This window comes from Molothrus ater, chromosome 2 (assembly GCF_012460135.2).
Source record: "Molothrus ater isolate BHLD 08-10-18 breed brown headed cowbird chromosome 2, BPBGC_Mater_1.1, whole genome shotgun sequence".
NCBI lineage: Eukaryota > Metazoa > Chordata > Aves > Passeriformes > Icteridae > Molothrus > Molothrus ater.
In genome coordinates, this window is record NC_050479.2 from 61,178,528 (window position 1) to 61,250,616 (window position 72,089).

General features: G+C 44.3%; 1 long non-coding RNA gene across 1 annotated transcript; it reads left to right on the forward strand.

Moving 5' to 3' along the window:
- The first annotated feature begins 13,321 nt into the window (after window positions 1–13,321).
- On the forward strand, window positions 13,322–39,181 carry LOC118692027 (uncharacterized). Its single transcript, XR_004981113.1, has 3 exons — window positions 13,322–13,419; window positions 30,909–31,017; window positions 38,969–39,181. It is a non-coding gene; the product is annotated as an uncharacterized LOC118692027 (long non-coding RNA).
- The last annotated feature ends 32,908 nt before the right edge of the window (window positions 39,182–72,089 follow it).

Sequence of the window (72,089 nt, forward strand, 5' to 3'; positions counted from 1 at the left end):
CTTGTATTTAAAAAGGGTTTAAAAACCATCAGCATTTTGAAACATATACAAATTGCCAAGGGATTTTATTTTTGGCTTTTTGAGTAATGTTGTGTTTTTGTACTTTTTAGCAGCAATGAGCAATCCACCCTCTCAAATAGCAGAGTTTTTAAGTGATGTTTCAACTTTTTGTGGCTGCGGTCCACTCTTTTATAATGTGGGAAATGCCCTGCCTCTGAACTGTGTGAGTGATACGTCACACTCTCCACAAGTCTGCTTTTGAACAGAAAGGAGTAAACACCTCCGAGGTTCTGAGGACGTGTTTTTAAACTGTGTCCAGGGCTTGCAGAGATTGAGATAACAATAACTGAGGAGTCAGTAGAGAGAAAACGCCAGGTCAGAGAGTTGCCGAGGACAGGGCAAGAGGAGCAACTTGGGCTAACAGCATAAAATGGAGCAAAGGAAAATTACAGCTTGATTGCCCAGAAGCTGCCAGACTGCCAGCTGAGCCTCGTGGGGAAGATGGTGTGAGTCCCAGAGGATAAGCCATAAACATGGGCCTTGACAAAGCACTGAAAAGTTTGCTGCTTGCTGGCAACCCTTCTGCTACGTGATGGAAATAGTATAGGTGGCCTAAGATGTCTCAAAAGTCATCTGTGAGGCATCTCTAAAGGCAGATCATGAGATCAAGGTGGTGGCCAGTCCCTCCAGCTCTTCTCGTTATTGTAACCTTCTCATGCTTTCCTGTCCCTCCTCCTGCTGCTAATTCCTCCACTCCCTTCCTGCTCTCCCCTCTTTTACAGCTCTCTAGTTTGTTGTGACTCCCTACAAGCAGTTTGATAGCATGGTGACAGTCTGGGTTATCTCAGTACACAAGGTATCCAGATCATTCATATCACCATCACTGAATGATACTGGCTGTCACAGACCTTCATCATCTGCAGCTTGTAGAGATGGCCACAGCTCACCTTAAGGTTTTCCTGAGAGAAAATGGGTCTGGATGTTTGAAGCAGGGCCCTGCCACCCTGGGATGGATGAGACACAAGGGTGCAGCATGCTCATGTGCTCCTCTCTGCATGCATGTGGGCCTGTGCTCATATAACACAGGCCAGAAATTTCAGTGTTGTGATGGATGTTTTCAGAAAGGCTGGTGTCACATGACAGGAACACTTGGAAAGCTTAGAATGAAGAAAAGTACAGAATAAACATCCCCCTTTTCCATAAAGAACAAGGAAGGAACAGACAGAAGCATTTTAAGAGTGGCATCAAATTTTTCTCACCCAAAAGCAATCTCTCTGGGTCAGATGACTCTGAGCAGATTTAGACAGCTACATTTAGGCATTCTGGATGTCTCAGCATCTGCAGGAATAATAGGCACATCTAAAGGTGGACTTCTCATCTGTAGGCAGACATTTCAAATGTGCTGTGTATTTCTTTGCATTGACTCAACGGGGATCCAAATGGTTAGCTCAGATGTAAATAGTTGTTTTGCAGACATGCAGTAGCAGGTGACATGGGTGCTGCCTTCATGCCTTGACGTGCCCTGCTTTCCCTCTTTACCAGGCCTGTAGGCAGCAAAGCTTCACACCGATCCCACCTCGATAGTTTAATTTCCCTTTGCCTTTCAGTAGATTTTTGATTCATGCCTGGACTTTGTGTCTTCTTCCTTGACACTCCCTATAAGCAGAACATTCCTTCAGCTGAGGTTTGACAAACATCCTTATTTTTAAAACAGCCCAGACCCACCCTGGGCATGGTTTGCTCAGCCCGGCAGTCCTCTGCTGGCAGTGCCAAGGGAGGATCTCCTCTTGCTCCTATTTCATCAGCTTCTGATTTCATGGTGCTGGATCCCACAGACATTACAATAAATTTGCCTCTCTAAAATTTGGAAGGTCAAGTTATGCCCTTATACAGACGGGAAGATGGAGGAAAAGCAAAAGAAGACATGGGAACTGTCCCTTGACTGTCAGCAGGTAAATGACTCCTGCCAAACTGGGGAAATAAATTGCTCTCTGTGGCCACTGGAGGTTGGAGGAGAAGCCATGTACTTGAATTACAGCCAAAGTTACCTGTTAGGGAAAGATTTCTGAAGGAAAATGTTGTGGGGATCTGCAGTACATTATCTAGATGGGAGACGCCCTCTTACAGCTGATTTTAAGATCAAGTTTGAGAAACGTGTCCCACTGCAGTTACAGCCAGAGAGCAGAGTCAAGGGTTACATGGCTGTTCATGACTGTTTTCCAGAAGCAGATAAGTATCCCAATGTGATGTACCAGAGAACAGGAATCTCAGCACATCCTGGGGCAGGACAGTGGCAGAGGGGGAAGGTTAGCAATAGGTGATGTGGTTTCGTAGCCCTGGGGAATGTTGTTGTTGGGGTCATGGCCCTGTTTGATTTTTTCATGAAGTTGCTTAATTCTGCATAGCACACAGGGAGAACTGCTGAGGTTAACAAGAGTTGAAGTTCAGGAGAGGGAACAGAGCAGGTAAAAAGCCCTTCAGATGTGGTTGTTGCTTCTAGTTATTGCTCCAAGGGATCTAGAAAATGCAGATCTGACAGATGATTTTCTCATTTGGAGAAGTTTTCTAAGTATTCTCTTTGTAGTTATGAGTTGCACCCCATTCCTGTAGGTCAAAGAGCTGCCATTTGAATAGGCTTGCGTGTAGACTGGAGAAATATCTGGTCTGACCTGGGAAAACCAGGTTTAAGGTTAGCACAGGAGGTGAGAAGCTACCAGAGTTGCAGTAGAAGTTACAGCGCTAAGGCAGAATGGTTCCCTGTGGACAGAGCTGGAAGATAAGGTGAGTGCTGTCTCACAATTTGTTTCTAACTCCCAGCCCAAGAACAAGCAAGCAGCAGCTCTTCTCATGTTTTTTCCTGTTTCCTCAGCCTCATGCAAATTCTTAGGTAGGTTCAAGTGCTCTGTCAGGCCCTGATATCCCTCCTGACCAGAGCTGAGCATCAAAAACAAATTATATTTGCAGCTCTTCTATTGAGTTCTGCAGTCTACCCCAAGCACCATATTGCAGTAGCTAAGTGGTAGCAGTACTAAAGCCACATGGACTATATCAGATTTATCTCCGGACTTCCATTACAGACATACAGGTATAGATAGTCTTAACACGGCCCCACACAATGTTCTCATCAGTTCCCTTCAATTTCCTCTGTGTCATTGTCCTTTCCCAAAGAAGGTTTAATGAATTCTGTGACAATAGGAATTTGATAACATGAAGAAAAGTAATATTTTCCATTCCCATTTTCCTCAGAGACCTCCAAGACCTGTTAGATGTCTAGCCTGTGGGACAGACACATAAAAGACATCTCACACTTTGGTCCCCCTCAAAACTGGGGATCTATTTTGAACATGTCCTAACTCCCTTCTAACTCAGTTTCTTTTAATGGAAACACCTCTGCTGAGTCACATCCTAGTGATGAGCAGGGATTTGGCTAGGGGACACAACTGGAAACATGAGTGGACAAACATGAAAGGACACCGACCCAGCAAGCATACTTGAGCAGTCTCTACACTTGCTTTGGCTTCCTGTCAGGTGGTCATTATGCAGCATTTTACTCCTAAGGTAGGTGCCCAGTTGCTCAACTTCATTTTGCTATAAGGTCCCATCTGGCCTGTCCATTTCTGCAAGCCAAGGGTAGGACCCTGGCACTGTTCCAGAGGGCTGTCCTCTCTGGAGACAAAGCTGTGCTGCTCATGTGTGTCTAGTGATGTGTGATGCCCCTGACGTGTGGCTGGACAGGGAGTCAGACTGCCACATGCCATAGCTGTCCCTGTGGTGGCTGGCACAGAGTGCACCAAGCCATGCTGCCACCTCCTCAGCCTCAGAAGGTGACATGGGAGTACAACTGATTGTGTTGTCCTGCCACATAACCACACTGTGGAGGGGAAGCTGCTGCACTGAGGGGAAAAAAAATCTCAGGACTGGCTGGAATAATGGGGAGGGATACATGCCCTAGGCTGGATTGTTTATTTGTCCTTTTGCATTTGGGCATAGACATCACTGGATGGGCCCAGTCAAGTTCATCCATATAAAACAATCCACACAACCTCCTTAGGGACTGTAAGGATGCCAGGGACACACTCCTTCACATCACTTCTTAGGTATCATCTCCTGCCTCAGAAGTCTGAAGACAGATAATTAGAAGTGTGGTTTGTTTCTACCTTGTGCAAAGTCAAGAACACCTTAGCCCAAATTCATGGACCTGGGAAGGTTCCAGCACTGCTGTAACCCTCCAGTCAGTCCTGCCAGGACTGGCAGCAGAAAGCCCTCTGAGAAGGGGGTGTGAAGGAACCTCAGGAGAGGTGGAAAGAGGGAGGGACTAGCAAAGGAATTGGCTAAGCAAGGCAAGTCAGGTGAGGCAGTGAATGAATGTGTCTACCTGAGTAAACACAAGACAATAGCCCGTGTGGTTGCCCTTCCCAGGCAGGAGTGTGTGCCCACACAGTGTACGTGGATTGCTGCTGGGGATGAATCCCCTCTCAGGACCCAGCAGATGAGTCATGGTTCACTCAGGTCTTTGCAGTCCTCCTTGCTCCCTGTTCAAGTGCTACTGGATAGAGGAGGCAAAATATGAATGACTCCTGTTAGTTTTTTTCTTTGTGACTGCTAGTTTTGCTATACACTGTAAAAATTTCACAGGGGCATTTTTTTCTGGACAAACTTGCCTGCTGGTTGCACACATTGAGCTGTAAATCCGGTCTTTCATAGGAAAAAACAGCATCTATTTATAAGCATCCCATTAGGCAAGAACATGCTTCATTTTTTGTGGGGAGACCATTCTCCTGCCCACATGTTGAGATATCTTGGAAGCAGTATGTAGCTCTTTGAGGACCTATTATTAATTTGAATTTATTGAGTGCTGGCAGACATGCATGGCGCTTTATGGTCACATAAGGGAACCCTTGTGGCTGCAATGTTTCAAGAGAAAATTCTCATGGAAAGGTGGAAGCCCTCTTGGCTTAAGGAGGTTGAAAGACTCTATTCTGGTTTTTGAAATGTTGGCCTCAGAAGCACTCTGCAAAAATATACTGATAAACACCAATGGGAGTAAGCAGGGACTTTCTCCTCTGCAATCACATAGCCAACATTTGCTACGCTGATTCTGGTCAGCCTGAGCTGTGTCTGAGGAACACAAACATGCTGAGTACACAGAAATAAAATTTGGTTTCTTCTCACCTATATAGCCATGAGAAGACTTTATATTTCTCTTTCTGAAGCCAATTTGTAGATTTAATGTTTTCTTTGTTCTCCCATCAGTCTGTCCTGCCAAAGGGACGACAACTCCTGTAAGTCTGTGGCTGCTAAAAAAGGTGTAGTAATAAAGAAGAAGCATATTCCCAAAATATTTTATTTTAAATTATTTTTCTGTCACTCTGTTTCAGCAGGGATGAGTCAGAATTCAGTTAATAGATGGACACTCATAAAATTCTGAGTCTGGGCTTGACACTACAGAGTAGTAAACCATACAGACTGACACAAAATAACTAATTTCTTCTGTAAAACAAAACTGAGTGTTCTACATGGGTAGATATGTCTGGGTTTCCTGGCTATCTATTTACGAAACGTTTTTGCAGCTTCACAAAATAAAATCTCATCAAACTCTTTACCTCACGAAGAAAGCCTTGAAATACTTACAATGGCTAAATTGTTGTAAAGGCAAAGAGCAAACAGGCATGCTCCATTCTTGCAGTAGATGGGAGGAGGCAGGAGAGTCAAAAGGGCCCCACACACACATGCTCTTTAAAACTAGTGAGTCAACACCATGTGGGATGGAGTCTAGGAAACCATCCTGCTAACCTTTTCCAGGTCCCGGAGCTTGATGTGTGATGGTGAAGGTGACAATGATTAAAACAAGAATCTGTTATGTTTGGGGAGGTGACATGGCAAACCATTGTAGTTGTTTTTTTCTTTCCCCTCCCACAGGTTAGATTACACTATAGAGAAAGAATTTACCCAAAGGCAGATAATGCTTAAACTATTTAGAAATAATTAATAGACATTAAAGTCATTGCATACTGCAGAAAACTCTGTCCTGAAAGACTACACAATAACTTGCTTTGTTAGAGTAAAAGATGTTTGTTTAGGCTTAGTTGGTGCTTCCGACTACCTAATTACCAAGAAATGAGGTAGCTGTGCTCTTAAGGACTTCAGAAACACACACCAACAAATGCAACAGGGGCCACATAATTTTCAGAAAAACATGCAAATAAATTGGCAAATTAGTTTTGCAGGTGGGAGCAGTGGGTCTGTTTGCTTCTTTGAATGTCTTTCATGTTTTCCAAAAGATCAATATAGCATTGTATTTCATCCACAGAATCAATTCCTTCCTTTGGTAACATCATGCATTGAAATAGAACCTTAGGGACAGCTGATGTCTCTGCTCAAAACACACCACAGGGCCATGGACAGCAACAGGACCCTCTCTTACCACTCATGGGTAAGCACCATTCCTCTTTGGGACTGGTGCCAGCAGGAGGAAAAAGTAGATTCTCTCCAAACACCAAGTCCCCAAGGCAGTCCCATAAAACACAAAAAGTCATAGAATCATTGTGATAATGATTATCATATAATCAATATAATTATATGGCTGGAAAACACCTCCAATATAATTGAGTTCAACCATTATCTCGACTTCACCATTCACCACTAAACCCTATCCCCAAGTGCCACATCCACACACCTTTAAGGTGATTCCACCACTTCCCTGAACATCTTGGCCATCCTTTCGGTGAAGAACTTCTTCCTACTATTCAATCTAAACTTCCCCTGATGGAACTTGAAGTCTTTTCCTCTCACTTGTTAACAGGGGAGGAGATCAACCCCCACCTGGCTCCACTCTCCTTTCAGGCAGTAGTAGACAGTGATAAGGTCCCACCCTGAGTCTCCTTTTCTCCAGGCTAAACAACCGAAGCTCCTCAGCTGCTCCTCATATGATTTATGCTCCAGACCCTTTCCCAGCTTTGTTGCCTTTTAGACACCAGCACCTCAGTGACTTCTCGTAGAGAGGGGCCCAGAACTGAACACAGAATATGAGGTGCAGTCTGACCCATGCCAAGCAGAGGGGGAGAGTCCCATCTCCTCATGCTCATTTTGGCTGTCCATTCTCCCAGGGCATGAGAAGTGCTGCTGCTTGGCTGCTGGAAACCCTCGCACCCCAGGGACAGCGCAGCTGGCAGAAAGAGAAGCTGAACAAGTCCCAGCTCCTTTCCTCATTAAACAGCACCATGGGGGAGGAAGGGGATACATCCGCTCCTGAGGTTTTGCAGAGGAGCTTGGGAAACATCCTTTTTTCCCCTGAGATTCCTTGCAGCTGCAATTGTACAGCCCAACCATGTCCCACACTGGCCGCACAGCCCATCCCAGCCCAGCCGAGCCTTTCTGTCAGTGCCACTTCCTACCTCATGCTGCTCACAGCTCTGGCACACAAGCCTTGGTTTGGCTCAGGATGGGAAAGGTCTGTCCCACTGAGCTGGGATGTAAACAGGAGCTTAGCCTTACAGCAGCTGTAAGCCAGCTTTCTGGATTTGCTCCTGTTGTTTGCCAAATACTCTCTATTCACGGGAAGATGATGAAAAACATTTAGGTGAGTTTGCGGCTGTCTAGCTCCCAGCAAGCCATAAATATTAGGGAAGGGAGAAAACCCAACCCCCAAACCCAAAAACCTGGACAACTCACAAACCTTCCCTAAATAGAGGCTTGGTCTAATTACTCTAGTTGGCGGGAGCAGAGCTTACCATTTCCCAGACAATCACTTAAGTGCATGTAGCCACTTTAACTGCTATGCCTGTTATTGTGCTGTGTTCCTGTTGGCCTGGTTGACATGGAGCAATGAAATTACCCAGGTCTGGCATTACAGACCCAGACACTGAAGCCAGAGAATGAATGTAAAGGCAATAAATACCCTGCTAATCTCTCCAGCAACACAGAAGCAATAGCAGCAGCACTTTGCTCGAGAAAACTCAAGATGGTGTTAATTAAGGCTTTTTTTTCATTCTTAGAGTTCACCTCATCCCAATTTTTTGAATATACACATATATTTGTGTCCAAATGATTCATGCTGCTAAAGTAGAAGCCCAACTTTTTCCCGAAACCCAGGACTGCATTTGCCTGTGACTCTGACATGTCACTTAACACCTATCTGTTACTAAAGTCCCCGTCTATGAAATAAGGTTGGCACACTGTACTGAATTCTCACCAATGGAGCCTCTCAGCACCTCTTCTTATTGAGCTGCTTTTAGGAGCGTAGCTATGCTCAGATGGCTTTCATGGCAAAGATTTCCATCCTTGTGGCTGAGGCCCAGGTCCTTCTCTTGTGCCCTTGGAGTCCTCTGACATCCTCCTTTCACATCCTTCTGCAGGGCAGGGCAGGAGCCTAGACTAAAAACCTGCCTGGCCAAGGAAGCAGCTGGGGTGCCCATTGTCTGCTGCTCATCTAGAGCAGGCATGCTGTGTGTAACTCAATGTGGCCTCAGACTGCCTGCCACTCTGGCCCTCCTACACCACCATCTTTCCCTCTTACAGAACTTTTGGAAATGGAAAACAAAGGTTCAGGCTGTCTGGAATCCACACATGGGAGCACAGCAGGATGACATCTATAAATATCAAAAAAGTAATGGCATCATTTAGCTTTCAGGGGAAGGCTTATTTATCTCTGAAAAGATTCAGAGATAAATAAGGGTTTCCATGCAGAGCAGAGCAATGGGGTAGATATAAAGCCTTGACAGGAAATTTTTTATACGCAAAATAAGATTGTAAATTTCTGGTGTAAAGCTATGGATTCCATCCATGAGACAGTAAACTGGATGGTTCTGGTTTACATTCACTAGAGATTTTTACAGCCATTTGGAATTGTGATGCTGGTAAAAGAAAGTAAGGGAGAGCGGCATGCCCCATCCCCACAAGGACCAGTTGGTGTCTGGAGGCATGGCAGGAGACCCCAGACTGGCAAAGAGCCTGGCTTGCCATCCCAGGAGCTGCACCCATGACCAAGCACAGCACCTGGGAGAAGGGAATGATGGCTCTGTACAGCCTGGCTGTGCTGTGAGAGCTGCTTTGGGCGCTGCTGCTAGTTCTGGGTGGCAAAATAAAGAGCAGGATCAAGAAAAAACCTAAATTCACTGAGCCTGAGGCTGGAGTTGGCACCCTGGTGTCTGCAGGCATGCCAGGCATGCAGAGGGTCATCAGCTCTGGGCTGGAGAATGGTCTGGGCTATGATTAACTCATGGAGCAGATGCATCCTTGTCCCTGGAACAGTGACGGCAGGTATTCCATGGAGATGCATAAAGCTGGTAAATAACCTTCAGGATACAGAGCTTGATTCTCATCCCATTTTCTACAGCCTGTTAGCAGTAGGACACACCTCCTGGAAGCCCAGTGACTTAGAAAGTGTCCCAAGACTGTGAAGAATCTGTCCCCACCCTACTTCTCCAACAGAAAGGTACTGAATGTATGACAGCTACCACTGGGTTTCTCAGACAGAGAGGGGAACCCCTGTCACAAGAATATAAGAGGAATGTCAGGCCAGCTGTCCTTGTAAAAATTAGCTAGACAACAGATTGACCAGTGCATACTGGAAATCCCCAGAAGCTGACTCACAGAAGTTCATTGCAAGCATCCCCTGCCCCTTCTCTAATACCACTTCAATTTGCATGAAGTAGCATCTCATGAACTAGGGTCAATGAAGTAATCTCTGTGTTTGGGACCAAAACAAAACAAAACAAACCACAAATAAAACAAACAAACAAAAGAACCCCCAGCCCCCAAAGAAACCAGCCAACCCTCAAAACAAAACAACAACCAAAATACCCCAAACAAATCAAAACCCTAAACAAAACAAAGCAGAAAAGGAAAGGGAAAAAAAAAAAGAACAATCCCAAACAGTGATTCTCCATGGGGCAACAAAAGGGATGTGAGAAACATCACTACAGTTTTTGGATGCAAGTTCAGTTAGATAAAGCTCTAGGTGTTTGCTGAGCCATGCTGGCATTGAGGACTCTGCAGCAGGAGAGCAGATGTGCTCCAGCTGAGACAGTCTGGAGTCCGGGCAGGTGGATTCTCTGTGATTCACTCGTTGAGTAGGTAGAAGAGACAGTGAGACAAAGGCAGAGAGAAGAAGGGATCCTGCAGGGGTTAGCTAATCATAGAAAAAAAGGACATGCTCTCCTTCCCAGGATGTGTTCAGTGCTTAAGAAGAGTCACTTAAGAAGAACTTGGAACGCAAGTACAGTGGACATTTACAGTTGTTGTAAGGACACTCACAGGTCTACTTTGGCTCAGAGCTGAACATACACACGAGGAGTTAATAAGACACATTCGCTGTCCTGAAGAAGTTTTGGTCCAAATGCACATGTCAGGGCAAGGATGGGAAGAGAAATGAAGGTCAGACAAGCCTTGTGCCCACCCAGGCCATGGAGGGGGTACAGTCAGGGGAGAAGGGATTCCTGTTGCTCTCCTCATGCTGGTGCACAGTTACAGCCTGCACCACTTTGATGGGAAAACTCTATTGGTGAAGTAATGTCCAGCCTCTGAACTCCTTGGAAGCAGATGATGAGTCTGGAGTCATCATGGAGTTTTCTCCAGGTAATTTTAGTTATGTGTTTAGTGGGGAAAAAATGGGTGTAGGTAAACTTGTTAACGGAGTGTTTCTATCAAGTTAAAATTATACATCTATAGACCACCATGGTCACCCATTGCTGCTGCACCCAAGCAAAAAAAGTGACTTGAGGCTTACAAGGCCCCTTCAATTTAGTTGATGGTTTAGCAGCCCTGAATTACACTGCGGAAAGCGAAGCACCAGACAAAAAGTCAGACTTTGTAAAAGCCATTCTAAGGAAAGCAGATTCCCTATCAATCCATTCTGCACTCTGGGTTAGCTCCCCAGGCCCTTGGTGGTCCCACATCCCTTTTCCAGTGCAGAGCAAAAGTGAGATTTTCCCTCTTGTCCTGTGCTGCAGTTAAGCTCAGCAGAGATTAGGGACCTGCTTATGCAGGTGCAAGCCAGAGCAATCCTAGGGGAGTGCCTTGGGTCTTGGCAGTGCTGAGATTTGCTCCGTTGTGCAAATGGGTTCCCAGTACACAGCAGGCTTCCCACTCCTTATTCAGTCATGGCTTGTCCTGGGCTGACCTGGATGCAGCAAGTGAGAAAAATAGCGGACGGAGCCTTGCTTAATCCTGGGCTCTCTTTGAACTGCCAACCCAGCCTCCTCTGTACCAGCATGTTCCATTGAGAGGATGTGGACAAATATATCTGTGCTGAGGAGTGGCAGAGGCTGCAGTCTGCATTTAGAAATGCTGAGCAGTGTGTTTTTCTAAGCTGGCTAATTAGTATGGGCTTGAAACTAACGGCTGTGTTTAACTGACAAGGCAATATGCCCTTCACCCATCCCTTGAGATGTCAGGAGAATTATTCCTTTCGAAAAGCATGCCTGTTAACTCGTTCCTCTCTATCTCCTTTGATCTTTTCAATAAAAGCCTCTCCCTCTGCACTTCATTTCTCCCTGTGGAGGGGACCATGAAAGCAAACCATGCTGATTTGCAAATGGCTCTTCCTCCCTTGCCTGCTGGCCTGCATGGCTGTGTCTCCTGTGCCAGGGACCCTGGTCTCATGTGAGGAGCTGGGGAAAAGACAGCACTACCATCATCACAAAGTGTCACGACTGGTGCAATCCCAAAAAGATGCTGTTAGAGGAACTGAACTGCTGCAGATGCCTCTGTCCTTCTCCAGTGCAGTGAGGAGATCAGGAAGACACAATGATTCAGCAGGCACAAATTTCCTCCCAGGTTATTCCACTGGGCTCTGGATAAAACTAAAAATCAATGACCTGGCCTTTAAATGGGAAGGAGAAGAGAGTTTTCTGACAAACCTCCTTATGATCCAAGTACTGTGCAACCCTAGTGCAATATACACCCATATATCCAGATACTTGTGATTTTTCCCCACACCAAGATCCTTGTTATTACTTGATGAAACCAGAGTCTAAAGTGGGAAATAAACAAAAGGAAATAGTGGGAAAGAAACAAAAGGAGTATAGTAATCAATAGACACTGATGTTTAGGGTCAAATCTTGACCTCAGTTTGAAGGGTTCTGTATAACAGTAGGAAATGTATGTGGATATCTGCAGTTGCACACACTGTTGGGTATATCCAAGAATTGAGAAGTTAATTGCCACACTGGCAAATGCTGCACTTCTCAGTGTTGGTACAAGTAGTGAACGTGGACTTGCATAGGAGTCAGAGGAAGTTTTCAGTGTTTAGGTTGCCCTTGAGATACAAGAGGCATAATTTTGCAAGATAAATGTTTATCTTTTGCATTTCCAGAAATATGCTTGAAGAGACTCTCTTCCCTCCCACAAGGGTTTGTTTGGCACTTGAAGAGACTCGCTTGCTTTGCATTTCCAAATACAGATGCCTGTAGTTTGGCTTGCACATCCAGGGAATGGGCTAACAGTAGCTGTATTCCAGAAGTGCTGAGCACTTCTCCACATTATTTACAGTTACTGCAGGATGCAGATCTTTAGGTCTTCACAAGGTCAAGTCACCTAGACTTAAAACACTGCAGCATGGAATTACAGTCCTATTTTGAGCCACCAACATTTTTGTTAATTTTGTTTCAAGCCAGCAATTGTCCGCAGTATCATACCAAATTAAAAAAGAAAAAAAGAAAAAAAAGAGGCAGAAAAATGTAAGGGAGTTAAAGAGGTTTGGCTGTGATTAACATTGCTAAACTTTATGCAGCAAAAGGAGATGGCTTCAGGGACAAGTGACCCTTGTGACAGACTTCCCAAGTCACAGGATGTCAATGTTTTTTGAAGGCACCTACTATGTATTGCAAAGGACTGATGTGAAAAAGTGCATGCTGTCCCTAGACTAAATAAGAGTCCCTCTGTTTCCAACTTAGAAAAGACAGAAAGAAAGACTGAAAGGAAGGGAGAGAGAGAAAAAGCATGTCACAGATGAAAGCACGTTCTCAAAGGTCAGGGCAAAGTGTCCTTACTTCAGCAAATGCTCTGGCGTAACTTCATAATGAAATAATCCTGCTATCTGATACTGCCTGAGAAATAAACAGTGTTTTTATAAAGTTCTTGCCCATTTCACAGCACTTCCCTGTGACACTGTAATAAAGTAGGTTGCAGCAAGTATCCTGCATGCCATGCCTCCAAATGTACCAGTTAATTACTGAGCCCTTTAAACCTACTAACAAGACAAGCCTTGTTCTTTCAACCTATTGCTTTTTGCCAAAAAAAAAAAAAAGAAAAAAAAGAAAAAAAAAGTCATTGGGCAAATAAATCTTTCCAGAGAAAACAGATTTGTTTCCAAATCAGTCAACTGTGCTGAACTGGAAAGGAAGAAATGTTATTTTTTCCAGGATGAAAGCAAAACAAGATCTCTCCCTGTTTATCCTGTCTCACCCTTTTCTAAAGAAGGTCAGTTTAATTTCTTCATTACTTTTTCCTGCTGTCTTATTTATCTTGAAGTCTTCTAGTCTTTTTCAATTTCACTGTCAAAGCCCAGCCTAGTTGGTCCAACACAGGAGTGCACTGTGCTTTGCTCTTCACAGCCATGTGAAGATCCTGAATAGAGCTGGGTGAACTGTAATCACCCAGACATTCTCCTTTCTTACTTGCTTTCTCCATGCTCCTGAAAAAAACCATAAATCTCAAGCATTTATTGTTGACTTAGTTTCCTTTTAGCATCCTATTCATTACAGATGCTCCAAAGCCTGTGAAAACAATCACAAATTCAGTCTGCCCCAGCCCTATGTATTGTGCTATGATGAAATACAAATCTTGGTACCATAAGCATCTTCTAATACTGGTGCCTGGGACTGAGTTTGGAAGGAAGGAATGTCAGTACAAATACAAAACAATATATTAAGCCTGAGAAAGGAGCTTTGCTACCCTTAAAACCAGTAGTGTTTGATCTTTAACTATGAAGGAGCCTAGGGCAACTCTTGGGGAGGCGGGGGAGACTACATTTCAGTTCCAGTCAGCAGAGGCCATCATATTTGCCTGTGCCAGCCCAGCTAGAATACAAGTGGTGTTTTGCATGCCACAGAGTCAAATGCAGAACTGATGTACATATCTTTGAATAGCCATGGTCTGTAAGAGAGGGTCATTAGATCAGTTTAATCTCCTAGATGACACCTTAAGGAAAGAAAAATGCATCCTGCTGAATTCTCCTCTAAGTGTTCTCATTGTGCTGGGTTGGTTGCACCAGTTTAACCTCTTCTGCAGTCACGTACACTCCACTGGTTTTGGAGCATCAGCAGAACAGCCTGAAGGGAGGTATATGCCACCTGCCTTATGCAGGTCTTGGAGTGAAAGGCTCTGACACAGGATCAAGTGCCCAAGCCTTATCTACAGCCCCTTCTGCCTTGTGTTACCTCACTGCTGCCTCGGGTGCTGCACATGCAGACTCCACAACAGGAGCAGGGGTTGGGAAGGGATGACTCAGGCACCGTACCCTGACCAGGTGCCTGCACCCCAAATGTGTCTGGACAAGTCTAGAGGCAAACCAGGTTCATGCAGTGCACACACTGGAGAAACTGGGAGAGCCACCACAGCTAAAGGCTCTTGGTGAAACCCTCCAGTGATATCTTGAACCCATAGGCAAATTCAGTTCTCAGCTTGGTCTCTACACAGCTCTGGTCACAGCCCTGTGGTACTATGAAATGTGCTACTTTTAAAACCAGAAAACTACAGGATGTGATATATGGCAATGTCTGCAGGATTCCATGTCTTTGCTAGCAAAATGAGCAGCAATTTCACATTTTTTTTTACAACTCTAGTTCAAGTGCCAACATTAGTTTAGCAGTCCTTTCAAAACAAACCAGTGCTCCTTCAAGGCACTCTTTGGTCTCTAGTCAGATTTTATCTACTGTCCCAGAGCTGCTACTGGATTTATTTTACCACGTTGTTGTTCATTTGCCCAGACACTGGAAGATTAGTTATGCATTTTGCTCTTTTCCAAATTTTGGTGGCCCAGAATGGAGACCTTCCTAGACCCACTGTTTTATCAGAAATGCTTTCCATCTTTCAGTGTTTGTTCCTTTTAAAGGTGATGCAGGGCTTTCTGAAGTTACCTGGGTGCTCCTGCTGGAGTGAGAACTTTTCAGGATGTAGTCAACTGCTTATTTTCAAGGGAAATGTCATCCCAGGAAGCACAAGTACTCTTTCTTGAAGTGCTGCATTTCCCAAGGTGCAACATCTCTGTCAGAGAGAAGTGCATGTTTCTACACACAGGTTTCTCTGGCACACAGGTTTCTACTAAAATTAATTGTCTTGGTGGTACTTTCTCTAAACTGGATTCTGAGATGAGAACTGATCCCATAATACCAAAGCCATTCAGAAAATGCTACCTAACTCATCTTACCTCAGGCACCCACTGCTGGGATGTACAGACTGTTGTTAAATGTCAACTGACCCGTTCTCCTGACTATCATGGGAATGTATCCACACTCCATCATCAGTGTTTTCAGTTCTCTGGCTCCCTCAGACCTCTGGGGGTTGTCATTTTGAATTATTGTTAATATAAAAGAAACTATTTCCACAAAAGCAAATGGAGTGGCTGTGAAAATTGTCACACTCCCATTGAAGTCAACAGGAGTTACCTGAGTGGGAGAAGATGGCACCAGTTTTTTCTTTATAACCAGTGTTTATTCATTCCCTCTAGGTGCCCCTAAAAGCTTTACACTGCCAACATTTCTCTAGATAGATGTAACCCAGCCTGCATGAAAGCAGCATTTGCCAGCTGGGCTTCCAAGAAATTACAGTGCACAAATAATTACTCTAGAGGAGAACAGCCTTGGCAGCAACTACCTAAGTACTGGAGAAATGCAAGTAGTCAAAGGGCAAGGCTTTGGAGAGCACTGCTGCAAACTATCTGCTGGAGCGTGTTAGAGAGACATTCAGCAAATGTGACTGAGGCCTCTGGTTCCCTGCCAGCTGCCAGGTTTGGAATTACAGCCATAGCAATTAGCCATGATTACTTCCCGATGTTGTTAAGTACAGTGCAAAGATCACCAGTTGTAGTAGTTTCTTTTTGTGATATTTAAGTGCAGTGCCAGAGAGGAGTATCAGATCTCAGGTCTGAAGACTAGGGGTGCGTTAGCAGGTGTGCCCAGGGAAGAGACAGGAGGATCAATATTTACTGTTTATGCTTAGCAGGTCCCCCTCGAGACATGCACTGGCAATATCTGTTAAAACATTATTGAATGGATAAATAAAGATAATAACCCTAAGTAGTGCTGCAGAGGTTATAAAGTCATCCTGTGACTGTAGTAGTCCAGCCAGTTGCCCTGTAGTTTGACAATAACCTATTCCCTTATCAAAAGCATGAAGAAAAGATCTATTTTGTTGCACAACCAAAAGCAGTAAATGTTAATAAATTATTGGGCTTTACTTAGAACTTCTGTCCACCTTTGGAAGGGCACTGGTTAAGACTGCTAAGATCTCACAGACAAAATTGATGAGCAAGTGTCAAAACTATATGATCTGTATAAGATCTGTATGAGCACCCTTCATATCAGGTTATCAAAAAAATGTTTCCATCTGAGGTCCTTTGGGGATCATATCGAAAACTGGGAGAGAGCACCTCTCTAGGCAGCTTGGATACTGGTTGCTAATTACAACAGCAGTAATAACCTATGCAATATTGTTATTTAAAGCAGGGGTAAACAAAATATTCTAAGCTCTCTACACCTTAATTTTGTGTTTCAGGTTTACAATTTCAGTGAGTATAGGATGAGGGCTATTTACTCTGCTGTGTAACACCATCATAAACAGTCCTTTTCCTCTTCATTTAAATACTCCCATACTCCTACCTCATATCCTCAAGGCTTTTCTGAAGACTGGGAAGTAAAGATAGTGAAGATAGGGTCTGTGTGGAAAGATGAATCAGTTCAGCAGACCATGTTGGAAGACTTGCTTATCCCTGTTGACATCAAAACCTGTTGAAATGTCAAACTGTTCACCCAGAGATGCCATGACTCCAGTCATGCCTTGTTTGCAAAGTCTGAAGTTGAGGTGTTTGAGCCCCAGCTGTTGTGGTCTGTAAAAACAGTCAATGCACACAGAATTACTATTTTTAAGAGCCTGCCAAATAATGTACCATCAGTAAAAATCCAAAGTTTTCTTGAGTACCTTGGCTGCTGGACACCTGCTGTGCAAGAGGTGTGATATAGAGCTGTTCAGTTACAAGTGATCAGGAGACAGAATCCTTGTTTACCTTCCCCAACAGAACAGATGTGACTTACAATCAGACTTTGGCTAAATGATTAGGAAAGAGCATTTTTGCCAGATCAAATGAATGCCCATGGAAACCAACCGTGGCAGACATTAATTCAGTTAAACATTTGAACTAATCCTCTCTGAAATTCTTTTGGTACTTTTTATTCAGCTTTAATTGTTTCATGAACACACAACAGTTTAAACAGGGCCTTAGAACCTATGTCAAGCCCATACAGTTCATTTGATACAATTTAATTTGACCACTTGAGAGGCATAAACATTCTTAGCATGTAAATTAAAGGTGTCTCTGGAAGGCATTCAGCTTTTTACTAAATGTTGTTAAGAAGTAGACAGAAGCCAAACAGAGGACTGTTGTACAGAGTCAGTAATCTGATATTCTGCTATCATAACCATGAAGTTCTTTTTCACCTTGAAGTAAAAACACCTTAGACTTGAGATTCCAGGATGAGGTGATTTTTTAAATATGAAAGAGTAGATGCTTTGTTCTTCCATAATTGGCAGGAAAAAAGTCTTGCTGAAGTTTGCGAAAGTTTCATTTACGCAAGATTTGGAGTTATACTGCTCCCTTACAGGACACAACCTCGTAAGTTATTGTTCCCAACATTACTAAAAACTGTGTGGTAGTGTAAGGTTAGCAAGTACAGAGCAAACTGTTTGATTTTCTGTGTCTTCTCTGGAGACAGGGGAAATCAGTGGATAAAAAAAATATAGAAGATATTCTCTTAGCTCAAGTAGGAACATTTTAACTCTACACCAAGATGAAGGCTCAAATTTTCATTAAGTTAAATTGAACAAAAAGGCTTCAAAGACTTGTCTGCATCTGTATTGTTCAGGAAATAAAGATAATCCTATGACTTCCCAGCAAAGTTTGTTGTAATGAAACTGTGGGCATGCACAGCTCAGGGAAAAACCTTGTGCACACACTAGGAGGTACAGAGCAGCCTTTGCAAGGAAAACAATGCCTTCAGGTTCCTGATTTCCTCTTGGTCTGTCCCTGCTAACCAGCGTAGCTGGAGAGATACATCTGCTTCTGAAAATCCCAAGCACCTGCAAAGCAGAGGTGCCAAAAAGGATTGACACCTATAAGGCATAAAGGCCACTGTGGGCCAGCTCACAGGGAGTTCTGGATCTGCTGAGGAGAAGCAGCTTGGAGGGTGAACAAAATGCAGTTTGTACATTTGGCCTCTGGTAGGTTTGGGTATGGGAGAAGTGAGACACATGTAGGGGTGCTTCAGCCTCAGGCAAAGTGATTAGTGAGGGTATCTAGGCTTCTGGTTTAAATGCCTCAGCACGGGCTGAAAGACAGGATGAATCTTGTTTCCAAAGTTCACAAAAATACCTAGGTAAGCCAGTGGTTACCACTTTGATTTATTATGCAAAGACAAAGAGAAAGGGGAAAAATGGGAAATAATAATAATCTGCCTTCTGAGCTACTTTAAGTAAAAGTGAAAGGACGTTTGTCAGTCAGGCGTTTGGAGAGCAAACTCAGCACAATGTTGAAAACTGGGAGACGAAAATGTTTGGAAATTGTATCCGTTAACTTAGCTGCTGTTTTCTTCTTAAGACCTTTTCTTACCTGCTCTGGAGCAATTCGTGACTTACATTTTGCTACCAATAAACACCAAATGAGTGGTAGAAGCACAGTTTGTCCACAGAAATGGCTGTGGATATGCTCCAACATGGTCCAGACTTCCTAGAAGCTTATCTAAACAAACAACTATATCTTGATGTAGCTTCTTATCCCCAGATTAGGGTCTCCATTTTCTACCCAGACATATTCTATTTTTCTGTAGGTCTGGATGGGTGGATTTCTATCCCTGAGTAGGGGAAAGATGAAGGGGAACATGCACTTATCTACTTTGGCCAAGGGAAGAGCAGGAGTGATGTCCTTCAAGGATAGGTATAGGGTGGATTTCATAGAGAGATGGACCTCAGGGAGCTGCAGAATACAGGAAGGCTGACTTTGAGGGTCTGGGACAGCCAAGGTTAGAGGGGCAGGTGGAAAGAGTAGGAAGTGAATGGAAGAACAAAGTTACAGTGGTTTGGGAGGCAGTGATACAGCAGAGGTAGGATGGAGCAAACTCTGAGATAAATGCTGAAGACGTGTCAGAAAGGGTAGGTAGGGATGAGAACAGCAGGTCAGGAATTTACAGGCTGGGACTGGAGGATAAGGAAGGGAAAAGCAAAATGCTCTGGTGTCTCAGAGGGAACAGGCCAAGGGCAAAGAAATCACAGGGTAGCTCTCTCCTTCCCCACCTTTAATAGGAATTATTTTTATGAGAATGACATGATTGTATAGGATCTCTCTACCCACTCCAAACCCATGAGAAAAGCTGCCCACTACAGTCTCTTTTTACTTTGACCCTTGTGTTAATTTAATTACTTTTAATTAAACTATTTTAATTTTCAAAGGGCTTTTAGGAGAGCAGTACTACCAGTGACCTATGGGAACAAGAAGACTGTCTGGAGGTATTTATCAGTTCAAGGTGGGCCTGCTCTACAGACACCTCTGAGACTGCAGGGAACATATAGTGCTTGCTGCTGCTAATTGCAAACTCACTCAGCAGCAAAAGCACAGAGCTCAGTTCAGGCTGCAAAAACTCAAATGAGACCTTGAGCAACTGGAACACCTTGCAGCTTGGGGGTCTCATTCTTTAAACAGAAACTTGTAGTGCTGTTTCAGATCCCTGGGAGTACCCAAGAGGTCTGGTCAGCCTGACAAATACCACAGGGGTCTTAAATGAAACATATCCCTTTGGAAGAAAGAGGTGAAAGCCATACAGGACATGTTTTGGCATCTCAGACTGCACTAGATGCCTCTGCATGAGTAAGCTGCCCTTGTATTTTCTATAACATTCCATTCTCTACTGCTAAAGAAGAGAAGGCAAGGGCCACTGTCAAGGCCAAGCAGCACAAACTGACTCCTGCCCCTTCTTTAGGGCTTGTGCTCTCCTGTCTAGGATGCTTGGTCTTAGATCTCATCTGAGCAACATGTAGTTTTCCTGTGATTCTGAGAGAAAAATGCTTCTTTCTGTTTGTTGTCTTTTCCAGTGGGAAGCGTGTGAAATACCCTGACAGCTGTGCCTCACTCACCTAAGGGATGTTTTTCCAGAATGCTCACAAAGACACAGCACAGCCTGGGGGCATGCTATTAGTGCATGAGTGTGAGGACACAAAGCCTCTTGGGCATGGTGGAGGACTGTTTTGGGTAGAGGGAGCCAAACCTGGAGCATTCTGACCTATCCTGAATATGGGAGAGCTCCATGGGATTTTTTTTCAGAGCAATAAGTATTTGGGATCAGCATGTGCATGACCTTTGGTCAGCTGATACAGACCACTGCTAACATCTGATGACATTTCAGGCCTGAAATGAATCACTGCCATTGCTGTCCAGTTTTCTTACTGCAGTCAGTCCCACACTGAACAAACACTCGGTTGTTTGGCTAATCAGGTAGCAAAAAAATAGAAAAGAAACGCAAAAGTGGTTGCTTAAGACCCACTGCTTTTTGAGGGCTTGGGATTTCCATTGCTTTTGCTGGTCAGCAAAAGCTGCTAAGCAGAACCAGCCTACTGTGCCCCCCCTGTGCTCTGCTGTGGGTTTGGGTTGGAGCGTGTTCCCTCACATGCATAACCAGCCGTGAGAACGAGCTGCACTGCCCTGCAAACCCCTCCCAGCCCGCCTCCCAGAGCTTCATGTAGCTCTTGGCCTGCTCTCATTTTGGCACCACTTCCACTGCAGGCCTCAATTTAATGCAATTATTAAATCTAAGATGAATACTCTGTAGGATACTGCCATCAAATCCTAGGCTACAGGTCTGGGTCTCAAGAGATGGTGTTGCCAGTCCTCATGCCCAGAGAGTCAAACATACCCCATGCTACCCAAAATGATGTTTATCCAACTTACTCCTAAAGCCTCCAGCCTCAGAAGGAGCTCTGGTAGCTCTGTAAGTCCCAGACCCACAGCAAAGGCACAGTGAGCCACAGTGCCCCTGTGCTCACAAGCTGCTGCTCTGGGAATCAGGAGAACTAGGCATTGCTTCCCAGTTCACTTGATGATCTAATACCTGGTGACCCTTACAGACTTCTCAAACTTAGGAAAGAAGAAATGATAACATTGACTTTACCATGACAAACCACTTGTATGAAAAGCATTTTTCATGAAGATCTACAGACTAAAAAATTCCTATTAGCAGCATCTAACAGTGTTAACAATTTAAAATAGTCACTATTATTAAAATCACATAATAACTAATTTAAATGTCCTTGGAATACAAAGCCTCATATAACTATTTTTTAATTTTTTTTTAATTTGTTTTGTGGAAGGGAAATTTTAGGGGACTTGTCCCCTTTCTCTGACTTCCGTAAGATTTTGGCTGCAAGTTGCTGGATGGCAAGGGGGGCAAATTTCTGCTCTTTAGTGTACTGTTTTTACTCCATCTCTATAGGACTTCAGCAGGAAAGCAAATGATTCTTTCTCGTAATCAGCTTACTTAATTCCCTGTCTGATGGGCAGTCTGTAGCCAGCTGTCTCCAGGTAAGAACCAATGAGCATGGTGAGAGCATAGGGTCATCATACACACAGTCCTTTGCCTTTCCATCCTGGAATTTTTGCATGGCCCTGGGGATCTTTAAGGTGTTTTTAGAAGGAAGGCTTCAAATGCATTCCTGACTCCTTTTTTTTGAGAGAAAACCACAATTACATAGGCAGAGAGTATATAGTGAAGGTTTCTGACTGCCAGGCACTGGAGAGAAGATCTGCAGGAACACTTTTGTTTGTGTAGCTTGGGTTATTTAATCTGGAGTGTCCTTTGACTCAACTGCCCTGTCCTCCTCTCCACCAGTGTGCACAGAAGAATGAGGCTCTTGGGGGACTTCCACTTCCCCCACACAGGAATTTTGCCTCTGACATGTATGAGGAGTAGGAACAGGACTGCAGCAATAAATAAATACCAAAGTGATTAAAAACAAATGTGCGAAGCATTATTAATGATACACTGGAGAGAATGGAAGTGTACTATGCCAGAAACACCATCAGGAACAGAACAGATACCAGGGCTACAGAGTCTGATGTTAAAACAGCTGAAGGGGACAAAGCAGTGATTTACTGTGCAACATCTGAGCCTGCAGCTAGCTGGTTCAGGGTTGATTAGTGGAGTTGCCTTTTGAACTAGCAGGTCAGGTCAGGCCCGGGTCTGTGCAGGTAACCTACCTCTGTCAACAGGAACTGCCATGTTTTGCCTTATTCTCAGTATTCAGCATACCCCCTGCCCTTCTTCCATGATGTTTTCTATACTCACAGCTCTTGGAGAAGTTTTGACAACTTGCAGGCCAAATGTCCTTACTTTGAAAGCATTTTTGGAAAGACAGCTGGACTGTCTGGGTGCCCAGCAAAGCCCTCTATTGTGCAAGAGTTTGGTGATACAGGCAGCTCTCCTTTCTATAATTTTTCCCATTTTTCCACTGATATATTTGAAGTGCAACCACCACATATGCAGTGCTTTACTCCAGTAAGTAATTATGTGACAGCTCCTGTTCTGAGCACTCGTGCAACCACGTGCAGACAGAGAAGGAAACAAGTCATTTGCATACAGAGCAAATATTTTGTCATCACCTGCTGTTCATCCTAATGAGATTTTGCCAGACTCATTAGAATGATTCCACGCTTCTTAATACCCACTGGGATTGCTTTATTATTTGATGGAGTCAACAGTTGGCATATGCCACAGTGTCTCTGTATTCAGGTTTCTTGAAACCTCTGAAGGCAGCTAAACAAAGGCAGTGAATAACCAGTTTTGTTTCCTTCTTTCTCCCAGGGTGTCTTAACGCTGACACCAGTGACTCATGAGCACCACAGTTAAAGGGATCTCTTTATCAGCCCACTCCCACTGGCTTCTGGAGACAGTAGGCATCTTTTCACTAGGGACTGTTTTCTCTCTGCGTGGCTGAAAGCAAGGACCCTGACCCCTCCCTGCACAGGACTCATGAGGATTTCTGGTTTTCTATTTCCCCTGTTGGTTTCAAAAATCTTTTTTCAAAAATCATGGGTGGCATTTTTTTCTCTCCTCTTACTCTATCACAAAACTACATAACAACAGGAAGGAGACCTATTAAGAAATTACAGAAGATTTGGGCATGGCCCAAATCCACATGATCCTTTTTATGTGTAAGCTTTCCATACAAGTTGGGGATCATGGATTAGCTCACTTGGTTAGGACTGTGCTATTAGAACATAGCGCTAATAATGCCAAGATTAAGGGCTCAGTCCCTGTATCAGACCACTCATTTAGGAGCTGGACTCGATGATCCTTGTAAGTCCTTTCCAACACGGAATATGAAAGTAGCATGCTAGGAATTGCAGTAAAAACTACCCCAAAAATAGAGATTAATGCTTTTTCTCTATTCTCACAACTGTAACCTGAGGTGTTCCAATGGGATTACTGGGGTATAATTGGTTTGGGTGTTACTTATCGTGGAGTAAAAACCAAAAATCCTGAAGTGTGATATTGAAGTTGGCAGTGTCACTTTAAACAAATTCACTCGAGATGATTTTTGCTTTGGGAGTCTCCCTTTACAAACAGACCTTGCCAGGAGCCAGAGTAAACACTATGTTAATCTTAGATCAGCCTTTAATTTTCCTACTTCCTTTCCCTTCCCCTTTCCTTTCTATTTCCTTCTAAGACAGCAATATTATAGACATTTTAAATCAGACATGTCCGTAGCTGAACAACAAAATCACCAACTGAGGACAATGAGAATAACAATAAACTCAACACAGTAATTATTTTCCCATCACACAAGCAATTACAAAAGCCAAGAAAGAACAACTGAGTGCTCTTAACCTGATATTGATAATTTAATTTTCTCAAGCCATGTAATATTAAGCACGCTAATGCTCCTACAGGGAACCCTGGCAACAATTAAGCATAGCTATGAAAAAGTCAGACTCATTGCAGGCTTGAGCAAGGAGGATAACTCACTGTTTGTGCCAATGGTAGTAATTATGAGCAATGGAAATAGTGAAATGAAAGGCAGATTAATACTTGGGCACAAGTTCAGCATTTCAGAGAGGGTTGTATCTGGCCAGGTTTGTGTCAACGTGGCACACTCTGTTTACCTGGCATTCCACTTTGGTCAGTGGTTGCCACAGGCTGACTGGAGGTGTAGCTTGTGTCTACAAGGTGAGGAGAGAGCTTGGCAAGAGGTTGGCTCGTGAGCATTGTGACGCACAAGCTCCACATTCATGCTGTGTGCTGAGGCACCATCATAGCCTAACACAGGAGGAGCCAAGTTGGAGCTTTTTGCTTTTGGGCTGGTTCTAAACTTGAATCATCTGTTGTTCATTCCACAGAGCGTGAGCCTCTCTTTAGACTTTGAAGTTTGCTTGCCAAAACAGAGGTTCTGGTTGTCTTGAGCATCCTACCTAGTGTCTAACTGCTCCTCCTAGATACTATTAGTAGTTCCAAATCGTGTTTGCCAGCCTGTGTGATTACTTGAAATACGAGAGAATATCTCAAAAGAAAATTGATACCTGTGTTGATGCGACTGGGTTGCATCCCAGCATTTGGTTCCATGTGCAGCTTTCAGATGCTGCTGACTGCCCTGTCTGGGTTTCAGCTGGCCACACTGGGAGCTCAGGCACCTGGCTCATCTGGAGACACCAAGGGGTGTGCTGTATCTTCTGAAAACCTGGAGCTGTCCTGCAGTGGAGTGGTTGGCCTCTGGCTGCCTCTCCAGGCGGACATGTGCCTCCTGTAGGTGCTGTGCCACATCTGCCAGATCAGCCTGAGCACCTCAGCTGTCTCACAGCATCTCAGGTGGTTCATGGTGCTGCGTGTTGGCAACTTAGATGAGCTCATGGAGTTCCTATCAACTGCTTCCAAACAGGGATACCTTCCAGTGCTGCCCTCGAGATTTAAACCATGAGCAAAGGACAAGATTGCTTATGAGAGCAAACTCAGATTTGTGCTTAATTTTGAGCACAAAAAACCCCACAAGGAGTCACCATGGGAGGAGGAAGAATGGTGAACAGACACTGTGGGGTGAGGTTTTCTTCTCCATGCTTTCATGGTGGGTGCAGTAGCAGTTCCTCAGAAGCATTCTTTCTGTAAGGATCCTGTCAGATACAGAGGAAACACCAAATTGTAACCATATGTGGGGGCCCTGCACAATGCAATCCCATTCCAACTCCATTAATTTTAGTTTCTGTTATTTCATGTTGTACCACTTAAATGTCTCTTGGCAAATTATCATCAAAGTCCTGCACAAATTGGTAAAACATTGAATTTTTCCTTTCCTGATTCATGTCAAGGAAGAGAGTCCTGATTTAGACAGGTTAAGAAACTCCACCTCAAACCTTCCACTAGTTCTGTAAGACTTTAAAGAGAGTTCAAAATGTTTGAATCGGTGTGCTTTTATTTCCATTTCCTGAGGGAAGCTGGAGTAATTTATGTTTGCAGTATTTCTGACCATCACCAATCCCTCTAGCCAGTGAAGGGAAAGGGGGAGAGAAAGGACGTGTCAGAAAAGTACCAGATAATCAGACATTCCCTCTAGTAAAGGATCATTAGTGAAAGATACGTGGATTCTAATGGTCGTATGGTGTTTAGGAAGCAAGCACAGAATATTCTGGCCCTTCATTTTTTTTATTATTTCTTTCATTTTTGTTTTATTTTCCTTTTATTTTTCCTAGTTTCCATATAAATCCATTCTTACAGAACTCCATGGTTTTCATGATAACCAAAAATTAAAGAAGTCAGAAGAATAAGAGTTGTTAGTGACATAAAACATGGGCAGACATAGAAAATCCTGCCCATGCATAATCTGCCTGTGTAAAAAAAAAAAAAAGGGTGGGGGGGGAAGCACGGAAGCACAAATTGAAATTTTTTTCCTTTAAATTAGAATTCGACTTATTTCAAAAATGAGAATATTTAAAGTTGTGATGAGCACATGTTAAGGCCAGGATTTACAACATTTAATCATACAATTGAGTTATATTGAAAGAAATTTATTTTGTACTAAGCACTCTAAGTTGAATTACCAATTTTGAGGAAAGGTAGAAAACTGAATTTGTGAAAGTCGTGGACTAAGGAGAATTCATGTCTCTGCTCAACTAGTTTTTGAAACAAAACTGTTTGCTTTGTTTATTCAGCTCAAGTGTCCTCCATAGTATATGTGGTATTGCAACAAGGACATTTTGTATAATAATAATAGTAAAAGCTGCTAGCCAGAGTGTGTCTTCTAGAAGAAGACACACCTCAAAACATATGGCACCAGCCACTTGGGCAGCTGTGCAGGGAAACAGGCTGGGTTTATGAGCTTAAGCTCACTTCTGTGCAAACAGGACCATCCACCTCCTGAACCTTCCCTGACCTTCAAATCCTAAAGCTGCCTTCACATGACACTGCACCTGAACCCATCAGTCGTGCTGCATGAGCCAGCTCAGGTCTGCACCCAGGGCACAGCTCATCTGCACCCAGATAAACTCACCTCGGGCATTGGGCAGAGGGATAAAGCTCGGTCTGCCATCTTATTCACTTTAGGCTGAGAATATCTGAGAGTTAGAGAACCAGGAGGACTTTTTCCCCACTTCTAGACTCTGGGGCCAGAGGATCAGCTGTATTCATCTAAAATCTTGAAAACCTAAGCAATCAGGTCAATTCAACTGCATCATTTTCACAAATGCATCCTTGTAAAATAGATGTATTTCACTTTTCATTTAATTCCACTTTCTGTGGGAGTAGAATCCAACATAAACACAAAAATAACAACAACAACAACAACAAGAGATGAGTGGATCATTTACCATTTCCTGCTCTGAAAAAAACTATTAAAGCTATGTTTCCAAGCAAATATATACCATTTAAATCAGGAGCCTCCATGCTGTGTATCCTCTAGGACCTCTTCTGCTCGTAGCTAACATTAACAAAAAGAACAGAATGTGTTTAAAGAAGCCATACCTTATTTAAGAGATGCAATTTAGTATTTACCAAGCAATCAGAATTTATTCTCCTTAAAGAAGACAAAAAAAACATGAATTGAAAACAAGATTAAAAAGCTACTATAGACCCAGGTTCCTTGCTTGATGGTTTAAAACATGCTCATTTTTATATACCCTGTCCTAACCTATTAATTCTGAAAGCTATCCACATAGGTTCAGTCAAAGGATTCCTTAATTACACTTCCTGCCTTATTCTGAGCCATGGGTAGTCTTGTCAGTCTTGAACATCTTTATTACCCATCCTTCTCAGCCTGCTTCTTGCAGAAAACTATCTCTATCCAATGTGACATTTCAGGAAAGAAGGCTCCTTACAGGCTCCTTTTTGACCAGCAAGTCAATACTCTCCACCTCCCACCCCTTCTACACAACAGAATCAGAAGAAAGTCTTTAATGGAATTCTCCATTGTCATTCTTGCTTTCTGTTTTTTCTAGGGAAAAAAAAAAAAGCCAAAACATGAGGTCATCCATGCTTTCCTCCAGAAGAGACATTAAACCTCCACCTAAAGCTTATCATTATTTAATTGTTGCTTTATGCAAGCAAATTCTCTCAATATAACCCAGTATCTGATCTTGCTCTACCCTGAACATGATAAAAGCCCTTGAGAAGGGCTGGTCCTATCTCCATCTCAGTCTGCAAGATCCTGGACATCTTCCAGTTCAGCATCTAACTGGCATGTGAAACAGAAACAGTGCCTAGTGACAGTGATGAATGGTCTGCTCTAGGCTGTTGCCTGCATTCACACTGCTGGATATTCCTACAGTATTTGATTGCATAAACCCTGAAATCCTTTTGTCCACATTAAGGATGTTTGGTCAGCACTACAAGATCTAAATAATCTCTACAGAGGAAACTGGCAAACTAGTGTCCAGTGTTAGCAGAGAGTGTGCAGAGAAAGTCCACCTGTTGAACGAGACTCACTACTCTCTCATGACTATGGCAATATGGAATTATCTGAAGTAAACTAATTATTAAAAATGAAATAAAATTGTCCCTTTTTCTACCCCCTCCCACCATGCCACGGGGCAAGGAGAGCTCTTGAAACAGAGATCTCCCTCAAAGTCTGTGCTGTATTTGCAAACCCATCTGAGGTCTATCATCATGTGAGTCCACACCCTGACAATTGCCTGAAGGCTGGGGAGATATTTTTTAGGAAAGGGGAACAAAGAAGCGAACAGAAAGCAACCCCTCCCCTTTCTGCATGTAATACTTTCTTGCCTGCTTATCATCAATAGATTTTGGAGCCTTGAAAAGCAGCATGAAAGAGATGGGTCCTTTCTGCATGTCAGGCCTGCCTCTCTGCAGCACGGGCTGTGGGTTTGCCCTCACAGTGCCCCTGGCAGAGGGGGCTATGACTGAGTGAAGTCTCGTGCAAGACATCATCTTCCCTTGAAAGGTCTGAAAAAAGCATCCTGACCCCAGCATGTGCCCTTGAAAACCAGGGTAGGGGCAGGAAGAAATGGTTAAATCAGAGCAGGAGAAGGAATCTGAGTTGAATTGGAGTTGATGGGGTTTTTTCATACCCAGAACATTTTGTTGGTTTGTTGGTAGCTTTAGGCAGCCACTTTAATAAAAAAATAGTCAACGTTTAGGGAAGACACAAAGAAGTGCATGTGTGTGCATGCTTTTACCAATGCCATTGCTGACAAACTGAGGCTGGATAAAGTACACTTCTTGCTTGGGGGGGATCTAACTGTACACCTTTTGCTACTGCAGAAAGAAAATGCAAAATATATTTACAAAGCCACAATAAAAACATGCTAATGTGTCAGGGGGCCTTTTTTGGCACTTCAACCCTGAGAATCTGCCTGCAAACCCCTTCAATAACTTCTGCATTGAAGGCTCCCATATGAGTTACCTCAGTTAACATTGGAAGGGGTGAAGGATAAAAAAATCCCAGTTGCAACCCCAGCTTAAACCTGCCCGTGTAAATTGGTCCTGGATTCCTATGCAGGTGTGTCAGTATTTTTTTGTGCTTCTGGGCTTGGATCAGCCAAACACCTCTGTTCTGGAAGTCATGTGCCTGCCTTTCTCACCCACTCCTCCACCACACCGATTTCTTTCATGACCATTTCTCCAGCCCATCTCTTCAGGGTGTTCTCAGAAGGGAGAGGGGAGTGAACATCTAGTGTACGGTTGTTGGGTCAGGTTTGTGGGAAGGCCTTTTATTCCAGGAGAAATTCAGGAAGCCTGTGTGAAGGAAAACAGTTTGCTGTGATTAGAAAGCAGGCAACAAAACAAAAAGGCAGAGGCTTTCTGGGTAAAGTTTCCCCAGGGAACTGCTGCAAGCCACAGTCCCACTATGAAGATGCTTTTCATTTACAATCACAGAATCATTCAGGTTGCCAAATCCACCACTAAACCGTGTCCCCTAAGTGCCACATCTACAGTTTCTCCAGGTACCAGTGTGCTTCTGGTCTTGATAGAGTAAACAGTAATCAGGTTGTATTTTACTTCACCCACAATGTATTTCTAGAGCATATTTCTGCCATTAACAAGTGGCAGAAGTGCAAGGAGCATGAAGCCATCTCAACACACATGCAGGAAAGGTTCATCCAGCATCCCAGTCATGGAGCTGCCTGCTGGCAGGAAAAAATCAGCACCAGAAACTTTAAATTTTCTTGCCCAGAGTAAAACCAGAAACATTGCTCCAGTGACACAGTGTCCCCTTCTGCTTGTGCAGGCAACTTAAGGCTGGGGCTGGTAACTGCAACCTGTGTGACAAAGCCTCTTGATGGGTGATGCAGCTGGCAGGACTTGGATAGGATCCTTCCCCTCAAAAGCTGCAAAAACAAGACTGGCTTACTTTGGGTCTTTAGCTCTGTTTTAGCATTTGATAAAACACATGGCATTATAGTCAGGAGAGTCTGCCTCTCCCCTCAAGACGCTGCCCAAGGAGTAGACAATAACAAGTAGCATTGATTTATTGCTGCAGAGGAGGTAGAGAAAGAGGAATGTAATAAATGCTGAGGAGATGAGAAATGCACCCATTCCCTCACCCCCTACACACTCACAGGCACTCTGGAGAGGGAGAGGAGGTTATCTGCCATGAACCAGCACATTGCTGAAATTCTAATGAAACAAGAGTCAAAGCAGGTAGGAGGTGGTAGAAATGCTGAGCTTGATGCCCATTTATCATCTTCAAATGCTGAACCCAAGCTGGAGAGGGATGTTGAGAGAAGGGCACCCTTATTATTTGCAAAAATATTTAGTAAGAAAAATAGAGCTAGCTATTTCCTATGTGTAATTAGAATAAATAAGCTTTATTCCAAAACAAATCAAACTCCCTCTTTGAAGGAATACTAATAAGCTTGGCAGAACAGGCACACAAATGTTAGAAAACACTAATTTAAAATTACCTTTGATACCTTAATGCATCTCCCATACATACAAGAATTATGCAGACATGTTTTGGGTTGTCTGATCAGGCAGTATTTTCCCACACAGCTCCTTCCTTCAGTACACAAATTAGACCCACTTTGTGGCTGTGGCAGCACCTCTTCTTCATGTCATTCCAAAAGCTAGAAGGGAACAAGGAACAGGACTGTGGGACACAAAAAAGTACAAAATTACATCATTGGATATAACCCTTTGTTCCAGAGAGTTGGGAAATACTGTTCATCCAGGCTTCTCATAGGTGGGTCCTAATTGTGTCCTTTTACTTTCCAGGTGCCTACCTTCCAAGCCCGGTGGTTTGGTGTGCAGAAATGCTGAGCTCCCAGTCTCAGCTGAGACAGGCAGAGAGATGCTTCAGTGATTCACACCCTCGTGTTGTACAGTAAGTGCTCTGAGAAATCAAGCCCCAGTGGGTTCAGGCTTGGCAGCTGCAGTGCTGACTTAGATGCCCATTTGCCAAATGACAGTATCATGATATCTCATCACAGAAAAGTTCTGCTAAAATGAACCAGCTAATGGCTGGGGAGCTCTTGTTCTGCAGTGGCAAGCACTATAGAAAATCCCATGAAGAAAATATTTCAGGATTCAAAGAGCATGGTATAAATCAGGAATATAGTGGAAAATAACAGGAATATAAATAAATAAATCAGATAGTGGAAATAGGTGCTTGCCAGCTGAGACATGTTTTTCTAGTGCACAGGATGAGGCTGAAGGACTTTGAATACATGAAGAAACCCCAAGTACGTGTGTGCAATTAAAGACAAAATTAAAGGGAGTTAAGTACTGTTGCATGACATCCACATGACTTATCAGCAGGGTAAACACCATGATGCTGAGATTTGCCAAGGCAGCTAAAAGACCACACCTGTGGGGTGAGAGCTGGCTCTCACACTATGTGGGAGATAAAACATGCTGTCAGCAGTGGTTTCTCACGTAAACACTGACAGCAGTGGACTGGTGAAATTTAGGAACCAGCCCAGTCCAGGCTATAGATTAGTGTTTTCTCTTGGGTGCAAAACTTTAAATGGTTACCCTTGTACCTTCTGCCTCCCACCCTAGCAGTTGGCTCACTGCAAACTTTCCCCAGTCTCAATTCAGTCCAGTTCTGTGAAGTCTGGTGTTTGGCCCATTCTCCCACTTTAAATCATGGTATACTGCCTGTGTCAGCCCACCTCACCCAGGCCCTCCATCACTCTTCCCACAGTAACCATCAATTTGAGTTGTGCCCATATAGTCCAATTCTGTTTTGGTCAAGGTCTGTTTTCCTTTCTCTCATACAATTATCTTTTCATTTACAGAGCACTGGAGAGTCTCAAAGGGTTAGTCATATCATTTTTTTACAAACCAATCTTTTCCCTCAATCTAAGTCTTGGCCATGAGGAACAACTACACAAAGTTTTCCTCTCTATCTAAAGTAATTCAGCCTCAGGCAAACACCTGGACTGGAAAACTTTACTCCCAGTGGTCAAATTTTGGCAACAATGTAAATGACTGCTAAATGAGAAATCTTAATAAAATGCAAAACTGTCAGAGCCACCTGTAAAAACCTTGAACTCTGGACAGAGCTCAGCTGCTTTAGTGTCCCCAGCCTCAGATGTCTGTCCTGGCCATGTGTTGTGTATTTCAGCTCAGAGCTGGGTATGCACCAGCCTCCCATTTAGCTCTGTCACCCTTGTTTCCATCAAAAGGAAAGCTGCAGTGTGACCTGGATGACTGTAGGGCCAGGACCTCCTCAGCTCTGTTCCCTGAGCTGGGTAGATATGAACCCCAAGAGAAGCTCCTGAGCCCTTGAGATGAGCCCTCCTGACATGTCCCAGTGAGGACAGTGGTGGAGCCATGGACTTTTATCTTCAGAGGCAGGCAGGAGATGGTCCCTCAATCCCTCAGGACCTGCTACCCTAACAGGTCCCCAGGGGTACTTGGTGGTGACCAACATGGTCAGCAGGGTCTTGCTGTAGGGTGCAAAACCATTCCCCTCCATTTCTGACAATGTGACCCAGCCTTCAGCATACCCTGTTACACGCTAGCGTAACATTAAACATTAACTGGAAATAAGTGAAGGTCTCCAGCTCTTTCTCCTTACTGTGGATCTACTCTCTGGCCTTGAGCAAAATGCTAAATTTTTCTGGGAACCAATTTCCTCAGCTAATAAAGTCTGTGGTTGGATGCAATGAAGATCAATTTATTAATGTTTGTGTAGCATGGGAATGTCCTTGAGGGGAAGGCTCAGGGGAGAGCAGCATTGTTACTCTTATCTCCTCCAAGTTAGTATCTAACACATCTGCTCAGCCTGACTCAGTCCCCCATCTAGCCTTTTGCCTACTAGAAAGTATAGCAGAGTTTCTACAGTACAATGAAGCATTGGAAATAAACCGAGACAGGGATTTATAGCTGCACTTTCTTGCAATGTGTTATAATAGCCAGCATTATTTAATCACAGAAACATGATCTGGCCACAGCTAACTAGCTTTGCTCAGGTGTGCTTGTAAATTTAATTTGAGTTCCTCTACCTTGTGCAGAAGTTGAATGCAGGCTAATGTGTGTGCTGGAAAAATAACAAATCATATTATGGTATAGAACAGGAAACCTTTCAGTTTCACAATAAAATAATGCAATTCAATGCATGCAGTATTTATATAGCACCATTCAGAAATATATTTTAAATCTTTTTACAAACCACTCGCATGCTATACCACAGCCAACATGTCAAATCCTATTAAAGAGAAGAAAGCCATTGTAAAAACAAGTCTTCAATATACATTTAAACAAAGCATTCATTGGGAGAGGAGCCCACTAACAATTGGAACTATATAGTTATTATTAATACAGGTCCTGATAAGAAACTGAATCCATGGCATAAAATATTTATCCAGTATGTTCTCTGCATAAACACCAGTATAGTGGGTTTTATTTTAAAAATAGTGTCCTGAATGGCATGATGGATGAGTTTGGATGCCCTTTTCCACTTGCATTATCCCAACAAATGAAAAATGGAAAAAAGGAGGGAAAAGAAGGTGGAACAGAGGCAAAAGGTGTGACAAACTCAAATCCTCTCCCTCATTCTGCTGCCCATGTGCTCTCCATGGTATCCGGTGCCTGATGCTTGCTGCTTACTCCATTGTGTTCCCTGACCCACCCACTGACACGTTGCCATTGATCACCCACATAGCTTTAAGCATTTCCACCCCCTGCACTGAAAGCTTTTGCAAGGCAGCTGAGGGACCAGCCACTGTAATGGGTCATGTGGTAGGAGGAAGCACATTTTGGGCCATGCACATCCCTCTGCATCAGCTCTGGGGCCTGACAGACCCCTCACAGCCACCTGGTTGGGCAGAGGTCCCTGCTCCTGGGGACTGAGGGGTGACTGCTGCTATGGGGCTTTGGCTGAGAGAGGCACAGGCTGCTTGGCTGCTGCGTGATGTAGCTTCTACACTTCTGCCTTGGCAATGCACCTGTGGTAGGAAGCATGGGAGAAAAGCCAGAAAGAAACCACTATATTGGGAATGTACTGTTCAGTAGTACAAACAACTGTGAAGAAAGGACCAAAAACTGCCCTTGAAGTCTCATCCTTGTAGAGAGGATTGCTGCTGCCTTCAGAAATATTTTTACAGTCCAAAATGACTAGAGAGTATCTGTGTTGGATTTATCATAACAACATAAGAGCATGTGCCAAAATAGTATGTCTAGCCCTGGAAACAGAAATGACCTAGCTTTTCATCAACAAAGATGTTGGAGAATAGTATACAAATATTAAATATTACTGACTTCTTTTCAGATGAATAAAACTGAATGCTGGTTCACTTGGATTCCTGGAAAACCTTATCTCTAAATTGTAATGTCAAATTAATATAGTAAAGAATTTATAACTTGTGCTTCTCAGAGGTTGTTTCACAGCTTGATTGCTTGCCAGCAGTGCTTTGTCATTCACTACTTCCCACTGGCATTATCTTAAAACTAATACCAACAGCCAGTTGTTCCAGAGAGCTTAACTGAAATGTGCAATACTGGGAGACACAGCCAACACAACAGTTCCCACTTCATGTGCATTTATAATGACACAAGAAGTGGTGCTTATTGTACAGTCAGCTCTGGTGCTCTCTGAGATGACTCACCTTCTCTCACTCTGCTACGCCACGCTGACTTTTACACATATCGTCTATCTGCATGGGTAGCCAGACTCATCCTCTCTAACTCTGAGCTTTTTGGCTGGGATCCTTAAATTACAGTCTGTCTTTGCTTTAGGCTCTTCCTACAGTCAGAGCAGGGGAACATGCACCTCATGAAGGTGGTTCTGCTCCTTGGTGGGCTGAATCATTGCCAGAAGGCTGCACCCCCTCCCTGTTGCTCCATTGACTGGGGAAGGAGCCCCAGGCAGGGCTGGCAAGCCTGCTGTGTGCCTGCCCCAACCAGCCCTCCCTGCTGCTGCCAGTGGGCTGAGAGGAGGCCTTGGAAGGTGTGAAAGCCTTACTGACGCTTGTCGGCGGTGACTCGACTGCTGGCTTGGGCAATCCAGTTCAATAAATAAATGCACACAGCCAAGCCCAAGATGACTTAGGTGGCAGCCCCACTCTGAATTGGAGAGGTGCCCCACCAAGCCCCGGAAGCTGCAGTCAGGCTTTCCCAGCTTGCAGTGGCTGCACTTGCACAGTCAATGCAAATCACACAGCCCCTGACCTCATGCAGGGCTCTCCCCAGGCTGTTTCCAGACAAAGCCCTCATTTCACCTCTCCTTCCATCACAGCACTTTACCTTTGCTTGTTTCCCAAGTGCTTACCATGTCCCTGCTGCCTGTTTCCTCAGCTGCTGCCTCACACATGCTTCCTCCAGTGTTCTCTGGGTACACCCTCTCCCTCGAGCATTTCTCTCCTGCATTGCTGCTGCTCTTTCCCACCAAGCACGATTTCACCCCTGAGTTTCAGACAGCACTCCAGACATTCCCCAGACTCCAATTCTTTGGGGTCATGTCCTGCAGAAAGCATCCACTGCCTCCAGGGACCTCAAGTCCCTTCCTCAATCATGGGGAAGATGATAATTTATCATAGAGCTGCAGCACTGGGTTTTGGCTCCAGCCACAAACCAGTCTATGGTCAGAGAAAGAGATTGGAGCAGCCCAAGGGTGTTACAGATATTTTCATGGAGTAATGGCTCCCCAGTACCTTGGTACATGGAGTTACCTTCTCTAAGCCTGCTGAGCATCTGATCTGCACTGTTCCGCCATCCTGTGTCTTTTGGGTGTGAGGTAGAAATCATTTTCCTTAACTTTAAATGTTTCTAAAATGAAATAATTTTTAGGCTGGAAGTCTCTGCTTGTTAGTGTGAAGTTACAGACAGGGACTAAGGGGTTTCTTGTGTAAGTGTGCAGGCTTCTTGGCAGGAGGCATACAATCCTAAAATGGCAGCCAGATTATGGAGTGACATGGCAAGTGTCCTGGTCCACAGGGTGTAGGATACTGCAGGGATGTGACAGCCCAGTCCCCTGGACCTGGGATGCAACAGGGGATGGGATGCAACATCCTGGGATGCAACAGGTCCTTTTCACAGCAACAACAAACCAAACTGTGTATTTTCCACCCCAATCTTTACTCTTCATGTCTGCCATCAAGCCTAGAACAACCCAGATACTCTATAAAGCAACCTCCTGTCCACATTAGAATAAATTTATGGTCCCAGCATTATTTCCCCCTTCTGGTCTGGGCAAAAAATGAAGAGCAGGATTTTTGCCTCTGGCCTGAAGAGACTAGAGTCAGACTTTTTATCCTTGCTGAAGAGTCGACTACTGTAACTATACACCACGAGGGGGTTATTGCATTTACAGAGAATGAACTCAAGGCTCAGCGTTTGAGGAGCATTGCTCACAGAACTACAAAGAGCTCTGCATGGCCTATTAATAGATTTGGTCATGGCCCAGTGCAGCTGTACGGCCACTGAGCAGGACAATATGTTCTAATGGTGTTTAGTTGGCTGATTACCACATCAACTTACTTTTTTACCCCCACGTTACTACTTCATTTCCCTCCTACTGTTTCATGCTGCTGATTGATCCAGAGCTGTGGGTAGAGGAAAGAAATGTATTTATATTACAGCATAACTGATCTATATTGCCAAGTTAGAAGTGTGTAAATGGAGGGCAGGTGTATTTCACAGCTGCTTCATCTCTGTTGTTTTGCTCCCATGAGGAGCAAAGCAGTGTATGTGGGTGGGTTGGGGAGTGGGAAGGAGCAGGTCAAAGCACTGTTTGTGTGACATACCAATGACAACCAGTGAACTCTTGCACCTGCGTGCCAGCCTCAGGCTGTCAGAAGCATCAGAGACTGAAAAAAAAATCCAAAATGTAACAATTTCTGCTCTAGTAGGGCATGTATGTGTGCATAACAGCACCTCAGCAGAGAAAAAGTTCCTCTAGTCCAAAATACAGCACAATATGGAAGATCCTTGTCACCCTGATTTGTCAGAAATATATATGCTGTCCTCTCTCACCTCCAAACTAGCTTTCCAGGCTTGGAAGGTCTCTCTGTGCCTGCAAAGGCCAGCCTTGCCCAGCCCATGCAGAGTTGAAAACCCCAGTGTCACCATGGCAGGGCTGTGGAGCTCAGGCTGAGGTGGCTTGGTTGTTGGTGATAAAAACAGAATATAAGTCCAGTCTTGTGAACAGTGTGGGGCACACAATTCACTGACAAGGTAGGCCAATGGTTTGTGCTTTTTTCGGTCCATTCCTTGCATGGGCAGAGCCAATAAAATGGAATCACAGAACAGCCTGAGTTGGAAGGGACTCAAAAGGATCTTTGAGTCCAACTCTTAAGGGAATAGTCCATATAGGGATCTAATATCCTGAACTGGGAATATCTCCCAGTTCAGAGGAGCACCCAGGGTCACAGAGACTGATGCTCTGTGAGCTGTGTCTGGCTCACGATTGGTGGTGCAGGCTCTTTAACTTTCCTTGGTGCGTCAGGACCCTTTTGCAAGAACCTCTGACTCAGCTGTGAATCTTACTGTCAAAATCCTTGTACAGGATGTTATCCTTAGGAAAACAGAGGTTTAGTTTGGTCCCAAAATGGATATATTTGAATCCACACACCTGAAGTCTTCTGACAGTAGCACTCATGGTGCAAAAAGCTGCAGTGCTGCAAGATCCAGCAGTTACCTTCTTAACCACTTCTTACAAGTGTTGAATAGCATCACAGCCATTTTGAAGGTGACATTTTGAAGAACAGCTCCAAGCTCCTTTTGCCTTTTCAGAGCTGAAGGAGTAGCTAGAGCAAGAGAGCCACGGCAGCCAGAGCAGCAGCAGCAATGGATGGTGCTGCTGAGGTGCTGCAGCAGCAGAAGCACCAAGTCTCACAGCGAGCATCTGGCTTTGGCACACCACCATTAACAAAGAAAGAAGGCACAGAGTAGAGCTCCGTGGCAAGTTCCAGGCAGGGGAGCCAGGATGTGGCAACTCCGTGAGTTAGCCCTGCTGTGATAACTCCACAGATGCATTCTCCTCCCCTAAAATAAACCTAAGTTTGTCAGTACACATGGGATAAGCTGCCTCAAATTTTCCATGGAGTAATATTTCGGAGACCAGGCAGTCATGCTGGGAGCTGTTGCCGTTCTAGAAGGTCACACCCAAGTTTGCCACAAGGTCACTTTTTCACATTGCCAAGCCTACACAGGGGAGAGTAGCCAACCCAAATCGATGGAGGAATGCAAACAGAGCGTCTCAGCCCGGCGTCCTCGTAGCCACCTCAGCATAACCCTGTGGGTGAAGAGTGGATGAGAAAGGAAAAGAGAAAGGCAGAAGGAGAGAAAGTTCTGTGAAGCAGAAAGGAGAAGGCATTTGGGCTTTTCTCAGTTGTTGCATGGGGCTTTCTTTTTAAGATAATTATTTTTAAAATACAGCTCTGCAGCATGAGATAAATGTCCTGTTGTTCCTGTGGGATATTTAAAAGTGACTCATTGAATATTTCAATAGCAATGTATTATTCTAGAGAAGGAAGACTTGACAGTGAAAGAGAGACTTCACTAAAAATAAGGAGCAGGCGGCAGTGTACTGAAAATTCTGCTCTACAGCCCAGTAGGCATCTTGAAATTTAGCTGTATATCTGTTTTTAAAAGTTTGGCTTTATTTAGTGGTATAAGTTGGCAGTGGCCTCTTGATTTCCACTGCAGTAGACTGGTTGATACTGGAGAAGGAATGAATTTCATTATGTGTGTTAAAAAGAAAAAAAAAAAAGAAAAAAGAAAAACCTGGAGGTTTTGATGTGGAAAATTACTTCTCCCTGACGTTAAGAAACACCGTAACACTGCTCCTCCCTATAATGCCGGTACCAAGACCACACTTTTTATTTCAGGTATAGCATGATGTCTGGAAAGATGAAGTTCAGAGACTTCAAGAAGTGATGAATTCGTCATACCCCCTCAGGACTTATTTCAATGCTTAATTAATTGCTGTTAAGATGTGCACCTTATTGCTAGCTGAAACATTGTTATCTTCAGCCTCCAGCCATGGGATCTTGTTATGTGTTGCCTGGTAGATTAAAGAGTCTCTACAATAAAAATCTATGCAAAAAATTCACTTGTTACAGAATAAAAATTGGGTGAGGCATATCAAATTGCAGGTTTATAGGTCACAGGAAGGTTTTTGAATAATTTTGTGCTGATTGCTTGTAACAAATGCTGACACCACATTTAGAAAAGAATGATAGCTCTTCTCAGTAATTAGGGAAGCCTGAAGGGCCTGAATATGAGTATGGTTTCAGATGGACTGTAAGCCTTAAATTTGGAGAATAGTTTCCAGCACTATATTTTTCTTGAATGGTTCATCTGGGTTTCTTATCTTCTTTGCCAGGTGAGTCACTTCCAGTGAAAAGTACAATTGTTACAAAGAGCTCAAGAAGAATAAACAAAAGACATGGGATTGTTCTCCTCTCCCTAAAGTGAGCTAAAATCACAGCCTTTGCCTGGTCAGGGTTCGGACACATTTGGAACATATTCACACCTCACGCTCTGCATTCTTCTTGCAAATAATACATAATTATGGAGACATAGCCCCAAGTGGAAAAGGCTGTTTACACAAGCACATACAGCATACAGAAAAGAATACTTTTGACATGCCTGCTTTAGAGATACTTAACAAGTTAATTTCTTTTTATTTCACTTGAGGTCTGTCCTAGCATGCTAGTAGCTGGGCTCTAAATTGCCTTACAGGGATTTCCAAGAGCATTGTGATTTTTATTATTGTTTTCTGAATCTCCTCCAGTTTACAGATGTCTCTTTTGTACTGAGGCACCCCTTTGTCAAACCACCATGTAAGGAAAATCAGTAACGAGGTAGTTGCTGTGCAGCATAACAGTTTTCAATTCCTGATGCAGGGAAAAGGAAAGCCAAGGAACAGGATGTGTGACACTGAGCACTGTGAAGCCTCCAACAGCCAGAAAACATCACACAATAATTGAATGGTTTGGGTTGGAAGGGGTCTTAAAGGTCATCTGGCTCCAATCCCCCCGCCATGGGCAGGGACACCTTCCACTAGACCACATTGCTCAGAGCCCCATCCAACCTGGCCATGAACACATCCCGGGACGGGGCATGCACAGCTTCTCTGGTCAGCCTGTTCCAGTGTCTCACCATGCTCACAATAAAGAATTGCTTCCTAATATCTAAGGCAAACCAGCCCTCTTTTCCATTTAAAGCCATTCCCCCTTGTCCTATCAGTACAAACCATAGCAAAAAGTCCCTGTCCTGTAGCCCCCTTTAAGGACTGGAAGGTTCCATAAGGTGTCCCTGGGGCCTTCTCTTCTTTCAGGCTGAACAGCCCTGATCATCTTGCCTTGTCTTCATAGAGAGGTTCTCCAGCCCTCTGATCATATTCATGGCCTCTTTTGGACTCACACCACCAGATCCAGTTAGGCTCCCCAGAGCTGGATGTAGCACTCCAGGTGGCATTTCACAAGAACAGAGCAGAGGGGCAGAATCCTATCCCTCACACTGCTTGGGATGCAGCCCAGGACATGGTTGCCCTTCTAGGCTGCAAGTGTACATTGCCAGGTCATGCCCAGATTTTCAGCAACTAACACCCCCAGACTTTCTCCTTGAGGTTGCTCTCAAAGAAGAGGTTCCTCACAGCCTACCTGTCTCCTTCAAACGGGGCACACAATAAGCTCTGCCCCCCACGTGGAGGAAACTGGATTCTCATCCCCCATCACCTCAGAAGCATCTCCACAGCCTTCAATGCAATCCTAAGCACCAGAGTCTGAATTTGGGGCTGATGTCTTTCTGACATGCTCACTGACCTCTGTGCAGAAAGGCAAGGCTCACAGAGCTGCCAAGAGAGACAGCAGGCAGGCCAGGAAATGACAATGCCCTAGCAGGGGAGTCCCTGCCCTGGGAAAAGAGGAGTGCCAGGGCCAACTCATACACGTTGCATCATTAGGTAAAACAAATAAATAGTGTTTAAAGTAAGGAGGGGAGCTGGTTGGACTCAAGCATTGGCATGCTGCCTCAGGTTTTGTGGATACACTGCAGGGTGTTTTTGAACCTGAGCCTCTTCTTACCCTTAAAATGGGGACATGGGACTTTTCTTGTTTGTAGCCAAACAAGGCTCAAGTGGGAATACTTCAACTAGGTGCATGAAGCCCAGGAAGTGCCTACAAGACATTCCCAGTGGCAAGAAGTCAAGCAAAAGAGGGAGGAGACCTGCATGGATGAGCAAGGAACTGCTGTCAAAACCCAGACATAAGCAGGAGATATGTGAGGTGGAAGCAGGGACCACCCACCTGGGATGAATATCAGGATGTTATTAGAGTATGCAGAAATGCAAGTAGGAAGCCCAAGGTTCATTTGGAACTTAATCTTGCTAAGCATGTCCAGGATATCTTCAAATACCTCAATAACAAGAGGAATTCTAAGGAAAATATGTGTCCTCTGCTGAAAGGAACAGGGACCCTTGAAACAGAGGTTGCAGAGAAGGCTGAGATACTGCATGTCTTTTCTGTTTCAGTCCTCACTGCCAAGGCAAACTCTCAGGAACCTCTGACCCAGTGGACCAGAGAGGAAGTCTGGTCCCTTCCATCCTTATCTGTTCCATGATTCTTCTGAACTTCTGGCATTTGCTCAGGCAGGATGAGCTGTCCTGTCCTGCAAGAAAGATCATTCCAGGTGAGACTAAAAGATGTGCTCCATAGCTGGCACATGGCCAGGTGGCATTTCTGGTAGTCATGTCCTCAGCTACCTTAGGAGATGTACTCTTGAAAAGAAAATCTAATTATATGTTAAAAACACCATTTGGGACTTTTAGCCTAGCAAAATTATCTCTTTGACTGCATAATGATTTTCTACTGGAAGACACAAGAGCCAGGAAAGGAGAAAAGGCAATTCTGTGAGGATCAGTGTGAGAAGAAGCTGATGCATGGACTAACCTGCAATGAGTATCTTTGAGAGGATACTGTAATTTACATAGAATGAACTTGTCAAGCTGCTCTCAATACTATGGACACCATCTGTAGCACTTAAGGTCCATATCACACACAACTTCTGAAGACAGCACAGTTGTCTTTTCTCAAATTTTTTTCTCACGGAATTCATGTGTTAGTATATATCAGATTTCCAGGACTGTACTCCTCAACACAGAGGAAAGAGGACATGGTAACATACAATTTAAATTGAGTGCTATTGAAAAAGAGATTTGTGAAACCTGCATTGGCTTATGATGGAACATTGACCTCCCTCTAATGGGGTCACTACATACTTAGAGTTGTTCAGGTTCATCCTCATCTGTTGTTAAACCCAGTTCATGAGCTCTGAACCTCCTGAATTTGTGAAGCCAAGGCTGCAAATCCCAGGAGAATGGGCACTGCTAGTTTCCAAGCCAGCAGAGACTGCTCAGAGATTGCAGCTTTTTGTGATACAGGTTAAACATGCATTCATCAGGGGCTTTGAGATCACCCACTGATAATGGTAAGAAATCACCTACATGGTCCTGTGAGGTGACAGAAACCCTGCCACCCCTCTCTCATCCTCTCTTCCTCCCATACAATGTACATGTCTTTATTTGAAACTGAAAATAGAGCAGATACATGAGAAGGAGAATTCATCTTTTCTGAACATCACCACAAGCATGCCAGCCTCCTATATGAAAAAAATATCTTGGCCAGGATGGGAAATTATCCTCAAGCACACTATTTTTAATGAAGACACCAGGAGTGGTATTCCATGCCTGTGCAGAAAAAAACATTATCTGAGCCATTTGTAGCCAGCCAGATTTGGGAAGAAGAATGTATCAGCACAGCAGGGACTCTGCAGCAGTTCCTTGCCTGTTCTGTTGCATGGTCCATAATGTGCACACCTAACAAGATGGTGTTAGCACTTAGGCAGTGGATATGCAAGGGAGGTGGTGTTAACCCTTTCAGTCTCTCCCATATGCACAGATGTCTATTATCTCTGCCTCTGTTTAAAAAAAGAAGGCTCAATAAATGCAGAAACAGACAAATTGCTGCTGAAGAAAACATGGAGAGACACCAGCAAGGGGCACATAAAACATCTGAAGAATTACTCCCTCAGGAGAAGAAAACTTGTGATGACGCACTACTCAAGACTACAGCCCAGGCTGTTTTTTAAGGCTTTTGAATTCCTTTCTCCCTTCCTGACCTTTTATGAACAGATCAGGGCTTTCTTTGCAAGTGTCATGGGAGGATGTGTCTGTCTTCCTTGGCTATCGGCTTGCTTTTAACAGCAGGCTTCTCACACTTGTGCTAAGTGGGACTTAATGATATGTCAACAAGTGTGCCCGATTAAAGGAGAAGATAACCTATTAAGTGGTGTTCTTTCAGAACAGATAACCTGCAACTTGGAAGCAATATGCTGTTTTAAAAACAGGATAGTTTGTTTACAAGTCATGTCAGGTTAATAAGGTTCTTGTGTCCTAGATGACCAGGACATCCACAACAAGCCTTACCTGGCTTATCTAATTTCTTTGCTATTGTGTCTGTGTAATTAGGCAGAGAAACAATCATGCTAGGGGAAAGCATCCTGACTCATCAAATATCACATATCCCCTTGTTTCTTTCACCCTGAGTCTGTAGGTTTTTGAAAGACAGCACTGCTTGAGTCACTGACATTCATTTTCAGTGCTCAGGTCAGTTCACGACCTCCATCAGAAACTCCTGATGGATGGGATTACCCGGTCTGTGTTTGGTTTCCAGAGAAAAGGGGCAAGATGGGATTATGACATACTGCTTCTCACATGTATGAGAGTTAGCTTATTTTTCCCAGCAGTGAATAAGGAGCCACCAGTATATTTTTCAGATGAACAGTGCACTCTTGTTTATTCCCTTCTTGTACAGATTTGATCATCCTATACCACATCCTGCCAGCTGAGAGAGGTGTAACCTGAAGGGAATGCTGATGGCATCCCTGTAGGTATGTGATAGCCCAAGGTTATTAGCAAGCATAAGATAACTAGAGCTCGAGCCCTGTCCTTCTGAAGTACTAAGGAAAGCTTACTCACGACTCAATATGGAAAGTGGAAGCGTAAGCTCTCCCTTGACAGTCACAAGATCAGAATCACTGTCAGCAGAATGAAAACTTATTGTTTAGGGCAACATATTACACTAAAAGAAGGGGACAAATCAGCTCAAGGCAGATGCTGAACCACCCTGACCCCCTTTTCCCTCCTTACTCATCGGGGCGTGTGCTCCCGCAGACACAGGGCGGTGTGGGTGTGGGCACACAGGGAAAGTTGACACGCTGTTCATGGGATGGTGCTCCAAGGTCCATCACGTAAATGCTGCTCTGCTCCCCATGACGTTTCAGCTGAGCCAGACATCACTGCTTCCACCACGTCCCCTGGGAGCTGCCCTTGCAGCCTGCTAGCATTACAAAGGTTATTCAGTTTATGTTTTGCTTTGTTCAATTTAATCTAATTGCTCTTAGCCATGAAAGTCCTTTAACCACACTAAACAATTCCTCTTCCTCACTGGAGTTTACACCCATCAAATACTTGTAGATAGTTATCGTGCTTCCTTTAGTCATTGTTTAGCCAAGAAATACAAGTCTAATCCAACTTCTGCTGGTGTAACGCTGAGCTAGGGAGGAATAAAGCCTGCCTAATGCAGAACATAAGGTGGACTACTTCAGCATAAAGCTTTTTAAGAACTTCCCTCTGGCAGATAATTCACAGTTGGCCTCAAAAGAGGCATTACTAGCCAGGAGGAGGGCAAGTCAAGAGGAGCTAAAAGATGATCAGATTTAGGGCTTTGTTAGTCAGGTTTTAGTGGTTGGGATGATACAGGACAGATTCAAGTATTCCTCAAAGCTGAGTCCTCTCCAGCCCAGACCAGTGCTGGGAGTGGGTTAACCATCTGCAAACCATGATGACACATGCTAGTCCATGCTGATCCATTGCCTGGAAGAATGCAAGCTGGACTGTGTCTGTAATTGAAAGGACAGAGTATGAATGAATGTGAGACAGTGTCCAGGCTCCTCCCTGACCATTTTCTGTTTTCCAGTACACACACAGAACACAGTACACTCTGCCCCTGGCTGAGCAGAGGGCTCACAGAAGACGTGAGATGGACACAACATTCAGTCCCTGCTCTTGGGCACACTCGCCCCTGCAGGCTCTGGGGACTGGAGTTCAGAGCACTGGTCTGGAGGGCACAGTCTGCCCTCTGTCACTGAATTCATGTACTCATAGGACATCATACCATTTTTGTCTCTTGCCCATGTTCTCACCTCATCTTCTGTCTCTCTTTTTTTTGGCATTGATTTCCAGCCTCTGCATTGCTTCTAATGCATTTTAAATTATCACTTTATGAATATTCAGGATTAATTTTTTTCAATACTAGGAACAGCACAAGACTTCAGAAGCAGGAGAGACACCATTAGCTGGTTCCAGGACAGTCTGGAGCAATGTAGAAGAATCTATTTCACCAGGTGAACAACCCTTTGGCCATGTGCATCAGTGTTCTGGCATTTCATGCTAGGAAAATTAAGTTTAACTGGAACTGTCATATTTGAACTTCCCCACCCACTGAGGTACATGGTCATTGGCACACTCAAAGTAAACACCTGCTCCCTCCCTACACAGCATACCTTTCCTCCTTTGCCAGGCTACAGTGGGAACCAGCTTGGTCCTGCTTTGCACTGTGCACTTTCTGGATGGGTGCAGCAGCCAGCCCTGCACCACTCCTGGGCCATCTGTTCTGCTGGCAGCAACCAAGACCTACAGCACTACTGCCATTTCCAGCAGCCACAGATTTCTCCTCTGGTCTTCTGGACAGCACCATGAAAAGCAATGCTTCCAGCAGCAAACTAGAGTGTGACTATGCCAAATAGCTTCCTTGCAGTCTTTCTCAGCCACAGCTGAGCATGCCTTATGGACATAATGTCATATTTCAAGATGCACAGAGTGCTGGTTTAGTGCTGGAGGGCTTAGCCAGGCTTGGTCTCTCATCCTGGTGCCTACTAGGAGCAAAGCCTGGACTGAACTACACTCATAGCTGTACCTGAAGGTTATTGCAAAGCTAGCCTACTTGCTTTCTAAAGACAACCCCAGCTGAACTATTAGTAGTGCAAAGTGAATGACTGGAGGGACCCTGACCAAGGGGGGTACTGAAGACACAGCTTTCCCCAAACCAGTACATGTTTCCCTTGAGAGGCACCTGAAAGCAAGAAAGTATTCACACTGAGATCTGTGGCATGCTATTGTGCTTTTCATACCCTTTTCAGTTAGTACTTCAATATTCATGCTAAGCATGGTGAGCTTCTCCAAGTAAAGAGAAGTTCACTGTGCCCAGGGTAGCTGTTCATGCAGATTCCAGCCTTTATTTCTCCTGGAGAGGTCAGTCTTCCATGTCCACACCTTGACATGGAGTGGGGAGTCTTGAGAGCTGCTGCTTGGACTCTTGCACAAAGAGACCCTAACCCCAACCAAGCTCATCGAGGATGTATCCCCAGATCACACAGAAGTCCTCTCTCATACGCCTCTTGTACGGCCAGAGGAGAAGATACTTGCACAGAGATGAAGTGAAATGACCAATTCTTCTCTATACCCCACTCCTCTCCAGCTGCTGGCTTAGGCCACTGGTATCAGTTAGGCTTGGAAAGGCACAGGCGTGGCTCTGGATTTGTCCTTAGTGGTCTTCATGTCTCTCTCTGTGCGCCTCTTCTATCCACCACATTCCTTCCTTGGTTTGCTAGGGCAGCTCAGCCCCAAAAAGCCATCACTTGTGTTTGGCTTGCTTCAGCCCCTATAAATTCAAGCTGTTTATTACACATGACTTCATATTTGTCTCAAATGGCTCCATATTTGTCTGGATATTCTTTTCCCTTCGTGCTCCTTAATTGTTTCCCCAAACGTTTTCCTGGCTTGTATTTTTTTGGGGCATGGCTGTGTTAGGAATAGGAAGAAAAAGGAATAGTTTGTTCTGACTACAGATGTACTGGCTTATCCAGAACTAATTTTGGTAGGAGTCAGCCAACACAAGGTGTCTGAGCCAGCACTTTTCATGGTGTCTGCTGATTTTTCTCCAGAGAGTCATTTTTCTAGGCAGTGTGCTGGAAGTGCTTCCCCTGCCCAGAGGGCACACACAGGTTTTGTGGTATAAAGGGGAGATAGAAGGTGCCTACACTGCACCAATCTTCTTCCTGCAGAGCCAAGGAAGAGTCACCTTTTTCTTGCTTTTATTCAGAAAAAAATTTCCTGGAAACTTTGGAGGCATTTATCTTGGTCATAACCACTTTGTACACACTGGAGAGCTCCTAATAATGTAAATCCATTAGGCTTAAACGATAAAAGCAGAAAATAACATCATAAGACAGATGAAAAAGAGACTGGCTATTATGGGTTAGATCTATATTTAGCACCTTGGATTCAAAAGCACTGTAGAATCACGGAAATTAAAAACAGACCAGAGCATCCACTCCATGCAAATGCAAGAGGTATGGGAGAAGGCAGAGCAAACTGTTCTTGCTTTCTCCAGGATCCCTCAAACACAAAGGGCACCAGGGGTGGGGGCAAAGGGAATGGTAAGCAGTAGGTCCAAACTGAAGAGAGGTCTTGGGAGGCAAGGAGAGATCAATGAGCCATTCAGTGAGTGCAGGAAGGGACACCTAGGACACAGCAGCCCCAGTCACTGCTCTGTCTCCTGGGCATATGGTGAGAAAACAATATGTTATTAATAACTCACAATAACCAGCCTGTTATCATCTATTCGTATCAAACAATGCTGAGGAAGGAACTGTACAAATTAAAAGCACAATATTCTTTAATTACAACAATTATAATAATAATAATAATAATGTGAGGACACTCTGCCTCCCTTACATAATATACCAGCCAAGGTAATACAAGGAACTCAGTCTGGTCAGTTCCTCCATGTCATAACCTCCAGATGCCTCTACTTAAAAGGTAATATGTCAGAAACCCGTGTCCTTTAGCAGCATGGTAACCCCTACATGACCTCAGCCATGCACTCAGGACAGACCAGGGGCTCTGCCAAGCCCACCTCTGAAGCAGCAGGAGCAGGCTCTGTGTGGTGTAGGTGGGGCTTTGGGGGACACCCTGTCCTTCTTGCCCACAAAGACAAGCTTTCCCCCTGTACCTGTTCAGCAGCTGGTGAACTGGAGAAATTGGATTCTGCCAGTGACTGGGGGGTTTGTCCACTGCATGAGTCCTGGATGCATCTCCAGAAGGTTTCCCTCTCCACTCTGCTCAAAGGGCAACAGCTGGAGGCTCCTGCACAGGTGCTGGCCCCACCTTGCCACAGGTGTCTTAGCTCTCCGCTGACCAGAAGCAATGCAGCAACATCTTTGTAGAGGAATAATGTCCAGGATAATCAGAGCAGACAAAACTATATTAAATGAACATTTTTAAAGAGTTTGAAATCACCAAAGAGTCATGAATGATTAAATGAGACTTGGACAAAATGGAGAAAAGAGTCCAAGGATGAGATAAAACCCTGAGCTGTATTTTTGCTAGTATCTCTAAGCAGGATAAATTCCTCCAATTAATTAGTAGCTTTCTATTTCTCTGTCTGACTTCAATGATGCTCCCTTTACCCAAGACAAGAAAAGCCCTCTCCCTCCTCACTCTCCTTCTAGAAGTTTATCCCAATAACTACCATCACAGTGCAATGAAGTTATGCCTACATAAAGGAAAACATCTGAACTTCTACAAGAAATCTTACTCACTAGAAGTTTTTAAAGCCTGCGCAAATGGAGAAAGAAAGGAAAAAAAAGTCTTGTGGGTGGCAATGGTGGGTATCCACATTCCCATGCTTAAACTCAAGGGTGATCATTCAGTTTATCTGTGCATTGTACTTTGCAAAGCTCTTCCACTGTTTCCCACTGCTTAATTAGAAAATGTTACGTCTCAAGCAATTTGGGCTGCTCTATACTTAAGTCCAAAAATGACAAGGAAGTAAACATGCTTCTGGGATGACCTATGACTATTTAAAACAGGGGTGGGTATGGAAAGTGAAGTTTATATACCCTTGGGATGCAGACAAACACAGAGGGCAATAACAATGGCATCTGCTGATGGTTTGGGGTCATGGGCTGTAAACTGCTTGTCTGTACAGAGAGAATTCCTAGGGGCAACGCTTCATGTGCAGCTCAGGGTGGATTTCTTGGCGGAGAGCATGTGAAAAGGGTGTTGTGGTCATGGTTTGGCTTACCCTGTATTAATACATATGTATATACATAAAATTACAGTTTGTTGAAGAGAAAAAAACCCAAGCAAGTCACCCAGCTGATGCACCTGTGACACTGTGCCTGACAGCACAACAGAGCCTGCATTGATCTGAATGGCTTGCACTTTCTTCATCAGACAGGTGCATCCACTAAAAAGGTGGGTGTTTACATGGTTCCCACTGGTTTTCTTATTTAAAATACTATTTCATCCAACACCCACTTCATTCTTTCCCGAGCACTCACCACTGGCTGACATTCCCCCAGTAGTCATGGCCTGATAGAGATTCTCCTGAGATCACTTCTGCTGAAGCAGAGACTCAGTAAAGTTGAAAGGTTTGGGGTGACCTCTCCCAGTGTGGTGTCTGACAGCAAATGGGACAAAGACCACAGCAACAGGATGAGGTGAAGACTTTTCTTACTCTCTCACCTTTTCACCCCTCATCCTCCAAGGGATTTTTCCCTGTCAGCTCAATTAGCACCAGGGTCAGACTGGAGAATTGGTCCAGATTAAAAAACAGGACGAGGGGGAAGGGTTTTGGCAGATGTTCCTTAAGCCAGATCAGTTCCTCAGTTCAATTTAGTGTTGTGCAAATTGTGCCAGGGAGCTGGGGGACTGCAGTGCCACACGTGGGGACAGGGGCAAGGACAGGTTTTATGTGTCAGGAGCACCTTGGGTCAGCATGGATACTGGAGACTTTATCTCATGAAGTGGCATTATGTATTTAGGCACCAGGAAGGAGAGGTGACAGTGATTGCTTAGACGTGCCTTTGGCTCCCATAAATTAGATTTAAACAATGTGGTTTGAAACAGGTAATTTAAAGCCACCTTGAAGAAAAACTAAAAGTACTTGAAGAGATTTGAGAAATACCAGCTGCATTGCAGGTATGCTGAGGTAGCAGGGTGCAGTTGCTTTTCTCCAGCCTTGTTCCTTCAGGAGCAAAAGTCTTCCAACACTAGTTCTAGGAAAATAACATGTAGAAAGGTCTGTGTTGGTTTTGGATGGGATAGTTCATTTTCTTCTGGTAGCTCCTGCAGGGCTACAGTTTGGATTTGTGACCAAAACAGCGTTGATAACACAGAGATGTTTTTGTTACAGGTGAGCAGGGCTGACACTGAGTCAGGGCCTTTTCTGCCCCCCACCCCACCACACAAACAGGAGGGCTAGGGGTGCACAGGAAGTTGTGAGAGGGCGCAGCAGGGACAGCTGACCCCAGCTGACCAAAGGAATATCCTAGACCATATGGCATCATGCTCAGCACATATAGCTGGGGGAAGGAGACAGGAAAGGGCATTTGGACTAATGGTGTTTGTCTTCCCAAGTTATCATTACACATGGTGGAGCCCTGCTTTCCTGGGGATGGCTGAACACCTGCCTGACCACGGGAAGTGGTGAATAGATTCCTTGTTTCTCTTTCCTTGTGTGTGGCTTTTGCTTTGCCTGTTGAGCTGTCTTTATCTCAACACACAACCTCTCTCACTCTGACTCTTCTGATTCTCTTCCCTATCCCAGTGTGGAGAGAGTGAATGACTGACTGTGTGGGGCTTAGTTTTCAACTAGAGTTAAACCACAGTGAGATCCTAGCAAGTACCAAGTGAAAAAGGTAAAAATAAGAAAGTGTTGCTTTGAACTATCAACTATCTTTGATAGCACTGTTTCAGCTTTTATTTTTTCACCTAGAGTGTAGTTTAAGCTGTGTCCTCAGCTGGCCTGCTTGTGTACCAATTATAAGGCACAATTACTGTCATCAAATGCTATGGCTCCAAAGCAAATTAATTTTATCCATTCATCATATTGAAGAACATCTCAAGCCATGAGGTTTCTGGTTTTCATTATGCAGGCCATATTTTTTTTTGTATTGTGCAACCGAGAAGGCAAAATTCAAAATCTGTAGGCAAGAAAATGTCACATTTTCGTGGAAAAGGAAGGAGGATTATGTATGTATTTTATACAGTTCATTAACACCAGAAATCCAAAGAAACTGTTGAACATAAAAATATTCAATGTCTATGAATAAACAACAGTAATGATTTAGAAACTCTTCCATCGTAGTCCTCATGTCCCACTGCTGCCCAAGGCACCGTTCATGCCCAGGAGTTTGCTTGTGTGGGGGAGATCCCAGCTGGGTCAGATTTTCTGGAAGCCTGATGATCAGCTTTCTGCACAAAGCTGAATCACAGCTTTCCGTATTAAACCTGAAAGCAAAGGATAAAATCTCATCCCGTTTTTGAGGCAGCTGTTTGATAAGAGAATGGGTTCTGCCCTGATGCAAACAGAGCTCAGCAGCTCCACTGGAAGCACTGGCCAACAGCGCTGTCCCTCATTAAGCCTTGCTAATTATATTAGCTGCCTCTCAGCTGCTGCGTGGGCAGTGGCCAGGAAAGGGATAGTGACAGAAGCGATTCCGAGGAGGACTCTCTAAACACACCGACACATGTAATCCTGCCTTGCCAAGGGCACAGACCAAGTGGACTTTGGGGTCCTTCTCTCACATTTTGTAGCCCTGGCCAGACTCCCTGAGCCACCTAATGGAGATTGCAGCAGAAGTTGCTGCCAATTCCAGATGGCAAAAGCCACCTTGCTGAGCTGTCACCAGCTGACAGCAGGAGCCTGCCTGTGCTGAGCTGGAGACACACTGCCCTGGGAACTCTTGGTACACATATCCTCAGTGGAACCCTGAACATCCTTCTCCTTAGTGCCATTGTGAGCCACAGCTGCCTTTACATCTGCCCTGCTGGGGGTTGGCTGGTGAGCCTGGGCCTGGGCAGGAATGCAGAGCAATGATGGTGTGGTTATTCTGAAGCTTGGACTGCTGATGCAGGATGCACCACACAGCAACAGAGGCCAGGTGAGCAGTGCTTCCTCTGGGCCAGCAGGAACCCTGAGCCTCCAGGGAACCCACATGTGCCAGCTCAGTCACCTTGGCAGGCAACCAGCCAGAGCCATGGTGTGATTCCTTCTACCAGCACTTGGCATCACGCTGCAGTGTCCTGCCTCTCCCCATGCCTGCAGCAAATGAAGCAGCTGATGGCAGAAAAGAGAAAAAAAGCCCCACATCAAAGGCATCCTGATAACAGCAGAACCATCTCCCAGGATGTGGTACCAAGTTCCTGCCATGACTAAGCCAGAGAAGGTCTTCCACATTCCAGGAAGGACCCCCTGATAGGGAGGTGAGACATGAGTTGACCAGACTGAGAACTGTGGTCTGAGCCCAGGCTTAGCAACAGAGACTGCTGCTTGAGCAGCAATGCATGTCCAGGCCTTTTCTCTGTCTGCTTGGAAGAGGCAGCAAAATGCCCCCAAGAGAGCATGGCCGCTGGAGTCTCAGCTCAACATTATGGCAGGGAGAAATTTATTGGTGCACAAAGGGGGACTAACTACTACACTAATTGAAAATGACTTTAGGGGAATATAGGTCAGCAGAGCATAATCTGTCCTGCAGCTTGGCCAGGATACTATGTTGGTACCTTGGCCACAAATGCTGCCAGGAGAGGTTCATGGATTGTGCATGGTTAAAATAGAGGATTGTGTTGCATCCTGAATACACAGGAGCAGTGCTAGCAGCCAGAGTTAATAGTCAGAGCCAGATGCTCGCCCCCCTCCCACTCCTTCTCCCCAGAAAACAGGATGCCTTTCTTGTCTGCTACTCGCTGTTCCCAGCAGCAGCTGATGAGGCGTCTCCTTCTCCCCCGGCTGGTACAAAACAGGCGTCCATCTTCCAGGAAAGGCACAAATCTTCTTTGACAAGCAGTGATATTAACAGGGATTAGGGAATGCAAGAGCCACTGCCAGAACTGAACAAAGGATGCAGCCCAGGCTGCCTGGCCCTGGAAGGTTTTTAATCAAGATTAAAGGTTACACTGAGGACGGGGCTGTATTTTCAACCCACCCTGAAGCCACCCGTTTGTTCACCCACTCAGAGCCAGGATTTCTGAGCAACTGTCAGCCTCTGATAGGGGGGCTCACACCAGCATCCATCCTAACCTCAGGAATGGGGTGCAGTGATGGAAAGGGAGCACTGTGGCTGACAAGGCAGCTAGTGAAGGCATCACCCCTGCTGGCTTGTATTGCTTCCCAAGCTTAGATGGCATCATGGCACAAGATATTCGCCTATCAGAACTCCCTTGCTGTGTGGATGACAGGCAAGCCTTGCCTTCAAACCCCGTGGAACCTTCTTTGTCAGGAAAAGGTTTTCCATTCTCTCACAAGCAGTGAGTTTGGTAGTTTGCAAAGAACATCCACCCCTACCTCTTCATCTCCACTCACGTCCTCTTGCAGCAAGTCCTCACTGCATACTCAAGACAAGGTCTGGACCTGCACAGGCAGTAAACAAAAGCACCTGCAAATAATAAAATCCCATGTCAGTGGAATTTGTGGTTTCCAGTGTTTTACCAAGATTATTTTCTAGATGTATTCAAAATATTTTTTTTCTTATATTTGATCTCTTTTACTTTTAAAAGGCCCTCAGGAACATTTGTCATTTGTTTGTGGGATGAGAAGTGATAGATTGAACTCTAGCAACAGCTGCTGTCTGAGTAGCAGGATCACACTTGGGGCTTGGACATCCATTTCTGACACTTGATACTGAAGTTTCAATGTCTTGAAGTCATGTGTGTGTTAACATAGCCACAAGACCACATTCAAAGATTCAGAAAAAGCAAACTCTTTAGCTTTTGCATAGAGTAGAATAATCACTCTGACTGACACCTAGTGCAGATAAACTCTTTAAAACAGCCAGTTTTCACAGCCATTTCAGCTATGGCAAAGTAGGTCTCAACACAGGGCATAGAATTTTCATGGTGAGCTGAGGGAACATTCAGGCTGAGCTTTCTTCACCACAGCTGGGCTGCTGCTGGCACCACAGCCAAACTGGGTGCAGTGCAAAGTCTGTGTACACCAAGGGGTGTGAGTGCACACATTATTGCATGTGTGGCAGCAATCCTCTGTGTGTTTTAAAGTGCCACCCCTTCCATATCATATGCTGGACGACAAAAATATTTACACATGAAGTTACACGCTGACTCTTGTCTGGATTTGAAGCTGGTTACACCCAGCCTTGGGTTTCATGTGGTTTTAAATGAAGGTTTTCTTCCTCATCCTTAGAAGTGCCTCCATAGTCAAACAGGAAAGAGGAGAGGGAAAGAAAATGGACAAAGCCAGGGATGATTCAAGGCACCCACCAAACCAGCTGTCTCTGGTTACTAGGTGTCTGTTATCCTGTATCAGTCATATGTGACAGCCATTAAGTACATGTGTAAATAATCACAACTGCTGAGCCTCTTATGGGTTTTAGCAAGAAAAATTGCCTTTGTGAAATTGCCACAGGATGTGCCTTATTCTCTGGTCTGTATTCATTATTCTCTTGTATAAAAATTTCATTTACGTAGTCAGAAACAATGCCATGAGATCTAGGCCAGAAACCGCACACCCTAACTAACCAGGAAGAAAAGCCAAAGCAAATATTCCTGGGCTCTGCAGTACACACTGGGTAATTACCCACCCAAAATATTCAGAGGATAGCAGATACAGTATTAAAAGGAGATAATGTCAGGATTGGTCTGTGAGCCGTTCAGCAGCCAAATGCTGAAGTAACAAATCAGGATTTTGAATCAGCTGTTCAGGGGGGTCTGTTCAGTGCCAGGGGGCTCTGGGTCCTCCCCCCTGCTGGAGCCTGCCACACAGGGCAGGGGGTGCCAGAGCAGAACGCCCTTCCCTGCAGCTCTGAACAACCACCCTGCCCATCTCAGCCCAGCCTGCAATGCACACAGCTCTCCAAAGCCAGTGCTGAGGACAGCAGCTGCTCTGGGAACCCCAGGCTGTCACCCTGCAAACAGTGCCTGGGCTGGTGCCAGCCACAGAGTGCTGGACCCGCTCCCATATGTGTGTGGACTGACTTCCTTCAATGCAGTACATTTGGTCCCTCCTCAGGATGCTGAAATAAATAAGGTCACTTGCACAAACACACCCTGTTTATCTTCCTCGCTGCCACCAGCTCTCACCCTCTTCAAATATGATTGCTATGTCCCCACTCACGTACCCTGCTCCGACACCCCTACTCTGATCTCCCTCCTGGCTAAACAATGCTGGTTTTGCATTGCAGTCAAAATGAATCCCAAGAAGTGGTCCTGCAGCTGGTAAGAAATGAAATGTTATGATGACTTAAAGGCTTAGGAGAGGGCAAGGGTCAAGTGGATTACCCTCCTCATATAGCTCACAGGCTTTCTATTAGGAAAATCCCCCTCCAGTTGTCAAGAAGGCAAGTTATAGAGATCACAAACACAGTTTCCTCTCAAGACAGCACCTCCCACCTCCTCCCTCTGTCCCTATCTCCCACTGACCTACACCAGTTAAAACCTCTGAGTGGCTTACTTCAGAGCAGGTTGCAATTTCTAACTCCAGTGCTCCTCCCTGGACTCTGGGTGCCAGCTGTGGTCTGAATGAATAAATAATCATGTAAGCAGACACCTTTAGGTCTGGATTACTTTTGAGAAGAGAGGTGCAAAGGCATTTCTCTAAGACATACACTAAGGTGAATGGAAAAGACAGGATCTAGACACTGTCTTCCAGGGGTCAGTGCTTTGAACTAACTTATTAGCCCACTAATGGATTAACTGTTCATTAAAAAAAAAAAAAAAAAAAACACAGAAACAAACAAAAAACCCCCAAACCCAAATCATAGATCTTACTAGTCCAATGCATCTCAGCATTGATATCTCAGCATCCCAATACAAAATTTTCACTGCTCGTCCTTCCATTTTCAAATCATATTTCCTCCAATTTTGTGGCAAATTTTTCCTGAATTCTGACATGAAATCCTGGATAGCTGTGCCAAAGCCACTGCCATTGAATGGAAGCTGCCAGTGGATAGATGTGAGCTGATTTGGTCTCTCAAGCACATGATCTGCCCAATGTAGAGAAGTTGATCCAATAAAGCACTGTGATGATTTGTATTTAACCCTCCAGAATAGCCCATCAGGCATCCTGTAGCAAAGAGAGAGGAGAAAAAACCTTGTCATGACAGCAAAAGATAATTTTTCTCCTGACGCAGGCAGGAATCTAATATTGTACATCAGTCAGGGGCTACTAACAGGCCGGATCTGCTCTCAGAATGTTTACACTGATATAATTGAAGAAATCTTCCAGCTCAGCTTACTCTTATAACAGACCTGACATGTGCAGCTTTTGTTTACCTACAAACTTTCTGGTGAGAAATATGTTGGGAAGAGGCTTTGTTTGCTGTGGTTTGCTTTTACAGTGCTCTGCTGGTATCTGTTTTGCTAGTATACAGAGGAAAATTTCCTTGCAATCTGGCATGGCCCCATTTCTCAGTTTTCCTCTTCCAGCAGAAATTTTGAACTCATGGTTATTCCCAATTTTCCCAGCTTCCCTTGTTATTGCTCAGGGCTGCAGCTTGGCCCTAGTCTCTGAGAGAAACTCATGCCTTAAAACAGGAGTGTGAGCTAGGATTCATCTGTCTCCACCAAGGATGATCTCTGGAGGAAAAAAAGCAGGGTTAAGCTATAAGACTTCATCAAGAACCACCTTAGTGAGACAGTTTCACTGCAGGTGAAATACCCCTGAAATGGGAGGAATTGCACATGTTCAAAACTGGAATAATGCAGCTGGGTACTCATCTCCCAGTAACCCAGCTGAGGGCTGTCCATGCACACACGCCTTTGAATATCCACACAGGGAATGACAGACCATAGTGCTGCAACTTGCAGTAATAGGAGAAAACAACAGATCAAAGGTGGCCTCTTAATCTGTTTTGATCTGTGCTCCCCCACCTCAGTTCAGGAGGCAGTACTTCGTGTGCATGGCTGGAGGGGACCCTCCAGCATTTGTGCTTTTATTGTCTGGGAGATTTAGTCTCCAGCCTGAGTGTAGTCCAACACACATTTTACCATCTGCTCTGTTTCCTATGTGCCTATGAGATCATTTTTCTACACGTGAAATTATAACATGAAGATTCACATATGCTTACACAGCTTATATCTATTATTATTTGTTAAACACTGAGAAGTTCCTTGGCACAATACAGGGCCCAGCATGAAGACATATCAAGCCCTGAAGCCATGCTTCATGTGAAGTACACCCAAAATGGCTATTCTGGCTGAAAGAGCAGTGTTAGGAATTTCAAACCACTTCCCTTCCTTGGAGTTCTGAGCAGATTCATGACATTTCTGGCAATGCAGCTTAAAGACCCATTCACAGAAATTTGTGCTGCAGTCATCACAAAAGCTTTCTTTTTTTCTGCTCATGCAAAACCTGATTTTCAGTGCAAAATATACATTTCAGCAAGTTTAAGATAGTCCATAAAGATTTTGGAAAGCAATTTTTAGATCAAAATTATAATAATAAAATGTCACTGTTCCTTTTTTAGTTGATAGTTATAATAATGTTGGTTGTTCATGAAGAAGCTCACATCTTAGCAAAACTTGTAATACACATTTTCCCATTTCTAATTTATTGCGTTTTTCTCCTCAGCCCACATCTCTCCTATTCCTTGCAGGAGGATTAAATGAGAGCTGAAACAACATGGATGAAACAGAGCTCCCTGTTCTCTTTCCTCTCTCTTCCTTTTTTGGTTTCCATCCTCTCTCATTCTGGTTCCTCATCTCTCCTGAAGACAAGAGCAGAGGGTGGCTGGATGCTGTCCCAGATTCACAGGGTGCCATGTGGCCATCCATGTCCTTTCTCACAGTCCCACTCCATGTGCAAAGGAGGATTTGTCTCACCTCCCTGACGTGTCTAAAATACAGATGTCTCTATCTAGGCTATGTGCCTGAAGCTTTCTTAGTACCAAGAGGAAGAAACAGGCATGGATAAAGTGCAATTCACCTCATCCTAGGTAGGATAGAGACCAAAATAGGTCAGATGAATCATGGCTTCAAAGTGCCATGCTCTGCTGACCACAGAGAGAGCCTAGATGACTAAATGTTTAGTGTTAGCTGAGACAAAGCTTGTCCTCAAGCATCTTTCCTTTATGTCATTATTCTGCCTGTTCCCGTGTTGCTCCCAGTACATTAATCCTCCTGAGCTGTCCAGCTGGCTTTCCTTCTTGTGAGTGGCATTGCCCAAAGAAATGGTAACTTTCCTCCAGCTGCTGCTCTGAAGCAATTTCCCACCTGGGCTTTCTTCTCAGATATCTCACTGATCTAGCATTTCATGGAGTGTCTTGCAAAAATAATTTGTAAAACCTCCTAGCTTATATTTCACATCTCTTTTCAGAACTTACCTCTACCAGATTTACCTGCAGAACAATCAAAAACAAGTGTTTGGGTGAGCTTAGCCAAGGCAACAAGCTCAGAGACCACATGCCTATCCAATTCCAACCCAGAAAAGCCCTTTTCAACCTGTCTCTACCAGGATGCACACACTAGAGATTGCCTATTGCTAGCAGCTAAGTAGGTGGTCTGTTGGGAATCATTAACATTCTTCCTCCTGTGCATTAACCCCTCCAAAAAAACTTTTAAGAGTGAAACCTGCTATTATCCTATCCCAAATATTCTAGGCCTGGCAGAGCCATGGACTCAAGCCCCTCAAGTCTACAGGGTGGGTTTATACAAGGGTTTACAATAGCTTTCTGACACTGTGTGAATGGCAGCATAAGTTACAATGCAGAAATAGATTAACAAGATAAAGTGGTTTTACTTCTTCTTCAAATAGCCCTTACAGGCACCAGAGTTCCTCTACAGATTTAAAGGAGTCTTTTCTTCTTACCCCTCCACCTTCCACATTTTAAGCAGGTAGCTGTGAATGCGGTACACATTGTGAAATGCCATTGCCTCTTCATCAGGTTACAGCACTAGAGGAAAAAAAAAGAAAATCCAAATGAAAATCACTTCTCTTTCCAGTCTCACTCTACCTCAGAGTTCCCCCAATAGCTGAAAGGGATTAAGATCTTAAATAACTTGCTGACAAAACCACTGTACAATAGGACCAGTTGGTAACATTGGGAGGAGATGTTCAGCTTTGTTTTTCTTCATGCTCATAGAGGGTCTGACTAAAATCAACTATTCTTTTAGTCCGTAAATAAATGCAAAGCCTGATCCAGTCACAGGAACTCCCAGCACTGGGTTGAGGCTCCTAAGAGCATGATTTCTGGAAGCAGCTCTTCCCATGTGGGCACAGCGTGTGCCAGCAAATATCTGCTTTGGCAGGAACAGAGCTTGTTAATCTGAAGTGCCAAATGCCCACACATCTCACAGAAATCCATGAGATCCCAAAATCCAGGAAAATGGGAGATGGGAAAGATCTTTGCCTTTGGGAGTAAGCCCATTAACAGGATGTTCTTGAAGAGGCTGAGAGCTCACAGAGAAATTGCTTTCTGCAAAATGTCAAAAAATAAATGCCCGGTACTATGAGCATCATCCTATCACTGCACCTACACATCCCAGCTGGCATTGGGACACGGCTGTAGCAGCTGGCAGGGATCCCAGATCAGAGTGAGCATGCAGGCACAAGCAGGGAGCTGAAATATAATAGGAAACTAATAGGAAAGGAGGCAGGACAGAAAAAGCACAGAGATCTGCACTGCTGCCCTTGTATTCTAACATTGTGCAGACTCAAACAGAAGCAAGCCAACTCAATTTTGTGTACAACAGAGGAAGCAAGTAATTCTAGGAGAGGGATTAAACTTCTGCCTACCAGTCTTCAGGAGTGAAAAATACCTGTACAAGGCACCCAGAATATCCCTTAACATCAGCAGTTTTTGCTTAGCACAACCTAGTGTAAAGTAATAAAGAAAAATCACTGGGTTATTGCCAGCTGCACTTATGCTACAATTTGGAAAGCCAAGACCAGCTCCATGGCAGGATCAAAAGAACAAGCCAAGGACCAGCATCCATTGCTCCTGTTTGTAGCTCAAATTGGTGGTCTCCTTTCTACATGGGTGGTAGCAACCATCTGGTCCCACTTAGACATTTATAGGAAACATGTACAGGTCAGAGCAAGTTGTTTCCAGAATTTTTTTCTAATTGAGAAGGGAAAGAGGTACTTCCATAGAGAAAGGCATCACATCCTAAGGTAAGCTCAACTAAATGAACCTTGCTTTCCATGGATGGTAAGGAGAACCTCAGACTCATTGGATTGCCAATGAGTGGCACGATGAATCCTACAAATAGCACCTAAGCCTTCCACACCTTTGCAACACTACTGCTGAACACTTTAACTGCAATTGTGTTTTGGAAACTACAACCCAGACAGATGAGGCTCCCAGCATCAGCATCTTCCACATATTACCAGCCACACACGACTATGCTTAGGTCTGTTTTGTGACAAAATCCTTATTTCTGCTTCAGCTTTGGAGATCTGACTCTTCTGCATGGCTATCCTGGTGCATGTATTGTCCTAGACAAAGAGGTCCAACCCTGGCATTGAAGAGGAATGGTGTCCATATCAGTGTTGCCCTCAGTCTGCACCTTCCTATCCTTTCCTCTCTACTCTGACAGTCCAATGACTCCTATAGAGACAGCAATTGCAAGGATCACTTTTCAGGTTCCACCTGGCAGGGTTGGTGTGTGCCTTCAAGCCTCACCCAGAGCTCAAGATAAGGCCTTCAAAATGCATTGCAAACACAAATCACCTGAGACTTCAAGCTGCTCTGGCTTGTGCCTCATTAAGCTGCATGGTGATAACAGACAGTGATAACAACTGTGAAATCCACACCTGGAGCCAATTGGTTCTTGTGAGATGTACTTTTGCCACTGGCCTTATGCTGCCTGCAAAGAAACACTAGGTCAGAACAAACAGAAGAGCAAGAAAGCATCATTACCAGGCAGGCACTGAGCAGAGAGTGCTTTTTCCCTGTGGTAATTTACTCTCTAGTTTTCAGATTTGCTAGTCTGTTTCAGGTCATGTTGTTTCAATGTCTTTTCTCCAAGAATAAATACAGCATGAAAACTCTCCTAATGGACCCCTGTAGACAGAGTCTCACTTCAGGTCATAGAAGCAGCTGGCAAGCACACTCACAAGCTATAATATCCACATGACAAGCCTCAATATTCACTCACACCCCAGTAGCTCCACCATCAGCATGAGCCCTGTGCTTCCAACAGCATGGGTGAGGGACCCTGGGGAGCCAGGAGATGTCTCAGACATGTACTGGGTATACCCAGCAGTGGGGACCAGGGCTGGGCAGCAATATTCAAATGATGGTACTTCCCAACTCTGTACAGAGGCTAAATCCTGCACTGGATATTCAGAATCATTGAATCATTTAGGTTGGAAAGTACCATCGAGGTCAACCATTAGTCCAACAATCCCAAGGCCACCAATAACCATGTCCCTAAGTGCCACATGTCCTTTAAATACATCCAGGGATGGGGACTCCACCACTTCCTTGCACAGCTTTTCCAATGTTTGAGAACCCTTTCAGTGAATCATTTTTCCTAATATTCAATCTAAATCTTGTCTGATACACCTTGAGGCTGTTATCTCTTCTACTGCTTGTTACTTGAGGGAAGAGAACAAACCTCTCCTTTTCTACAACCTCAGACAGTCATAGAGAGTGATAAGGTTCCCCATAAGCCTCCTTTTCTCCAGGCTAAACAATCCAAGCTTCCTCAACTGCTTCTCATAAGATGTGTGCTCCAACCCTTCTCTGGACTCACTCCAGCCCCTCAATGTCTTTTTTGTAGTGAGGGACCCAGAACTGGACTGAGGATTTGAAGTGTGGCCTCACCAGTGCCAACTGCTGGGGGCAATCCCTGCCCTGGTCCTGCTGGCCACACTCTTTCTGATCCAGGCCAGGATGCCATTGACATTTTTGGCCCCCTGGGCACAGCTGGCACATGTTCAGCTGCTGTTGACCAGCACCCCCAGGCCCTTTTCCAAAGGGCAGCTTTCCAGCCCCTCTGGCCCCAGCTTGTAGCTCTGCCTGGGGTTGTTGTGACCCAAGGGCAGGACCCTGCACTTGGCCACGCTGTACTTCATACAAATGGTCTTGGCCTATTGATCCAGCTCACCCAGATCCCTCCGCAGAGCCTTCCTGCACTTCAGCAGATCAACACTATCACACAGCTTGGTGTCCTGTGAAAATTGACTGAGGGGGCACTCAATCCCCTCACCCAGGTTGTTGATAAAGAAATTAAACAGGACTGGCTCCAAAACTGAACCCTGGGGACACCACTTGTGGCCAGCCACCAGCTGGATTTAACTCTATCCACCCATTCTCTGGGTCCGGTCATCCAACCAATCTTTCCCAGCAAACAGTGCACCCATCCAAGCCATGAGCCATCCTCCACGAGGTTGGAGATTCTCCTTAGCCCTCCTTGTGTTGCTGATGAATTGATAGAAACATTTTTATTGTCTTTATGTCAGTAGCCAGATCAAGTTCTAGCTTGGCTTCAGCCCTTCTAATTTTCTCCCTGCATAACCTCACAACAGCCTTGTACTCCTCCTGAATTGCCTGCCCCTTCTTCCAAAAGTCATAAACTCCCCATTTTTTCCTGAGTTTTAGCCAAAGCTCTCTTTACGTCCAAGCTTCTTCTTCCCCACTGACTCATCTTTCAGCATATGGGGTCAGCCTGCTCCTGCACTTTTAAGATTCCCTTCTTGAAGAATGTCCAGCCCTCCTGGACCCCTTTTCCCCTCAGGATTGCCTCCCAAGGGACTCTCTCAACCAGTGTCCTAAATAGGCCTAAGTCAGCCCTCCAGAAGTCTAGGGTTGCATCTCTGCTGACTACCTTCCTTACTTTCCCAAGAACCAAAACCTGTGTCATTCCTTGGTCACTGTTTCCCAGGCTGGCTCACAGTGACCATCACATCCCCCACCAGCCCTTCTTGGTTCACAAAGAGCACGTCCAGGGGGGACACCTCTCCTTGCTGGCTCCCTCACCAGCTCTGTGACCAAGTTATCTTTCACACTCTCCAGGAACCTCCTGGACTGTTTTCTGTCTGCTGTGCTGTATTTCCAGCAGATGTCTGATGAGTTGAAATCCTCCACAAGAACAAGGCCCAGAGATTGTGAGACTTCTCCCCGCTGCTTACAGAATATTTCACCTGCCTTTTCACCCTTGTCAGGTGGTCTGTAAGAGACTCCCACCAGGATACATGCCTTGTTGGCATCCCCCCTGCTTCCTATCCATGGGCATTCAACTCTCTCATCACTATCCTTAGACAGAGAGAGAAGACAAGCAGAGCCTGGGACTGATGCTGGTACAGTAAACTGCAGGAATAGGTCAAGCTGTCAGCTGTTATTAACCTTAGCAAAATCCATGTCTTCTAGTTCAGCCTCAATTAATTCATAGGGTGTTTGAGAGCCTTCCTGTTACACTGTGAAATTGCTGGCCCTATCTCCGGCCTGGCTAACCTGCCTGTCTCTCCTCCTGCACCATTTAAATGTCAGTTATATTCTTCAGGTTGAGTGGTTAGTGAAAGGATGAATGAATAAGTGTTTGTGCTAACTGATCTATACAAAGATGCATCATTAAGCAGAAATGGACATGGTTTGATATGATTTTGATGTGGTCTTGGCTTACTTTTGGAAATTTATTTTCTGCTACAGAAGTACTGAGAAACATTAGATGTTAAATTTGATCCTGTTTTCCACATAAATGAAGCACTTCTAGAAGTCAGAGTTATGGTACATTCAAAACAAAAACAATGGTCTGAATTCCTTTATTTATGGTGGTCGGCATGGTGCAAGAAAGATTTTCCATCTCATTACTAAATGGCATCATATTCCTGATATAAAATCTATCCTCTTACTGCTTCAAGGGAGAGAGGACCCCAGAACACAGATGTGTTTGAGTGTAGAATTAACTAACACAGTGCCAAGGCCAGATACCAAGGAACAAGCCCCCATGTCCATGCTAGCGCTGCAATCCCATGCTCTTCCTCATCCCACTGCTGCCTAGAGAATTCTCAGTCCTCAGACCAGAAATCAGGTCACCCTCATACAAGGCCTGAGGGGAGCTGAGCATGCCAGGTACATTCCTTGCCCTTCCAAGGACCAGGAAAGAGCAGAGGTTCTGGAATCCAGCAGTACTTCTCAGCTCCTAGCTCTGCTTCAGTCACTTCAACCAACTCTCTCCAAAACAAATCTCCTGTCCTGGGGAACAGCACTGAATGACGGGGCTCCAAACTAGCCTGTCACCTGGGAGGCCAGGTTCAAGTCCTGACTGAAAAACATAAAGACAGTCATCAAAATGCAGCTGGTTGGACTCAAACCACAAGGCTAGACCAAGAAAAGATCTTCCTTTGCTTGGGACCCTACAAAGAGTGTGGGAAAAGTCTGGGCTCAAACTTTTGAGTTGAGTCAGAGTAGAGGCTTGACACATCTCTGATACCAGTATTGGTCATTACAGAGTTGTGTGCTGTGGCTGGGGAGAATGGCTCCAAATCTCTCATTTTGAAGTTGTTTGATTTCACATACATGATTAAATATTCATTGAACCAAAGAGGAAGATTGATCAACTGATCAAATATTAGGAAAACATTAATGAGAGATGGGACTGGTTTACATTGGTGAAATATGAATCAAGACATGCATTTCGACCCTAACCCAGTCCTAAATAGGAAAACTTTCTAGCAGTAACCTGCCCTTTTTCCTGCCAACTTCAAAAGGAAAACCTGGGTCTTCAGGCCAGACAACTGTCACTGCAGACCTTGGCCAGAGTCCTGCTGATGACAAAAGGATTATCAGAATTTGGATGGATAATTGTTTAGATCTATAGGTCAGAACAGGAATTTCAGAAACAACTGTCTCAGTAGCAGTCCAGTGCCAATAGGAACTGAGAGGACTCCTTTCTCTCAGTGTTGTGGGGTGTCTGTCTCAAACATCCTCTGAAAAAAGGCCCAAACAGACGACTTTTGCAGCCCACACAAGTGACCACATTTCAGTTCTTTCAGGCCATGAAACAGAAACTTTGCAGAGTCTGGAACCTTTCTTCAAAAGGAAAATAAGATATCTCCAATACTTCTGAAAAAAAAAAAAAAAAGAAATACCCACTCCCATCCAGGGAAAGTACACGTTAACTCGCATGAGAAGGAATGAGAGAAGCCTTCAGGAAATAGCTAACAGTTTCCAAGTCTTTTATTTTCACAGACTCTGGCTTTCTTCAGGGGAAAAAGTGTCCTTTTTAAATGTACCTGACCTTGGGCTCTGTTCTTACAAACATTGATTCAGGGAGGCACTTTGTTGTTATTTATTCTCAGCTAATGACTGAACTGGCACAGCTCTGAAGAAAGCGTATATCAAAAGCCCAGTGTCCGCAGGCTTGTTCCTGTTCCGTGCCCAAATTCTTCCTGCCCTTGGCTATTGCTGAATTGCCACAAACCTCCAGTTTGGCTTAGCTGGGGTAAAAGCAGCCCCCACACCTCTTCTTTCCATGCACTCCAAGGCAGCTTGTACCAGTTTGCTCCCTTCATGTGCCTACTGAAATCCACACAGATTTGTAAGGCATTACCTCGCCGTGTATTCCTGGGAAGTGAGGCTGCCCATATTTATGTATATGCACTGAGTCCTTTCTTCATGTGAGTGTACCTGCCACTTCCTAGAGCACTGAACGTGCCCATGCACGCTGTCTGACACCAAAGCCATCCTGCACAGCAGGGCCTATAGCACCTTCTCAAAGGCTCGCACGTCTCGGCGCTGTTGGGGAGGGCAGTAATTCATGCAGACTCCACCACTCCCTGGACCAGTCCAAGAGTTTTGCAGAATAGACAGTCACGCTCCAATGCTCAAAACAGTCCGAGGCTTTGTTTCATCTGCCAGTCTAGGGACAGCCTGCAAGATCCAAGTCACAGCCGACTCCTAACTGAATTGAATCCAAAGCTCAATATAGCTGAAGGAGCCAAGAAAACTTTTCTCAAGAGACTGGTGCCATTTGCTAGAGTGGGAAATGTGGGTCCTCAGCCTTTTGGATGCTTTGGCTCAGTGCAGCCTGCAGCAGAGACTTACAGTTCTCATACTTGCAGCTCAACATGTGGCTGCCCATGTTTGTGGCTAAAAATATGCTTTCTCCATAATGAAACTGGAATCAATAACCAATCAAGGCAGTATGTGCTTCTGTAGAACAGCTTAAAATAGGCTTGCTTGCTTGCTTTCTTAGCAACTGCTCGCAGTGAGCCCAACCTTTCATTTCTTCCACTGAGCTGAAAAGAGCTCTGCAATCACATTATCGCAGCACAAGGCAGTCACAAATATTCCACATCTTTTAAAGCCAGAGAAGTACAGGGAACAGAAAGGCAGCAAAACACTCTGTACAATAGAAAAAAAACCCCACTCTTGTGCCCATAGAGCAGCCGCAGAATTGCCAAGTTGAGCACTCCAGAAGTAAGGCATGTGTAAATTAAGTTTGCTTGTGTAATATCACTTCACTCCCCCACCTCCCTCTCTACATTTGCATCCTGAAACAGCCTTTAATTGTAAGAATTGCCTGCTACATTTTACCGCCATACCCCTCTCGCCCTGTTCCCAGCACTTGATTAATGAGCAGCTATTCAATATCTTGTTTTCTTCTCCAGCACGTGGTCTCGTGCTTCATCTATACTGCTGAAACCCTGCTCTGGAGTCAGAAGTCTCCATGAATCATGTAGCGGTGGATTTTTTTTTTAATAGACATTTACTGTTCAGCCAAATTTGGGTAGCATTTCCAAAGAAGGGGAAGAGGTCAGGCATTTAACACAAGCTCACTGAATCCAGTTCCCTGCTCCAGATTGTAATGGCACGAGCAGCCCTCAGAAAAAGACAGCAGTGGTTTTTCCTGAGGACAACACAACTTAATTTTCTTCTAAGATGTGTGTGAGATCATCCCAAGGGAGTCTCCTGGGAGCATCTGACCCCAATGGGTCAGGCAGAAATGCTGGATCTGAAATGGTACCCTGGGGTTTGCTCCCTGCTCTCTCTGAACGTGCCATCAGTCATCATGTGTAAGATCACATCTAAATCCCGCTGGGAAATGTGGTACAGGTGTGCTCGGCACTGTTCTTCTTGGAAAACTGCCACACAGTCCTGCCTGCAGATGCAGGTTGTAACACTCTCAGCAGAGGAGGCAGTGACATTTAAAAGAGCAGGAAAAATATGTATTGAAATACAAATACATTTAACAGCACTGGCTATTTTTACAACTACCAAAAAAGAAATTGCTTTCATTCTACTCAGGATCAAGGGCCTGTTTATAACCATTTCCCTTCATTAAACTTTTGCTTTATAATATATGACTGTGTCAAATACCAACATTCAATAACATTTTTTGTGAAAAGGGAGAAAAAAACCCCAGTCATACTGATTGGATGGACCATCTAATAACCACTTGATGGATGAAAAGGAGAAATGGAAATGCCATCTGCCTTTCCAGTACTGCCCAACTGATCAGCCCACTGGGAAATAACAAGGGAGAAGGATTCAATAGTCTCTATATGTCTGCAAATCACTGTTACACATCTCCTGTTACCAAATTTTGCAGAGATCAATACCCCTCTAACAATTCTGCCACAGATGCCAGAGCTCATTAGTAGGATATGAATAACCATGGAGGATGGAAATCCTATTTTACTTGTCTGTCTGAAGGATTTTGGTTTCTTACCAGCTTAGCTGGGGATTTCATGACCAGATTTTATAGTCTATGTTGAGCTCTTACTCAGGTAAAATTTCCCTACCTAAAAGTGGAGTTTTGCCTCAGCTGACTCAGCAGGAGCCTCAGAGTCCTTTCTTCGTTAGTTATTACCATTCCACTTTAATGAAATGCACAGGAGAATGAAATGCACACCAACCTGACCAGAGCCACTGGTGGTACCATTTTGATCTGAGAATTCCTTCTTTTGATCATCCAGAATTTCTTCTTATCCTTAAATGCCCTCTCCTACTGAAAAAAAAAAAAAACCTAAACAAAGAAACAAACAAAACCAAACACACAGTCACTTCAAAAAATAAAAATTAGGGAGTGAAACCAAATCTATTCTACATTCTTGCCTTGGTATTTGAATTTTTTTTTCTTTTTTTGATTATACACATTTCTTCTTTCTGTCTCTTGCAAACGAAGATTCCACAGAAGTCATGTCATTCTGACTTGCATCCTTGGTTCAGCTTTCAAGACAAAATATGTTTCAGAAGCCATTACGGTCCCAGAAGAGCTATGAATAGGATTTTTCTCAAATCTGGTTGTAAAATACGATACCTCCCCTTTCATTTCAGGGCTCATCTGTCTTTTAACTCTGTGTTTTGCAGGAGCTTTGAGAGGAATGCAGAGGACACTCAAGTTGATTAGGCTAATGAGTCAGTGCTGGTCAGCTCACTTGCTGCAGCCAGGCTGTTGGGACAGGACCCTGCAGGATGCTGAGCTTCCTGCCACACATCCCAAGCCAGACAGCGACACAGGACTTCGACAAAACCACCCAGGTCCACATATCTTCATTGGTGCTAAAATGCTGTGCCCAGGGAGCAAAGCCTGGCTGGCAAGAGCTGCTGTGGGGCCGTGGTGCACAAAGGGCAGGAACACCAACCCAGCCGAGGGATCTGCGCAGGGCTGCAGCCATGCCTTGGTTAATCCATTCCAGAGAATTGTTTAATCCCATTGCAGCGTTCCCAGTGCAACAGCTTGCAGCAGCGGGGACTGGAGGATATTACTGACATGTACCCTCATTTTGCAATGGCTGGGAGCATCCACTCTTGCTGCCTGTGTTGCTCCCAGAGGAAGGGCTTTTCCCCATCACTGATTTTCAGAGCCTTTATGCATTTACAGGAATTTTGCACAACAGAGTGGGGCTTCATTTTCTATGTCTGCAATGTTTTTCTGTCCCTGTAAATAACTGGCCTTTCCAGGCTCATCCCTGAAAAACAGAGCACTCAGGATTTCAAAATTATAGTAAAATTGCCCACCATTAATTTTTCCAGAAATTCACACTGTGCATGCATTTCTGGTCTGCAAACACACTTAACATGAATGCAAAACATCTTCATGCAAAAATCAAGGAAAGGCAAGGAAAGGCAAGGAAAGAAAGGAAAGGAAAGGAAAGGAAAGGAAAGGAAAGGAAAGGAAAGGAAAGGAAAGGAAAGGAAAGGAAAGGAAAGGAAAGGAAAGGAAAGGAAAGGAAAGGAAAGGAAAGGAAAGGAAAGGAAAGGAAAGGAAAGGAAAGGAAAGGAAAGGAAAGGAAAGGAAAGGAAAGGAAAGGAAAGGAAAGGAAAGGAAAGGAAAGGAAAGGAAAGGAAAAAGGAAAGGGGAAAGGATTGAGAAACCTTTGATAAATCCATCCATCCACATAACCACAATGATCTAAAACATACATTTTGGACAGTAAGCTATGCAAAACCTTCACTCAAATGTGAATATTTGCTTTATGTGAATGGGATGTTAATGATGGAGGCAAGCAAACAATCTGAAATTACTTGGTTTTTTGCTACTTGTATTACAGGGAATGAGAAGGCAGATATTGGGGGGGGGGTAGATTTTCAAAGACATTGGCATTATTTGTGTAATTACTTGGAAATTTTCATCTAGATGCAATTTAAAATATTTCTGGATCCTGGCATAGACTCTGCAAGTCCTGTGACTTCAAACTTTCTTCAGAATCCAAACTTCACTTTCCCAGTTTCATAAATTTAATCTTTTTAATTTGGCCAAGGAGTTTTCAAATGCATCTGGAGGATCTAAAAGCACAAGTTCTAGAGAAAATCGAGAGGCTGTGTTAACCTAAAAATCTTACATTTTTAAATCTTTCCCAGCTAACCTATTTCACGTGCCTAGAGGGTTTTGCCCACACCAGCATGAATCTGCTCTTCTTGGACCTCAAAACCCTCAAGAGATTTTTATTTGATAATAGACTTTTGAAATTTGTTATAAACTTGTCTAAAGTCCTGAAGAAGCATGCTTTTACAAGTCCTGCATGTGCAGGAGTGTTTTGGCAGAAGTACTCCTGTCTCTGAGGCTGGGATTAATTTAATTTAATGAAGTTAGTTAGGTTGGCAGTCTCAGCTAATCATCAGGGCTCCCTTGTCTGGCTTCACTGGTTAGAAATAGGCACCTACTGCAGACACAGGATCAGTTCCTGTCAGATATTCCTACCTGCCTCTTCTCATTTTTTTAAGAGGAGGAGTGCAGCTGACAAACTTAACTAGATGCTCAGCTTTCAAGTAGCCAATATTAAGGCAGATCATCCCAACATATGTTGTTATTTGTAAGGCATTAAGCACTATGCTGTGACTGGGCACCACTGAGATTTTTAAATAGGCCAGAAGTTCCCAGAAGTGCCTCCATGAACAAAACTTGAGGTCAACGCCCATCATCTGAAATTTTTTATCCACTCTGCATAAAAGGGTATCATCACCATCTTTTCAAGAACACTGTAGCTCCCAACTCACAAGGACTATTTGGTTCTCCATATAAGCTGTTTCAGGAAGAAACTTGTCTGAACTAAAATCTGAGGCTCCACACAACATCTGCAGAGACGTGAATCTTAGTCTGGAACAAATTCTCGCTCCATCAGCAAGTGTGCTCAACTGAACACCAAATGTGTATTTGAAAATCTGAGAAACAGGCAGGTTCTGCATTGACAAGTGTGCATTTAAGGGTCTAATACATTCAGTCAAATTCTTCCAGGAGTAAATTTTTCATTGCTGGGGCAGGACCAAATTGACTAGGAGTTTTATCATATGTTCACCACATCTTTTATTTTCATCAGCTGCAGTTTGGCTTGCCACAAGTTAATGTGCTTATGCATTAGGTCAAGTTTCTTCTATTCAGACTGTTTTAGCACCATCCAAAAAACAAGGGTAAAAATAATTTTGGAAAAGAAAATCAGTATAAAACCTGTATTTATATCTGTGCTGGTGCAGCACATTCAAATCTCTCAGAAAAATCTTCAGCTGCCAAAACTGTGAAGAAAGATGCGTGACCTTCCTCTACATTTCCCATGTTTTTTGTCTTAATTAAACTTGTCATGAGTCATGTTTACAACACCCAACTTACAGCAGTCCTAAACAAACAAAGGCATTCAGCCTCTGATGTGCGTGTCCAAACTCCCCAGGGATTACTGCTGCCGTTTTCATCACTTCCTGTACGTGGAAAATGCAAAGGCCAAATTTAGAAACGGATCACAAGTGCCTGGACAGGTTGTTTCCAAGAAGGCCGATGAAATCTGCTTTCTTATTTAGCTTAAACCTGTCTTCCCAAGTATTATCTTCCTGGAGACTTTCAGACATGTTTCCATCCCTAAGCTGTTAACTCCTGCAGTATTATGACAAAGAGACAAAACTAACCTTTCCAAAGGGCTGAAAGACAGATGGGGGATCAGAGCCACTGGTTTTTAGCTCAGAGCCTATGAGTGTGAAACCCAACAGGGCTTCCTTTGGGTTCTTAAATCTAGGAAAATTATATAAAGCAAGATATGTCTGTTATCATAGTAATATTAAGCTTGAAAGAGTCACTACCCCTCACATCACGCTTTAATTTGTCCATCTTCCCTATTTAGTAGCTTCAAACTTAAAATCATTAATATTATTGTATTGGGTCAAAGAGCTTTTTGGGGGCTTTTTTAAAGAGTTTCAATTTTTTACTATTTGGTCAACACACCATGGAGCTGCATTTGAGTTATCCAACAGTCAGTCCACACACGTTTCAGATTGCAAGGGGAACTACTTTTTAAAGACAGGTTTAACACTGCTCTATGTGAAGCAAATAAATGGGATGAAGTGCAAAAGGAGCAGTCAAAAAATGTCAGATATTATAGAGGAGCAAGAACTGTCCTTAGCTTGGGTATTGCTATGATCAGCAAAGCCTAGAAATGCCCTCTCACTGCACAAGACAGAAAGTAAAACCAGCCACTGCCACCAAAAACTTCA